This window comes from Macaca mulatta, chromosome 12 (assembly GCF_049350105.2).
Source record: "Macaca mulatta isolate MMU2019108-1 chromosome 12, T2T-MMU8v2.0, whole genome shotgun sequence".
Taxonomy (NCBI): Eukaryota; Metazoa; Chordata; class Mammalia; order Primates; family Cercopithecidae; genus Macaca; species Macaca mulatta.
In genome coordinates, this window is record NC_133417.1 from 6,093,006 (window position 1) to 6,161,834 (window position 68,829).

Genomic DNA, 68,829 nt, shown 5'->3' on the forward strand with positions numbered 1-68,829 from the left:
AAGTCACTCATAGGCGTTTCAGAAAATAAGGGTAGCGCGAGATTGCTGGATCAGCTCAAACAGGCTGCCGTCCCTCAGGCCATGAAGTCCCTGAGATGAGCCTCTCACTGAGCAGAAGTCACTCGCATCTCTGCCAGAGAAAGTACTACAAGCTGACACAAAGCCTCATGAAACCTGGGCTTCAGCCGGTCGACAATAGTGAGTCTGACATGGTACATCCCTCCAGATGGTTAAAGACCCCAGGGGTTCATCGGACAACCTCAAAGGGCTGTGTCTGCCCAGCCCCTTTTCCAAGTTCTGGATGATTTTTCCTAATGTACTATAAGCAGCATGTTCCAGTAGAGACGTCATTAACTGACTCTGGGTCCTCTTAATTTTGAAATTACAAACACACTTGGCCAGGCACGGTGGCTCATGCCTGTGATCTCAGTACTTTGGGTGGCTGAGACAGCTGGACTGCTTAAGTCCAGGAGTTCAAGTCCAGCCTGGGCAACATTGCAAAACTCCATCTCTACAAAAAATACAAAACTAAGTCAGGCATGGGGACACATGGAACATGTGCCTGTGGGTCCTGGCTACTCAGGAGACTGAGCAGGAAGATCACTTGAGCCTGGGAGGTTGAGGCTGTAGTAAGCTGTGCTCACATCACTGCCTGGGCAACAAGAAGGGTTTTTTTTGTTTTTTTGTTTTTTTTTTTGCCTGTCTCAAAAAAACCAGAGAATAAGAATTATATACCTGACTAGCCCAAAATAAAAGAGGCCTTGTGGAATGACCTGAAACACAGCTGCAAATTCTGGCAGGGCCTCCCCTGGCTTGATTTGTGGTGAGTGCAGGACCGCTCTGAAGGATAGGACCCCAGGCACCTTCCGAGACTAGACCTTACAGTACAACTTCCCTTCGCTGGACGGAACACTGGCCTTGGAGCCTGGGACACCCTGGGGCAGTGCCACCATCCTGAGGCCGCCATGGCACAAGCAGGCCCTACTATCATGAAGCCTGGGACACCCTGGGGCAGTGCCACCAACCCGAGGCCACTGTGACACAAGGGGGCCCTGGTGCCACTGAGAGGCTGCACAGCAGGTCCAAGCCCAGGCCAGGAGTGAAGAGGCTCCACATCCTTTCGATCCCTCCAGCTGAGTCCACAGATGTCTTCGAGCAGAAATGCATCACCCTCAATGTCCACGGGTAAGTTTTTGGACACAGAATCTGGAAGAATAAAAGATGGTTCTGGGCTGGTTGGTTGCCGGCTCGGATCTCTCCTCTGTCCACACAAAACCTGGCTCACACCAAGCAGCATCTAAGTCCTGGAAGATCTGCTAAACACAAGTGCAGTTACAAAGCAGAGAAACTGGAGGGGGCTGGGCTGGGCTGTGCTCCAGTGGCACCAGCGCTTCTCAGGAAGACCCCGGGCATTACAGGGTCCAGGGCAAGGGCTTCCTGGGATCCAGGACATGGAACAAGAACCCATTTCCCGGTCCTGTTGAATATGAATCGTCTAAGGGCCGATTCCCTTGGAGGACTGAGCACCGCCCCACAACACCTTGGTATGGGTATGTTATTACATACGTTGGTGTGGGTATGTTATTACCCATACCAAGGTAATAACAAGCCCGTTACTAGCAGGAGGCTGGTGATGAAGACATGAGGACCAGATGAGCACGAGGGATCCTGACAGATCATCCCTGGCACCGAGCAAGGGGCGGACAGTACCCACTGTTCCTGATGCATCAGCCCTGGCACTGAGCGAGGGATGGCAGCACGGCCTGTGCCCCTGCAGATGCAGAGGGATGTGAGGGCGGCGCAGGCTGGACTTGGAGGCTAACTCAACCACCTGCGCTTGCACTTCCGTTCCTCATGGCAGGGAGGTGAGGCACAGGCAGCATTAGGGCTCACCTTGGCCCCGGGCTGCACTTTTTTCTGCTTATGAGTCGTGCTCGCTTTACATGGACAGACATAGCTATAATAATGGTTCCCTGATTATTTCGCTGCCTACATAAAGGGCTTTCAGAATTCACTTCCATCCTTAGGAAAGGCGGCCAACACCAGGCTGTCTCCCTTAAGATGCCACGTCTCATATGGGGAAAAAAAAAATCAAGAGAAATCAAATAAAGGCCATAAAATACATCAGTTTCAACACTAAAATTTAATAGTACGCTTTAAATTGAAGATGAGTTAAGTCACATTTCCAAACCTCTGAAAGCACGGTTACTGGGAGGGAATGGTTTGCAACACACAAACGCAGCTCTGTAGAAGTGCCCAGGCTGGATGAAGGCTCAAACGTCAGTGCGAGGAGAAAGTCTGAACAAACTCTCTCCTGCCCTGCTGCTTTCCTCTTCCAAAACACACTGTTTATCTGTCAGTTTAGAACAAGGCCTAGGGAGGTGGGAGGCAGGCCTGGGAGGGTCACCTAGCATCCAAGCTCCTCACTCACACAACCGCACCAGGCTGAGCTGAGCAGTACACACAAACACGACTAATTCTCCCCAAAAAGACGGAAGGCAGCACACTGCCACGCCAGGCACCCTGCAGACGAGAAGATTGAGGGGAGCCAGAGGTACCATTAATCTTGCTTGCATGGTGGAGGGAGAGGAATAATGCCACTCACTTGAGTGTTGCACAATTCTTTCTAGCACTGAGTGGCAGAAAACAAAAATTATAGATGCTTCCTCAGATAAACGTTTCTGAAGAACTGAACATAAATTACGTTCAGGAAATAGCATTATGAATGCCTCAAGTGCTTCTGTTTTCAATAATCCCAGAGTAATTCTATAAACCCGGGAATCAGTCTCACCCAACTCCAGGATCACGGCCCAGGTGACGTGGGCACACACATATCCTGAAGCTCCAATGCTCAACTAAAGTGGCGCGAGTGAAAATGATCCTGGGTATAAGTTACACGGACACAGGAAGGTGGCTGAGCCCCAAACCCCTAAACCAGGAAGACCAGTGTCCTTCAGGGGCCTCACCTCTGTCCTTTCGCAGCCTCTGGGAACCACCACTCTGCTCTCTACTGACACAAAAGCCCCTCCCAAGGTACAACACCAGGAAGATCATCATTCAAAACTGAGGAACGTGGCAGAACAAAGCTGTCAGGAGATTTTAATCACCAACACCACTTGTTACATGACCCAAAGATGATTAAAATCCCAGGCCCTTCAAGACTGAATGCTATCTATACTTAAATGCATTTCATCACCATATTGGGGGGTTATTCCTTTGTTTTGCTGCAAATATATCCAACTGCTGTAAAAGGAAAAGGCAATTTGTTAACGAAGCTTCTTGGAGTGTCTCAACAGGCCTCGAGGTAGGATAAAAGGCAGGACTTCCTGGCAGAAACGCTCAGCTCTGAGGTCAGGTGGAGTTCTTGAGCACCAACCAAGGCAAAATAAGGTCGAAGACCACACCACACTTTCCTCAATCGCATCTTCATTCCACCTTTCCTTCTATTTCTCACGACTTCACTGGGAGAAATTGTGCTGAAAGAAAATGGAAACACACACATACACAGGAGACCCTACAGATGCTGAGAATGGGTGCAGCCATCACAGTCCGAATGTCCTTTCAGGGCCATCTGCCCTGGCTGGGATCCAAGTATCCGAGGGCAGGATTGTATGTCAGACCCGTGAAGCCAAGATTACAGCCACTGAACGGCAGTTTTCCATCCCACGGAAACCGGCCTTGCTAGGGGCTTCCTCGGGGACCACCGACCTCAAGCCACCACCCGTCAACTACTTCAACTAACCTACATCATGGCAGAGGCCTCCCTAGGCAGACCAGCCCTGCCCAAGTCCTGCTTCATGGCAAACCCTCCAGACAAACGTCCTTGGCCTCTTCCGGGAGGCTGTGCTCGGAAGGTGCCCTCATTCACTTCTGTGGCTCTGAGACATTTAACTAGAGCCCAACACATTTCTTCCTGTTCACATAGTATTGAGTTAAAAGATTTTTATGAGTAAACTTTCACTGGGAAAAATACCATTTCAGGAGCCCCAGTGACCACAATGAAAATGTTTTTACCTTCCCTTACGTGACATCGGCAACGCCAGGTCCAGGAAACGTTCTGGATCTCAGATAATGGCAAATCCACTCATAGTAAGTCTTGGTCTTGTTTCACAAGCTATCAAATGCTGCCCAGAAGCAGGAAAAACCCCACAACGTGGCAGGGAGGGGCGACCAGCGTGAGTTCTAAGGCCAGACCACCCGGGTCTGCTGACAGCGTGGTGAGGGGCAAACAGTGCAGGGTCTAAGGCCAGACCGCCCGAGTCCCGCTGACAGTGTGGCTTCAGGAGTTTCCTAAACCCTCTGCTCTCCAAGTTTCATGTCAGAAAAATGCAGTGATAACCGTGTCCACCTCGTTTAAATATGTATATATATACACACACATATATATATACTCCAAACCTACAGCCCTATAAAGGTCATTAATCCTAGTTATCCTCAAGGCATTGAGCGATCAATAATGAGCCATCCCCCTGGCTGCTGACCTGCCACAGCCCCACCCTCCGGAAACCCCGCATCCACACCAGCCACACAGGATGAGGCCAGGGAAGGAGCAGGACTGTGTCTTGGGAACTTAACTCTGGAAGCTGAGTTAAATCAGTGCCGCTCAAATCTTGTCACCAACTATCTTGTTAAATTGGGAGATTCCATCTCTGGGGATCTTGAAGGAACCTGAGGTTCTACATTGAGTGAGATGAGCACTCGTGCTGCAATGAGACGGCAGGGAAAGCAACCGAATCTGGGGTCGCAGCTGCCTGAGGCTTGGGTCCCACCGGGAAAGTGGCACCAGGGCCCTCAGGACAGTGGCGGAGGTCCCAGGAGGCAAGTCCCGGTGCAGAGACTCATGGACCCAAAGATTGCTCCAGGGCCAGGAGGGGCTGCTGCGCTGACAGCCACGAGGCAGGCAGCCTTCGAGCTCCTCCAGCTGCCATCCTGCAGGCAGGGAGGACAGTGCCCAGACCACCCTGGGGCTCCCCCCAGCCTGCCAGGCTGGTACTCTTACTCCAGCTACTGACAAGAGTCCCCATGTTGCAAGCTAGGTTGAAACAGTGCCTCAGGCCTCGGGGCACATGCACCCCCCTGCAGGGCTGGGATGGCTATTCCCACACATCCCCAACTCACAGCAAAACTTAAAAATGAAAGTTGGAAGATACAGCCAGGAAACCAATGCTCAAGAAGCAACTCCAGGGTGACTCTTCCTAGAGCTATTGCTATTGAACATCTTTAAAAACATTTCCAGGGTGACTTCCTAGAGCAATTGCTGTTGAAAATCTTTAAAATTCTTCATTTCAAAATTAGCTTTTATTACACTGTCTTCCCTATTCTACCAAGACTCTAGAAAACAAAACCATTACAATTTCCAATTCTATCTTATAGCAAGTTAGAAATACACGTTTCTTCAAAGGATTCTACATGTTTCCTTGGCAATATCCTTTCCACGCCCCGTACTACTGCCCACAACAGAGAAGGCTTTTCCAACTCAACCCAACCCAACCCAACCCAACCCAAGGGCCCTGAGATAGGCCCCTAACGAATCGTCTACAAACTCTTGAGACAGGCTTGCCCTGACAAATCATCTGCAAACTCCATCTTCCATTAAAAACAGTACCGAAAATGAGCATATTACCACTTTTTAAAAATTACTGTAAAGTGGACAGTGTTCAGTTCTGTGAATTTCGGCACAAATATTCCCATAATCATCATCACACAAGCAGAACAGTCCAACAGCCCCAAACCCACTCACGGGGCCTCATAAGCATACCCTCCCATTCTCAGCAACCACCCTCTCCGTGTCCTCCCATGACTCGGGTCTATCTTTTGCGAGCGTTGTGGCAAAACACTCGCAAAACCACAATCTCCTGGGCATCGTGCTTGGAGGTGCACCCAGGGTGTCCTGTGATCAACAGCCAGGCCTCGGGGCTGCTGGGTATTTATTATTCCACATATGGCTGTGGCACATTGTAACCTGTTTTGGACAACTATAGACAGCGCTATTAACATCTGGGCACAGTTTTTCTTAAACATCACATTCTGTTTCTCTAGGGTAAATACCCAGGATTGGGGTCACTGGGACCCACGTTTGTGTGAGTTCAGTTTTGTAAGAAACCGCCAAGCTGTCTGCACCGTGCTGAACCCCAGCATCGCACAGGAGTCCCGACTGCCGGTCCTCACCAGCACCTGGGGCTGTCGGAAGACCTTAGTCAGGCGCTCCAGCAGGGGTGTGAACAAATTCACTGCGGCTTCGGTGCACATCTGGGTGCAACCAGTCACGCTGAAGGTCATTTCAGATGCTTTCGGGCCATCCTCCCGTCCTTCTCAGCGAAGCATCTGTTCAGGTCTCTTCCGCTTTTAAGTCAGGTGGTTTGTTCTCTGTCATGAGCCGTGGGAGTCCTGTGCATTCTGGATACGAGTCCTTTGCCGGCTGCATGGTTCGTAGACATCTTCTCCCCATCTATCGAAAATGTGTCTCTTCAATTCCCTAGGGGTGTCTTTTATATTAGAAGTTTAATTTTGATGAGTCTTACCTACTTGTTTTCTTCCTTGATTATGGATCATGGTATGGCTAAGAGCTCTCACCCTAGGTCTCCACAATTTCCCTTTGTTCTGCAGGTTTTGTAGTTTGGTATTTTACATTCAGGGCTATGATCCACCTTAATTTTCATACAGGAATTTCTCCCTGTTTTCACTCTTTTGCATATGGCTGTCCCATAATTCCAGCACCATTTGTTGAAAAGACTCAAATTCCACTGAACTGCTTTTGCATCTTTGGATCTGTTCTGGACTCCACTCTGTCAGCTGACCCGTGTGTGTGCATCCTGAGCATAATTTGTGACTTTAGTGGCTGTCTCTGTGAAAAAAAGTAACTCTGTCTGGAAGCAAAAACTACATTAGAAGTGCTCTAAATAAGATTCTTCCTGTTGTCAGGAGAGCAAAGCCACTGCCCTAAGCAGAGGTGAGGCCTCAACAGCTCCCAGGCACAACCTTAACACACAATGGGGAAGGGAATTCATTTCAAGGGCCACAACATGAGACCAGCATAGCCATGAAAACTGCAATAATTTCACAACAGAATGAAATTCATAAAGAATTGCTCAGAAGCGTGTGATAAGTTACATAAATCACTGTTCCTTAAATTCTGACGGTTGACTAGGACAGAAATAGCTTCACGGTACAGTTCAAACAGGAGAAAGGTAGGTAGGGGTGGTTTCCACACCACACAGGGACTGCAGGAAAGGGACACTCTTCCTCTAAACGGGAGATCCCGGGAGTGATGTGATAAGCCATGGTGAGAGTCACAGAACTGTGCAAGCCGGAGTCGCGGCATTTGCCCCACCACGGAACCTGTGTCCATGAACGACGAGGCTCAAATGTCAGGCCGGGGCAACCGAGGCAGTTATCAGGGGACAAGAAAACGAGCGCACGGTGGAGGCAAAGGTCTGAAATCGCGCGGCAACTTCGAGTCAAGTGGGACAAACTGACTCAAAATACAGGTTCCAAAAACCACCACAGAGAGCTGCTCCTCGGCTCTGGAAAGGCTAAGTGACTAATGCCCACACTGAGCATCTGCTCCCAGAGACGACCCTGGTGACCTAAGGCCCAGCTGCTCCGAACCCGCGCCGAACCTCAGTGAGGAACTTTCTTGGTATCTTACAGCACATTGACATGTTCCCTTAAAATCTGGTATTTCATCGACAATGCAGGCGCCAGCTTTGACTCATACACATTCCGATTAAACAAGATAATTTACACCCTGACCGTGCCAGGTAAGAGGTTTACTACAATCTTTAAACAGAGCCAGAGGCTACAGTCTGCTCCTCCACAACACCATGTCTCTACAAGTTCGATGGGTTTTTACTTTCCATGTCTTCACTTGCCTAGTGCTAGAAAGCAGATAAAAACAGAAGGAACCCAGAAACACTATTGAATGAGACTCAAATATCTTGCAGTCATCATCGAGATGAGGTGTTTATTAAACAGAAATGTTCTCCCCTGTAGAAAGCAGCACACATCAACACGCACCGATAACTGTCGCCAGCATTCCAGATCATCTTCCCTTCCATGGCCACAGTGCAGGGCAATGGACCACGCACACCTGCAGACCCACGGAAAGCGGGGTGACACGGCCGATTCTTGTAGCGAGCAGGCCAGGGTGCACTCAAAGAGCATCTCTTTCCAGGGGTCTGCCATGGAAAGTTACACATTTATTCCACGAGTTAATGGCACTGCACCGAACATTTCTGTAAGAGTCTCTAAGCAAGTATTTCCTTCTGCCTACAATGGCCCGACACAAACTGAAAAAGCTCTTGGAGCTGCCAAAGACTTCAATATCCCCTTAACTATTGTCATGCACATCCATGTGAAGAGACCACCAAACAGGGTTTGTGAGCGCAACATGGCTCTTTATTTAACCTGGGTGCAGGCGGGCTGAGTCCAAAGAGTCAGCGAAGGGAGCTAAGTGTGGAGCCGTTTTATAGGATTTGGTTAGGTAAAGGAATATTACAGTCAAATGGGGGTTGTTCTCTGGCGGGCAGGAGTGGGGGTCACAAGGTGCTCAGTGGGGGAGCTTTTTGAGCCAGGATGAGCCTGGAAAAAGAATTTCACACACACACACACAAAAATCATCGCTTAAGGCAAGGACTGGCCATTTTCACTTATTTCTGGTAGAATGTTATCAGTTAAGTCCAGGCAGGGCATTTGCACTTTTGTGATTCTTCAGTTACTTCAGGCCATCTGGGCGTATATACGTGCAAGTCACAGGGGACGCGATGGCTTGGCTTGGGCTCAGACGCCTGACAACTACAGTCTTTACTTTTAAGGTGTGGGGTAAGATCATATAATCCCCAACTAAGCTCCTGATGCTGTGTGTGGCATCCAGCAACAGCACGTTCCATTCCTGGATTACATTTGACTCAAGAGTCCACAGTGAGAACGATTTCTGGTGAATGAAACACCAGGCAGGAGGGTGATTCCGCTGGGCAGCTCTTCACACACAGCCCAGGAGCTGAGGGGAGAGGAAGAGGCCCACGGGCGTCCACCGTGCTCACGCCCCCTTGGAATGCGCCCCACTCCTAGAGACCCGGACCCAAGGGAAATCTGACCTGAAAATGGGCAAACCCTCACTTTGCAGAGGGACAGGGACTCGGGGCCACAACTTGACCTCAGAGCAACACAAGTGCAGACAGCACCCCAGGACACCCTCTCCACCCAAATTCAAGGAGGAAAACCAACGCCCCGCCCCCTTGCGGAAACCCCCGGCTGCTGGAGAAGACGCCTGCCGGCGTGTGCAGCCTCTCCCGTCCCACGTTCCGGGCTCAGCACCTGTGCTTCAGCCCTGGCACTGCTCGCCACACCCATAGGTGTGCCAGGAGGGGCAGGTCCTAAGGTCTCCACTGCACCAAAGCCTGCAAGGCAAAGGGGCAGCTCCCTCCAGCAGGAGTCCAGAAGCACACACTGCACCAGCGTCAAGGCATGAGAATTCTCCCCTCGGTCTCCGAGTCTCCAGTCTGTTGCCCGCCACGGTCTTCTGCCAACGGCGAGGCCCAAGCTGGGCGGCACATTTGGTTCTCACCATTTCCCTTGTCAAATCAATACTGCAAACATATCCAATTCATCCTGTCACTAAAAATGAAATAATCCGCCATCTCCATCACAGATGATGCAATCAGGTTTTCATTACCGGGTTTTTGTTTTGTTTAGTTTTTTGGTTTTTTTCTATTTTGAGATGGTGTTTCTGCTCTGTCGCCCAGGGTGGAGTGCAGTGGTGCGATCTTGGCTCCCTGCAACCTCTGCCTCCCGGGTACAAGTGATTCTCCTGCCTCAGCCTCCCAAGTAGCTGGGATTACAGGTGCCTGCCACCATGCCCGGCTAATTTTCATCTTTTCAGTACAGACGGGGTTTCACCATGTTCACCAGTCTGGTCTCGAACTCCTAACCTCAGGGGATCCACCTGCCTCCTCCTCTCAAAGTGCTGGAATTACAGGCATAAGCCACCACTCCCGACCATTACTGGTGTAATTTCTAAGCCGCTCTCTCACACCCACTCCTTTTTTTTTTTTTTTTTTTTTTTTTTTTTAAAGAACCAGCTTTATGCCTATATTTTTTCCAAGAGAACCAGCTACCCCATTTCAAGTACAAATAAGACACGGTGTTTAAAAACCAAAAATGCCCATTTGCACAGAAGTCTCCAAATACCCAGTCGATTTAAGCCTTGAGAATAAGATCAAGCTGTTGGCTGAATACAACTTCCCTTTCCATCTGTCTGCCTGTGAGTTAGACACAAGGATGAAGCCACGAGCTAGGGACATAAAGGCAGGAACCAAGGTAGCGGAGACTCCAAATAAAAGCTGGAAGACCAACACAAATGCACCACACCCTGCACACCCTCCTCTCCTTCCTTTTCAGAATTTCCAGAGGATGAAACAGGGACCTTCTCAGACGTCCCACGATGCAGGCGGCCAGAGGGGAAGGCGGCGGCAGCCTGAATGAGGCGACCGGGAAATCACGTTCCACAAACAGAAATTCTCCATGTGCTTTACATCCTCTGTCTCTGAAGAACTATGCCAGGCTAACAGTCGCTAGAAAACCGCATTCAAGTGTCATTTCCCATTTCAAGCAAAGAAAACAGTGGTGGGGCATGAGGGAAAAACATAGCCATGTGTTCTGGGCTATTAAATAAGGTTTTTTCTGTTATAAACGTATAATTTTACATTCTCAGATTTCTGTATAATTGATATGCTTCCTAATTAGCAGACATAGTAATAAAAAGTGAATTCCAAGTGTAAGATCGGAGGAACCGTTCACATGGCTTCAGGTTCTGCTACTGTGTTTCAACTTAAGAAAATGGTTCTGTGTGTTGGTAACAAGGCCTGAGAGTCTGTGTGAGAGTCTGTGTGGCTGTAATCAGGGTTCGTGTTGGCTCCCTAGCAGAGGATGTTACACTGTTACATTATCTTCTACAAAAAATCCTGAAAAAATGAAGGCTGAATAGACATACACACCCTCCCAAAATAATCCAAATGTCCACCGATATGAAAAACAGATGAATTACGGCTTCCATCGTGGAATATTCCTCAGCAATGAAAACCAACTATAGCCACAGGTGCCAACTAGGATAAAGACAACCTTTTAAACACGCTTAAAGTGAACTGACTAGGCAGAATTCCTTGATTACAGGCATCTGCTCCAAAAGGGTACTGTTATTAATCCTGTGATGTAGAATGATAGTTAGCAACCCTGTTTCGGGGCACATCTAGAAAAAAGCAAAATAATGACTACACAATTTTAAATTCTTTGTAAATTATAACTATTACTATGAAAATTCTAAAAATGTGAAAATCTTCCCAACTGTTATTGGACACGCTTCAAAATAAATACCCTGGCATTGCTTGCCACACCCACAGTTGTGCCAAAATAAATGAAAATATAGCCCAAGGTAGTAGAACTGAAACCTGAAGATGTACGAGCCGTCCCTGTCTCGCTATCTATACATCGGGTAGAAACTTAAGAGCAGGTAGTGACACTGCAATGCAAGGCTCAAACCAACTGGGTATTTGGAAACTTCTATGCAAAGTGGCATTTTCGGTTTTTAAACACGGTGTTATTTGTACTTCAAGCAGGTAACTGTTTGGTTCCCTTGGAAAAAATATAGCCATAAACCTGGTTTTTAAAAAAAAAAATACGGGAGTGGGTATGAGAGAGAGTAGCTTAGAAATTTTAAAAGTATCAGCAGGGAGCAGTGGCTCATGCCTGTCATCCCAGCACTTTGAGAGGTAGGCCCAAGGGGCCTTTGAGGACACCGGTCTCCTCTGCTGCCTGCCTGCTGGACTGACCCCCCATGACATTCACTGGGTTTCCACCCCTGTCTCATTCAACATCCCAAGGGTGGTCTTCATCCTCGTCTGGGGCTCAGCTCTGCCCCAATTTCCTAAATCTCTGCCTTCAGAGCCTGAAAACACCCACGCCCAGGGTCACCCTAAGTCCACGTTTACCCCCAGAGAGTCCCCATTTTATGTTTTCCAGGCATCGCCTTAGTGATAATTTATCCTGTAAATTCCAACTGCCTTCACACCTCACCCCTGCTGTCTCCCAGCAGAACCCACTCAGATGCACATGCCCCAGACCCACACCCAGGTCTGTACATGCTGCCCTGCTCTACCCATGTGGGGACCACCTCTCTTTCTTGAGGAATCAGCTGGCGATCATCTCCTTGTGGAGGGCTGCCCTGACTTCCAACTCTCTCCAGCAAAGGCAGAAGCCATCCTCGGTACTTCCCCAAAACTCAGGCCAAGTATGAAGATGGCGCAGATGCTAGCTGTGCCTGGGATGCCATGGGCAGGGTCCCCAGATGCTCTGCACATGGCCCGGGGCACCGCCTGAACACAGCAAGTGCTGAAGAAACAAAACTGACGTGCACTGACCTCTGATAGGGCCTCCTTCACCATCCACATCTGTCTCCCCTCTGGACAGTAAAATCCACAAGACACAGAGGGCTTGTCTCACTCATCTTCAAACTCCCAGGGTCACCCTGGTAGGTAAAGGGGACTCAAATGTCTTCTGAAGGAAGCGACTGGTTAGCTGCCAAGTTAAAGGGCCTCTGAAATTCAGAGCTCTGCATAGCAGTCCAGCACACTTTATTATGAATGACTCCAACCACAGCAGAAGTGGCCGTGGAACCAGTGCTAACCAATTCAGGGTTTGTTCACTGTTTCTCAGTTCATTATCACAACGCATTCTCACAGAGCAGCTGCGCACAGATCCTCAGACATCTACACAGAGTGGGACGATGGCGCCAAGTCACGTCAACGTCCTGTTGCAGACTGGGAGACAGCAGTCAGACACGGACCCAGGTAGAGCACAGACCTCGCGTTAAATCGGCTCCGTGTAAACAGCACTCCCTGCCAGGCCCTTTCCTATCTGCACAGCTTCTACAAATTCAACTCTCGCACCTGACACCTAAGAATACTGCACACCCCCATGTGAATCCCCTACTCACCTCCCAAAATGACCCGGCATGGCCGAGTACAAAAAATGTCAACATAAGGGAACTGGAGGGCATGTGGGGCTTTCTCGAGTCCCTGCTGCCTCCTGATGGGAGGGCCCAATGCTTCACACCCCTAGTGAAGGGCGGGTCTCTTCGGCCCCCAGGCTTTGACCTGGAGCTTAAATCAGCATTAACTAATTTCACTTTCCAGGACCAACTTCAAAGGCCTGCAAAGCCAGAGAAGGGAGAGGAGATGGAACACGCCCTCACCTCAGATCTGCTGCAAGCACACACTTCTCAGATGCGTCCCAAGGTGCACAGCGTGTCCGATGCCTGTTTCACATCCACCGACCTGCAGGTCTTCTATGTGGCATCAGCTTCCTGGGCACTGGGAACAAGAGGTATAATGGCAAGTCCCTTCTGCAGCAAAGCTGAGGCAAAGGGACCCAACACATTGGAACTGACCTTTTTCTGACAGTATCAAAACAGAAGGAAAATACTGTACAGTCAACTCCCCCTCACGCAGGTTTATTTACCTGTGACTCAGAGGCCATGACAGAGAACTTCAGGTTCTTACCGATTCCTATTTTCCCCATCCAGGAAGCCTTTGTTTTTAATATCGTACGAACTTGCCATTTTGTAGGCCAAAAACAGCAAATATTGGCAGTTTCCTACAGTTCAACTGAATAAAATATGATCATGGCCTTTTGTGAAACCATGAAGAAAAGGTGGATATCTCAATATGTGTTTCCAGACTGGCTTTGTTCCTGAAGCGGTAACTCTGTTCACTCAGGATATTAGACACTGAAGAATAAACATCAATATCCCACCAAGAAAACCAAAGGAATGAAATAATTTTGCATCCACCTTGGAACCTTTTTAGGACAAGGCAGGACACAAACTTCTAAAAAGCTGCAATTGTCCCTCTGTATACACAGGGACATGGATTCCAGAACACGCCCCGAGTTTACCCAAATCTACGTATCCACAGGACCCCACGGCCACCCTATAGAACCACATGTAGGAAACGTCGGCCCTCCACAAAGCCAGGTTTTTTCAGTAAGGGTTTGGTTGGAAAAAAAATTAACATAAGTGATCCTTCGAAGCTCAAAACCCATGTTGTTCAGGGTCAGCTGCATTTATTACTTGTGTCATATCTGAGGCCTGAAAGCCATCATTCTCGATACCTTAATGTGACGGTTAACAAACTAACTGTTCCGATTAGAAAGAGGAAAAAGCTTATTTTTAAGCTGACAATGAGAGTGGATGCGGCTACGGTGAACGGAGAACAGACCTAAGCAAGCACCAAGGCTGGGGTGACTGCCTGTGCTCAGACCCACCAGGGCCTGTTCTTCCATCTCCCTCTGCTGAAAGGGATAACCTCCTTCTCCCTCCCCCACGACTAAAGGGCCTTTTTAAAATATTCACACGAGAAGTGCTATGAAAAGCTGAAAGGTCACAGATAACATTTTTAAAAATAAACATTAACGTAAGCATTTAATTTTCGTATAAGGAGTAAGGAAAGGATCCAGTTTCAGCTTTCTACTTATGGCTAGCCAATTTTCCCAGCACCATTTATTAAATAGGGAATCCTTTCCCCATTTCTTGTTTCTCTCAGGTTTCTCAAAGATCAGATGGCTGTAGATGTGTGGTATTATTTCTGAGGACTCTGTTCTCTTCCATTGGTCTATATCTCTGTTTTGGTACCAGTACCATGCTGTTTTGGTTACTGTAGCCTTGTAGTATAGTTTGAAGTCAGGTAGCGTGATGCCTCCAGCTTTGTTCTTTTCACTTAGGATTGTCTTGGAGATGCGGGCTCTTTTTTGGTTCCATAAGAACTTTAAAGCAGTTTTTTCATACGAAAATTAATTCAAGATGGATTAGAGACTTAAATGTTAGACCTAGTACCATAAAAATCCTAGAGGAAAACCTAGGTAGTACCATTCAGGACATAGGCATGGGCAAAGATTTCATGTCTAAAACACCAAAAGCAACGGCAGCAAAAGCCAAAATTGACAAATGGGATCTCATTAAACTAAAGAGCTTCTGCACAGCAAAAGAAACTACCATCAGAGTGAACAGGCAACCTACAGAATGGGAGAAAATTTTTGCAATCTACTCATCTGACAAAGGGCTAATATCCAGAACCTACAAAGAACTCAAACAAATTTACAAGAAAAAAACAAACAACCCGATCAAAAAGTGGGCAAAGGATATGAACAGACATTTCTCAAAAGAAGACATTCATACAGCCAACAGACACATGAAAAAATGCTCATCATCACTGGCCATCAGAGAAATGCAAATCAAAACCACAATGAGATACCATCTCACACCAGTTAGAATGGCGATCATTAAAAAGTCAGGAAACAACAGGTGCTGGAGAGGATGTGGAGAAATAGGAACACTTTTATACTGTTGGTGGGATTGTAAACCAGTTCAAACATTATGGAAAACAGTATGGCGATTCCTCAAGGATCTAGAACTAGATGTACCATATGACCCAGCCATCCCATTACTGGGTATATACCCAAAGGATTATAAATTATGCTGCTATAAAGACACATGCACACGTATGTTTATTGCGGCACTACTCACAATAGCAAAGACTTGGAATCAACCCAAATGTCCATCAGTGACAGACTGGATTAAGAAAATGTGGCACATATACACCATGGAATATTATGCAGCCATCAAAAAGGATGAGTTTGTGTCCTTTGTAGGGACATGGATGCAGCTGGAAACCATCCTTCTTAGCAAACTATCACAAGAAGAGAAAACCAAACACCGCATGTTCTCACTCATAGGTGGGAACTGAACAATGAGATCACTTGGACTCGGGAAGGGGAACATCACACACCGGGGCCTATCATGGGGAGGGGGGAGGGGGGAGGGATTGCATTGGGAGTTATACCCGATGTAAATGACGAGTTGATGGGTGCAGCACACCAACAAGGCACAAGTATACATATGTAACAAACCTGCACGTTATGCACATGTACCCTAGAACTTAAAGTATAATAATAATAAATTTAAAAAAAAAAAAAAAACGTAAGCATTTAACAAGCCCATTACGATTTAAAGGAAAAAAAAAAACGGTATTAAGTTCCTGGGTGCAGGGGCTCATGGCCGTAATCCCAGCACTTTGGGTGGCCGAGGTGGGCGCATCACCTGAGGTCAAGAGTTTAAGACCAGCCTGGCCAACATGGTGAAACCCCTTCTCTAACGAAAATACGAAAATTAGCCAGGCATGGTGGCGGAAGCCTGTAGCCCCAGTTACTTGGGAGGCTGAGGGAGGAGAATCACTTGAACCCGGGAGGGAGAGTTTGCGATGAGCCAAGATCGTGCCATTGCACGTTAGCCTGGGCGTTGAGTGTGAAACTCCATCCCAAAAAGAAAAAAATATATAAAGTTTTCCTTCCAATGAACCTATCATTCAGCCACCGAGGTATCCTATAGCTACTTATTCAGCCATGAGATACACCACAGGCGATATAGGCGAACAGGACACAGTTCTTCCCTGAAAGAAGGCTGCACCCTCAACAGAAGGGAGGCACATACTCCGAATGGAATCGGCATAGGGAACAGATGCTGCTGCAGGTGAAACTGGCTGCACAGAGCACCCACTCAAGTGTCTGAGAAACAAGGAGCCGTTGGTGCCATCACCTTCCATACTTGAGCTGGGGCAGTGGGGAGCCTGTCATCACCAAGGACAAAAAGCCCCAGAACCACACAACGAGCTTACAAACTCACCGTGGCGATGACTGAGCAATGTGTGTGGAGTGATGCGAACACACAGATGTCAGGGCCACGCGCGGCGTTGGTTTTGTGCATCAACCTGAGCGTGCCCGGGGTGCCCAGATGGCTGGTTCTGCATTATTTCTGTGTGAGATGCATGTTTGCCTCTGGACTGAGTGGAGACCCATCCTCGCCGGCGTGGGGGGCACCACCCTATCCACCCAGGGCCCGAGTAAAACAGCAAGGCGGGGAAAACTGGGTTCACTCCACCTGTCTGGCTGATGGGCCAGTGACATCTGTCTTCTGCAGCCCGTGCTTCTGGGTCTCAGCTCCTCAGACCACGGTGGGATCCGCACCCTCCGCTTCTCAAGTCTTCAAGCCACACCCTCCCAGGACTCTAGCTTGCAGCCTGTGGGTCCTGGGGCTTCTTGGACTCTGTAGCCCCTGCAGCAAGCCTCGCCCTGGAGACACACGCACACCCGGCTGGCTGTCTCTCTGGAAGCCCTGACTAAAAGCCGCCCCTAAAAGTGGTCTTCAGAATTTCTTTCTAGCCCTAAGATCCCAGCGCCCCTCCTACAATTCTAGGCGGAAAGGTGAACGGAGACCAATGGACAGAGGTGTGTGCGAGGACACGCCAGGCAGCAGCACTGGGCAGGAGGGCACTAACGCTCACTGAGCAAAGAATCAATGTTGCTTGCCACAAAAATGAGAGCAGTAAAGATTTCTTCAAACAGAAATGAGTTTGTATCATGATTTGCTCTTAATACATAAGAAAGCATAAAAGTAGGCCTATTAACACTTACATAAGTCTTTAGAGGCCCTTGAACTACTTCTGCCCCGAGTCCTTCCCTTGCTATTGATGGAAATATGGGAGAAACCAGGAGGTCTGAGCGTGGACCTGGCCGTGCTCCCAGGGGCCGAGGAAAGCACCCATCTGTCCAGTCTTCCCTCCACCCCGCGGGGTTCCCTCTTACCCAGACTCTTGGGCTGACGCGGCTCATGCACTCAACAGCGCCATCATTAAACGTTTAGCTTCGCATCACGAGGGCCTCCTCTGGCCTCTTCTGACCACTCCTGAACCTCCAGTCAGCATTAGTCTGCAGGACACGCGTGGACAAAGTTGATGGATCACGGCCTCCAACGAGGAAGGTGCCAGGCAAGGAGTCGGAGAGCCGGGGATGGAGCAGCCCTCACCCAGGGAGGCGAAGGCCAACAGCGGCCACCACCGAGGACCTCCCTTCCCACCCTGAGGGCAGCTCACCCAGGGAAGCGAAGGCTGACGCCGGCCACCACTGAGGGCCTCGAGGGCTCTCCCCACCCCGAAGGCGGCTGCGATCACATTTTCCCATCGCACCAAGAGACCCCTGTATTGAGCACAAACCTTTCCAACCTTCGAATCAATAAGGAATCACAACACAGACATTCCCTCAATCCAAATGGCCAGCCCACACAACAGACATGCAATCATACACATTTCCTGTGGGAAAATCAGTCAGTCTCTGGGGCCTCGCGCCAGGGGTGGGGGAGCATCATGGGGAGACGCCCCAGCCCCAGCCTGGCTCCTCCCTCTATAGCTCCTTTTCCCTCCTCTTCCCCCCGCCCCTTCCCACCCCCTCCTAGCCTCAGAGGCTCCTTCCTCAAATTCTTTCCCCTTGATGAAGTCATTCATGCCCAAAATACAAGGCAAAGTCATGGGGGCTCAAGAGAAAATCCATACCGTGGCTCGCGTTTTAGATTCTCATAAGTTTGAGAATAACCAAGCAAGAATCTTTGGCATCTGAATGGTCTGAAGGATTCTGAGCTCAATGTCCTGCACTGGCCCGGAGTGGATCATGGGTGTCTCGGACATCTTCACAACTCTACACCAGTTATTTTGAAACACACCAGCAGAATAGAACCATGTGAATAGCTGCTTCTCAGTTAAAAGTAGGAAGAGACTCCAAAAGCTGCCCTCAAGGAACATCCTTCCCATGAGGAGTTTTCTGCATCGGGCCCTTCAGGCACAGGCAAGGCCCCTGGGCCCAACTCCCTCATCCCTGCGTCATCAAGCAGCAAAGACAGTGGGGAATAAAGCAAGTGAAGGAGTCAGTCCCGCACAAAACGGGCTCCAGAAGCCACAGCTACTCTCCCAGTGTGGGAGCCAAGTTCAGAGACCTGGAAACACCAGCATTCCCAGGGAGGAGGGCAGAACAATGCCATTTCCCCCTAGTTTAGGGAGACACCACCCCACGTCCTCTGGCCTTAAAAGAGGAGAGACTTCACATAAATGATTTCAATGACTCCACCACACACAGAAAGTGGGCTGAGGGCTAACACAACCATATAAATGCCTGGCAAAAACACACTAAATGAACACACAGATAAGCAAGGTTCTCCTGTTATCCACCAAATATTCAGAAACAAATCCAGTAAGCAATCTCTTTGCAATCAAAAGACCAATTCAGAGGTGCAGATTAAAAATAAACATACAACTGAACCCTTAATACACCAAGAACCAAATTCCACGGAAGTGTTATCACATCACCACCTCCCAGCTGAAGGAAGCAGCACTGGCCACTGACCAGCTGTTCACTCGTGGATCAGTGAACGAAAGGCAGTGCTGTCCAGGACAATGATGAGATGTTAACCTGAAAAGGGCAAAATTGCAGAGGCTGGAGGGACCTTCCAGGTAACCCGTCCCCCTCAGTGGACAGAGGACCCCCGTGGGACCACAGAGCCCAGAGCTCCAGTGTGTTCGGGGCAAGGACTCAACTGCAACCCTGATGATGTCCGAACGCCTTCTGCCCTTCTGTGTCTCTGCCCCACTAACAGGGAATCCGTGAATGCTAAGGAAATGTAACGCATTTTACAATACATGTAGATTTTTAGCAAATTAAAGATAAACAGTGACAAACTTTGAGAATTAACTAAAATATAGTTCAGTGAATGCCCAAACTCAAAGCTAGTCTCCAAGAGGTGATAAGCTGTGTGTGGTGGTTAACGCCTGTAAATCCCAGCAGTTGGGGAGGCTGACGCAGGAGAATCACTTGAGCCTAGAAAGTTGGGGTTGCAGTGAGCTGTCATTGCACTACTGCACCCAGCCTGAGAAACAGAGTGAGACTGTCAAAAACAAACAAACAAAAACAAATTAAAGGAGTTCAAATGAACTCGCCGATACGCTTTAAATTTTCATTTGGGTACATGGGGTGATCTAGTTCCTTTTTCCCTTGCAATACATGAATAATCTAATAATTAAATATAATCTAACAATTATATGGGAAAATTTAATTATTTTCCCATTTCATTATTCCCTATCTCAGGGAAAAAGTTAAAAGTATTCCCTATTTCAGGGAAAAAGCTAAAAATCATTTTAAACCTTCCTTCCACAAAACAGTATACTCAGTCATCTCTATCTGCTTGATCATGTGGAATTCAGCTTCACATGTCTACAATACGGTTTTTGTTAAACAGCGTTTATGTAGACAGGCGAGAGAAAGAAACACTTGGTCTATGTAGAAGCAGCAGAAGACACGTTTTAACAGAAAAGGGAGAAGATACCACCGTGTGAATCTGGAAATTCTGTCGTCATCTTGTCCACACACGCAGAAAACACCCAAGCACGTGCCTAGTGTCCAACAGGAGCACAGAAAGGACAGGGTTCCTCCAGTTGTTTAATGACCAGCCCCACTTGTCACCGCCACATAACAAAATCCGCACGGCAACTTCAGCACGTTTCATTCACGATTCCACGGAAATCAGGCTGAAGAACATACAGATGTTTTGCCCACATTTAAAAATCCAAGTGTGGGACTCATAGAAATAAAACACATTATGGGTTCACTTAACTTTTCCAAATTTTTACTTGGAGAAACCTATAAAGTTCTTGTCAGTTACATCCTTAAGTTTTTCAGTAATTTTTAAATGCGAAGGTCAGGCAAGACTTGTAAAGAGGTACACACATACGGCCCGGCGTGGTGGCTCACACCTATAATCCCAGCACTTTGGGAGGCCGAGGTTGGCAGATCACGAGGTCAGGAAACCGAGACCATCCTGGCTAACACGGTGAAACCCCGTCTCTACTAAAAATACAAACAATTAGCCAGGCGTGGTGGCGGGTGCCTGTAGTCCCAGCTACTCGGGAGGCTGAGGCTGGAGAATTGCATGAACCCGGGAGGCAGAGCTTGCAGTGAGCTGAGATCTCACCACCGCACTCCAGCCTGGGTGACAGAGGGAAACTGTCTCAAAAAAAAAAAAAAAACAAAGGAGGTACACACATACATGCCATGTTCTTCTCTCAAAGAGACGGGCCCTTTTTTAAGATTCCAGAAGTAAATGTGGTTGTCATCCTGCTTTTGAGAGGATGGGCTGTGTTTTAAGCATGAACAGACTTTCCTCCATGCACCAAGGATGCACCATGGGGGCAGTGCTGCCGCCGCCTCCCCAGTCTCTGCTCAGGGTGGGGCAAGGGGAGCTCCGTTGTCTCCCGTATACACCGTCAACAGGCCAGGTGCTCAGGAGGCGGCTTCCAGGACTCGCTGTAGGCATTCGTCAGCAGGGCAGGCAGTGCCTCGTGCTGGTGGGCATCCAGCAGTAAGGGGGTCTTGCACTTCACTCCCTGGGCCCAGCCGCAGACAGAGGGGAAAGAGACACCTGTATCGTAACTCATGTGTATTTATAGATACACAGAGACTCTGCAGTGCAAGGTGCAGAACTAGAAGGAATCATGGAAATAAGAGGGAAGACACTTGGTTACGACTGGCAGAGTCACCTCAAGCCTCAGCACTTCCTGCCGGAGCCCTCACTGACCAGACTCCTCCAGGGTCACTGCCACTGCCTTGCCCAGCTCATGACAGGGCAGACAGTGACAGAGCCTCAGAACAACCTCCCACTCCTTCCTCACCAGCCCAGGGGATGAGCTGTTCATGAGTGTCCCAAAGCCTGAATGCGGGAACACAGAGGTGACTGAGCAGAAAGGGGGACAGCCACAATGGCCGCGGGTGTGCAGATATTGCGGGGCACCCCAGCAGCCCTTTCCGTCTTAAAGAGGACGGCCACGGGTGTGCTGATGCTCCCGCGTGACCCAGCCGTCCTCTCCACCTTATAGGGGAATGGCCACGGGTGTGCGGATATTCCCGGGTGCCCCAGAGCCCTTTTCACCTTAAGGAGATTTTCACAGTCTCATATCAGTCTCCAAACTATTCAGTGAGGTTGGAGGAGTATCACTGTGGACCAACACTGATTGGCACCAAGTAAGGGCGATTTTATAACCATGTCTCAACCATGAAACAATCAGGTCTTTGGCCATCTGGTCTAAGCTTTTTCTGTAACAAAGTTGGATAATTTAGTTGAACTTTGGTTTTCCAAAGCTTGTTACAGAAACCACATCTTCCTAGGTGTGGCTCTGTGGTGTCACGTGCACACTTCAGTAGCCAGGCTTGCCAAGACTCACGGCACGTTACACGTTCACCTGAGAAGGCTGCTGAATCATTGAGGGCTCTGGCGTGCTCTGAAATGAATTTGCCACTTCAGCCTACACTCTACTCCCTTGTTTGGTTAAAGAAACCCAAAAAGCAGAATTTGTTTTGGCCAATCGCCTGCTGACCCAACTGCAGAGGTTTTAATTAGAGTACTTTCATTGCATCCTAGAAAGCAAAGTCATATAGATCAACTCATTATTACCACTCCAAAGGTTTAGTAAATCTCCAGATAATCAGGCAAACATTTTAAGAAGCTACATTAAGGTTTACAATACTCAAAATTTAAAACTACATCCATGCTCCAAAAAAACACCATTCCCATTTTAGATGGCCAAATGCATATGAGAAAGAAAGAAACGTGCTGAGCGCATTTTTTGGGTAATCTTATGGAGAAACTGCCACTTTAAAAATGGCTCTAGTTCCTGGCTCCAGATGGGTGTGGTGGGTTGCCTCACTCAATTTCAACTCCACCTGAAGCTGGGACACTAGAAATCCATTCGCAGACTCCACGGCACCAGAATTCCCACTTCTGGAAACAGCCAGGAATGCAGTCCTGTAGCAGAGAATTCTTTCCTGCCCACCCTAACTGTCCTCTGTGGAAGGCGACAGTCAAAGACAAGTCCACCCCCCTAGTCGCAACTGCACCACGAAGAACCATTTCAAGGTGGGAAGTGATTGATCAGTGGGAACAGGCAGTTTAGCTAATCACTTATAAGGCAGAGAAGGGGGGTTTGAAGGCCTGTATCTGGTCTTGTCCTCGGTAAACGGTCATCCGCCAGTCAGCCTAAGCCACATGGGAAGGGGCTTCTTGCAGTAAAAGTGGGGGCGCAGTTGTGGGGAGGGGGAATGTCTTAACAATCACTGTTTTACAGGATCACAGGGCTCAGGCAATGTTCAGTATTGTCACACACCAAGGTTTTTACAGTCTGAAGAAAACTACAGTCCTAAAGTGTCAGTTCTCAAAGCCCTTAAGTTCCTCCTGCTAAGATTCCCAGAGTCTCCACTTCTTGCACCGAACCCCAACTTGCACAGGCACCTGCGTCTTCCTCCTGCAGCAAATGCAGATAAGAAGCTGTGGCTCTGCTGCAGTAATGATGCCATGCAGCCCTAACACCACAGCAGAGCAATGGCTCTGGCCTGAATGTCCCCAAAACCTCATGCTGAAACCATCTCCGAAGGGATACATTAAGAGGTGGGGCCTTTGGGAAGTCCTGCTCTCAGGACTGGGGTTGGTGTCCTTGTTGGGAGGCCTAGAGGAGCCCTCCTGCTCCTCCACCACGTGAGTTCTGACGAGACGACCGCTGCCACGCAACACCTGTTGAGATGCTGCCGTCTGTGAGCCACAGGCCCTGGGGCACCAGATGTGCAGGTGCCTTGACCTTGGACTGCCTTGACCTTGGACTTTCCAGCTTCCAGAGCTGTGAGCAATAAATGTCTCTTTACAAATCACCCAATCGACAGCAGCCGGACAGAGACAGTAATGTCACAACATGAGTCACTTTCTCAGTGGGCCAGAGGACTCCCCATGAGCCACCACTGTAAAGCAAGAACTCCCTGGAGGATGGAAAGGGGTTCACAAGGAATTCTACCCAGCACCAGGGTGTCTGTCCTTTCTTGCAGGAAGACAGCTGAGCCATGGCAGGAAACTACAGGGTGGGTGGGGCTGGACAGTAATGTGTCACCTGCTCATCTAAGCCTCAGTCTCCTGCCTCTCATCACGACAGTGGGGGTAACACCCCCCTCACCTGAGCTGTTGGGGGAGGTAAGAGTGCTGGGTGATTAACAATTGTTAGTTCCACAGAAATAAGGCAAAGAATCTGCCCCATGTCTTATAAAACCAAATCAGCCCAGGAATTCCACATCACTACTAATTTGCATGGGAAAATACCAGATTCTCCTAAGTTCTGGCATGTCATTTGTATTCATAAAGTTTGCAGAGTTTTCACATACTAAGTATATAAAACAGGAAAATAAATCATGCAATTTGGAGGCTGAAGCAGGAGACTCACTTGAGCACAGGCGGCGGAGGTTGCAGTGAGCCGAGGCCTCGCCACTGTACTCCAGTCTGGGTGACAGAACGAGACTCCATCTCAAAAAATAAAAAAAAAAAGATTTTGCTGCTTCATACTAGTAAAGTGGGCAGACTCTACATGCCAACTCTTATTCAAAGGTCGCCTAACACTGACTCAGGAACTCTGGCCCTGATGTGCTTGGAGTTTTAATCCTAACAGTGTTAAAGACCACTCCCCCAGGAGCTCTGAACAAGTACTCCAGGTATACGCTGAACAAGACCACACACTCTGACCGAAATCTAACTTCCCAGACCCAAACTACAGAACCACAGAAGACACTGCTTCTGTCCAACTTTGTGTTCTGCCATCGTTTGTGTCCATTATTTCCTACAAACCATCTCATTAGAATTTAGGGCACACAAAAGGCCAATACAACAGGGTTACTTTTCAAAGGTTTGGAGGTGAAGAACAGATACAATGCATTAGCTTCCTATTGCTGCTGCAACAAATTACCACAAATGCAAACCTCCTCTCAGCCCTGGAAGTCAGGAGTCCCAGGGCTGAAGTCAAGGGGTCAGTAGCTTGTATTCCTGCCTGGAGTCTCCCAATTCATAGAAGCCACCATGCAGCTTGACTCACAGCCCCACACCCCTCCTACCACTGCCCCGGCCTCAGCCCTGCACCCCTCCGGACCCTGCCCCTGCCCTACACTCGTCCTCTCCCCCACAGCCCTCTGGCCTCTATCTCGTCCTCAGGTCTCCTCCTCTGAGGCAGACCCTCGTACTGCCTTCTCAAAAGGCACATGTGAAGACACTGGACCCACCTGGACAACCCAGGGTCCTCTCCCATCTCACTGTCCGTTACACTCACATCTGCAAAGCCTCTTTTGCCATGGAAACTTCATTATACTAACAATCATTTAACAAGTCCATTCTAATGATGTGAAAATTGGCATTGTTTTCCTCCTAATGAACAGATCAGTCACCCATGTAACCTATAAATATTTGACTATTAAATATACAATACTGTAGGAGACAGAGATGAGGAAGACGGTTCCTCCCTGAAAGACGACTGGACCCTAGACGGAGGGATAAACATTCTGAACAGAATCAACATAACTCAACATTTGAGTCGGAGAGGTCAAGCAATAAGACGTTCAAAGAAGCAACCAGAAAGTATGTACTGTGCCTGTAGTTCACATCTGCGCCTGGCGTCATGAGCACGAGCATGCGGACACGCACACAGGGCCCAAGTGTAAGATCAAATATAAGGAGCTTTCCACTGTAGTATTTAACTAGATCTTATTACAAAATAGCCTCCTGATTTTTATCCAAAAAGTTCTCTGTAATTAAGGAAATTAATTTTCCCCTAAAAGGCATTTCTCTAGCTATCATTCCATATAAACTAAATGGGCATATGAAAGAAAAAAGACAAGGCCGGGCGCGGTGGCTCAAGCCTGTAATCCCAGCACTTTGGGAGGCCGAGACGGGCGGATCACGAGGTCAGGAGATCGAGACCATCCTGGCTAACACGGTGAAACCCCGTCTCTATTAAGAAATACAAAAAACTAGCCGGGCGAGGTGGCGGGCGCCTGTAGTCCCAGCTACTCGGGAGGCTGAGGCCGGAGAATGGCGTAAACCCGGGAGGCGGAGCTTGCAGTGAGCTGAGATCCGGCCACTGCACTCCAGCCTGGGTGACAGAGCGAGACTCCGTCTCAAAAAAAAAAAAAAAAAAAAAGAAAAAAGACAAATGTTTGACTTCGGGGGTTTGCCTACGACTTGAATAAGCATGATTTTCTTCTGGCCAAGCAGGGAGCAGCTGGACCAGACTGGAGGGAAGGAAGAACAAATTTCCACTCTGACCTCAGTTGGGCACCAGAGTCTTCCCTGTCAGAATGTGGGTGTGGTGCTTCCCACACACCAGCCTCTGACGAAACTCAGCCCAAGGGTGTGGGAAAAGGCTGTCTACTTCTGAAAAATCTACAAAGTGCAGACACATCAAAAGCTTCAGAAGACTGTAAAGGGCCAAGGAGACCACTACACCCTTGGAGTTTACAGAAAATGGTCAGCATCACACGTGCCTGAGGTCCAGGGTCAGCTCCCGGCTGCCGCGACGCCGTGAACGCAGCCCTGGCTTCCCCTCTGATGTAGAGAGCTGGTCACTCTGCCGGCAGCACTCAGAGCTCAGAACATTCTAGAGGAAAGCAACGGGTTCCTTTTAAAATGGGGAACCGGGGCAGCACAACTGAAGCTCTACGACTGTCTCAACTACTGGGTTTCGGGGTAGCATTAGGAAATCGTGAGTATCCAAATCTCAATTTCATACAGATTCCAGATTCACTGCAGGTTCCAGAATTTCCTGAGACATTCTTCCAATTTATCACTCAGGATTCCCTTGCCAAAGCTAATAAAGTCTACATTCCTTACGGAAAACCCACCATAAGCACCACCACAAATAAGATCAACTGACTGACGCCCGCCCTTCGCACCAAACATAGAAACTGTTACTCACACAAGACTGTGCTGGAGGCAGCTCTCAGCTGAAGCCGAATCCGTGAGACTTCATTATCCCCCATTTTGGATCGAGTGTGAAGACTGTCAGCAAACCAGGGCCCCAGTGTAAAGCAGAGAACAGATCCTCTGACGCCTGCCTGAACATTTCCTTCCCACCTCTGTCTTGGATATTGAACACCCTCAGAGCTACTGAGTCACCCACATTTGCAGGTCATTTATCCAGCCACCAGGATAACACAATTATGCGATAAAAATGCCTTCTCAGGGCTTTGTCATACTCAACAAAGAAGCTCAGAAGGCTAGGTAAGCGCAAGAAAGGGGGAAGCGTCCTCCAAACAGACAAAAACCAAGGAAAACCGTGCAGAGACTCGAGAGAGAGCAGAAACACAGCCCGCTGTAGCCTTTCAGGTCCTGCTGGCCGCAGCCCTGCGTTAGGTGGCACCATTTCCACAGATGCATCCTGCTGGGCCCACTTGAAAGGTCCCGCTTGCGAGACACTCACCCCCACTTCCAGCTCCTGCAAGACCCGCTGCAGCCCCACTCCATCCTGGGGGCTGACTGTGCAAGTCTTCCCGGCGAGACCCCTCAGAGCCTACTCAGTGTCTGAGACTGGGAAGCACCAAGGATCCAGAAAGGCACAATCCTGTTCTCCTCGTGCTGCTTTCTGGGTTCCAAGTTGTCTAACGAGTCCTGCATAAACCCCGGGCTGGGGAGCCAGCCAGGGCCCAGCAGCACCCAGCTCATGCGCTCCACTCACCCCACAGAGGACCACGGAGGCCCCAGCGCGCTCTGTCCCCGGGGCAAGACACCAGAAACAGCCACAGTTCGGGGTTCTGCCACCCGCCCCGCTGCCGTCATTACCTCCTGGGATCTGAATTCTCATTGGTTGCAAAGGTGATCCCACAGCTCCGCTGCCTTAATTACCTGCTGGGATCTGAAATTGTATTGGTTGGAAAGGGGATCTCATTGCTCAAGCACTCCCTGCTGCCTCCTTGCAAACAACATAAAAAATCCAAAACCCCTTGTAAAGAACGTTTACTATAACCTCAAAACAAGACACATCCCGAGACCAAGGAAGATACACACGCACATCTGACACCCGGTGGACGTCAGTGACCGACGCCACGGCTTCCGTGTGGCGTGTGAAGCAGGAGGCCTGTCACGGTGACTCAGGCTGGGGTCTGAATGGGGGTCTTCCAAGCAACTAGGCAACCAGGACGCACACCCCAAAACCCAAGTCCCCGCACTCATGTACCTGGCAGAAATGCTGCGTGGCCATCGCCACCAGTTGTGAACCAAGACCGATCTGTGTCCTGTGGCCCTCACAACGTCCGTACATGCCTGGGCCCAGCAGAGGCCCGCACGGCACCCTGCTCGCCTCCAGTGGGGCTCTCTCCTGCCAAAGGGGATGGCCCTGAAGTCCGTTGAGATTTCCAAAGCTCTACAAAGTCGTGCTTCCTCCTGCTTGTTCAGAAGGCCTAAAGCCCTGAAGACACCAGTGAGAATTGACCTAGCCTCTTAAGGCAGCTCAAATACCTAAACACAGGAACGCTGGACCTCTCTGCCCTCGAGAGCAGCCGATAACACACTGGGCTAAGCAGAAGGTACAGATGTCACATCCAGAAGCCAGTGGCGCTCAAGATTGCATTCCAGGAGCCGCCCATGTGAGTCCCTCCAAGGCTTCCAAGTCCCACTTGATTGTTTTCATCGTATCTCTATAACATCAGAGACATTATATCTCACGGTATCTATGAGATCGTCTCCACTTTTATGAGCACATATGCTCCCTGACTTACCATGGGATGAAACTGTTCCAATAAACCCAGCGTAAGCTGAAAATATCCTAAATAGAAAGTGCATTTGACATCATAGTTTCAACTTACAACGGGTTCATCCAGAGGCAGCCCATCTTGGGCCAAACAATGCACTGAGTGTGACTAGTTCACACCATCACAAGGTTGAAAAAAAAAAATCAGAAATGTAACAATTGGGAGCCAGGGACCCTCTGTATTGGGGCTCCTGTCTTCAGAGACAACAGAAACCTCTTCTTAGACAAGAATCACAATTTATAATCCTCAAAATGTGAAACTTAGTTTAACAATCTAGACGTTCAAACAAAGCCAAAGTAGGCCCACAAGGCCGTTTGTGCCCTTCACTAAGACGCACGACTCTATAATAACCCTCACCACAGCCCCTCAGGGTGGGTCCCAGAGGCAGTTGAGGCTTGTGGCTATGGACACTAACGAAACCAAAATCAGAGTACGCAGGTGCAGTCAAGTCATATGACTTCTCCACTAGCATGTGCACAAATGTTCATCAGCAAATCTCATCTTCGCTTTACCTCCCTCCCATGACCTAAAAAGGAGTCCACTACACACACACACCACTTCGAAAACATAATTAGTACTTGCATTCAATTCTGGGCATTCGGAATAGACCTAATGGGTGATTAAATCTTTCCTCCAACCCATTGCTTAGTCTTCTTAGAGGATGAAGGATTTTGCATAACACAAGTCAACATATAAAAGATCTGCTATAGAAACAGACTTTCAAGTGGTCCTCATTAGAGTGATTCAACTAATATACAAAGGACCCAACACACAGTGTATATTAGAAGAATGATTAATTTGTTCCCCTAAAAATCCTAATATCTACACAGAAAAAATACCCAATACACATTTTATCATTCTTTACCAGTATAGTCATACAAAGGAGTATCACAAAAGCAAAAGAACAGATTTGGTTTGACTCACAGTTCTAAGTTTAATATAAAATTGCTAAAACCACCAAGACAAACATGCCTATGAAATATTTAACGATCTTCACCTAAATTCAAGTCACCATTCAACCACCAATACCTCTGCTCTCCTTATGGGAACTTTCCAAAAGTAAATTCTGGAATTAACAGGACAAAATTTTCTGGTGACAGAAATTAGGAAGAAATTGGTTGAAGGCCGTTCCTTGGCTGTCAAACTTTTTCTCAATAATATTTTGTAAAATAAAAGCGTCAAACAGATCTTTACATTAACTTACAATCTATCAAGCAATACTGGAGCAAGCTTTAAATATTAGCCACATTCTGTCAGGGCTGACTAACATTAAATCAGTATCAGTCTCATGTCTTGTAGGATCCACAGCTCATCTTCTTAAAACCACTTAAGATTTCATAATTAACTCAATTAAACAATGTAAGTCATCTCCTTGATCTTTGACATGAAGGGGTAATTTTCCCCCAAAATAGTACCTCTTTCCTTGACATGATTTAATCTGTGGTTAGAGTATTTAACAGGATTTCTTTCCTTCTTAGAAAATAAAATATACACCTTTCCAATATGAAAAACTCTAACTGATAATGCCATAGCTTACCCAGGTCAAAAGCATTTTTTTTTTTTAAGTTAAAAAAAGAACCTAACTGCATCTTTGGACCTTATGTGAGGTAGTGTCCAGGGCCACTGGGACCCCTACTTGGCCAGTGTAGCTGGGTACCAATTAAAGACAGAAACCCAAGCATTCACTCAAAGCCCCTTCCCAGCTGTTCATCCTAGTGGAAGAAGCCATGAGTACAAACGAATGCGGCATTCTACGGAGGGCTTTGGGGATAGGCTGCTTGAGAACATCAAAGTGGCTCACGTCCCCCGAGTATAAAGCCAGTGACTGCTCTCAGCTTCCATCCACAGTAGCCAAGGTCTGGAATCACCTGAGTGCCCGTCAACAGGGGATGAAGGGAACGTGGCCCGAACACACACAGGAGCAATACTCCACCACACAGCGGAGAGCCCTGTCATCCGCGGCAGCATGGATGGAGTTGGAGGACATTACGTTAAGCAAACGAGTCAAGCAAGGAAACGGCGCATGTTCTCACTCATAAGCAGGAGCTGAGAGCAGATCTCATGGAGGCCAAAAGTAGGTGGTCAACAGGGCCCAGCAGAGCCCACTCATAAGCAGGATGGGCAGAGGCTGGTAATGTGCACAAACACACAGCCTAATGGGAACACGAGACCTACTATTGATAAATCAGCAGGGGGATGGCAGTGGGTCATCTACTGTGTATTTCAAAACAGCTCGGAGAGAATAACTTAACATAACCAGCACAAGGAAAAGAAACTATTTAAAGTGAAAGACATCCCAAGTACACAGATTTCATCAATATAGGGGTGAATCAAGGTATCACATGCACTCTGAAAATATGTACGTATATTATGTATCAACAGAAACAAAAACCAATGACAGAACCATTTGCGAAGCACGTGCAGGAGAAGAATGGGAAGCCTGACATGGTGTGGCTGTGTGTCCCCACCCAAATCTCATGCTGAACTCTAACCCTATGTTGGAGGTGAGCCCTGGTGGGAGGTGATTGACTCATGGGGGTGGTTTCTAATGGTTTAGCACAATCCCCCAAGTGCTGTCCTCATGATCGTTCTCCTGAGATCTGGTTGTTTGGAAGTGCATGGCACCTTCCCCTTCACTCTCTCTCCCCTTCCAGCCATGTGAAGACATGCCGGCCTCCCCTTCACCTTCCACTCTGATTGTAAGTTTCCCCAGATGTAGAAGCCTGTACAACCCACAGAACTGTATGCCGATTAAACATTTTTTTTCCTTATTACCCAGCCTCAGATAGTTCTTTATAGCAGTGGAACAACAGTACAGTCCTCAGGACCAGCAATGTTTTCCTTCTACCCAGCGGCCAACAAGGTCCTACACCGTAGCTGGTTTTCCAAAGCTTTGCCAGAATGCTGAAGCTGTTTTGGGGATACTAACTTTCCCCATCTCTGGCAAACCAGATGGGGCATCCTATTTGCCTCTTACCACCTTTCTCAGAGAAACCCCACCTCTGAAACAGCCTCCACCAGGGGCCTCCTTCAGCAGCAACAAAGCTGAGTGTTCCTTGCACTTCCCTTCTTCTGAACAAGTCAACATCTTAAGCTTGTTTTTCCATCTTCCCAGCTCATTGAAAAAAATATCTTATGCTTTCTATTTTCCTAACACACACACATGAAAGAGAAGTGCCGTGAGGGCAGGGGCTCTTGTTTTCCCGGATCTGAGCCTGGCCCTCAAACACTAGCCGAATACTAACACGATATCCAGAGGCAGAAATGCAAATATCCATATGACTTCAAATACCCTAAGGACCTAACAGGCCGAGTGGCCCATGTAACTATGGTGTGCTGGGCCATTCAACTGGTGTCCAAATCCCTGTCCAAGTGAGCTCTTTAATTTCGAGACTTTTCAGACAGCTGTTTTGTTGTTGTTGTTGTTCTGTTTTGTTTTTATTAAAGGGATATGTTACAATTATAATCAAGAATATCCCAGGCCGAGTGTGGTGGCTCGTGCCTGTAATCCCAGCACTTTGGGAGGCCAAGGTGAGCGAATCACCTGAGGTCAGGAGTTCAAGACCAGCCTGGCCAACATGTTGAAACCCCGTCTCTACTAATACAAAAATGAACCAGCCATGGTGGCAGGCACTTATAATCCCAGCTACTCAGGAGGCTGAGGCAGGAGAATGGCGTGAACCAAGAGGTGAGGCTGCAGTGAGCCAAGATCGTGCCACTGCATTCCAGCCTGGGCAACACAGCAAGACTGTCTCAAAAAAATAAAAATAAACCAATACTCCCAGTTAGTTCTTCACCAATGTCAGATACATCAGTTTAAAGAAAAATATGAAAGCATGTTTTTATATTTCAGTGTTGAATTTAACCATATCTTTTAAGAAGATATGAAAATAGAACTTCCTCAAGAATTGGGGGAGAGAAAAGCAGTTAAGAAAATCTTAAAACCTCAGGAGAAAAACAAGTATGGGTTAAGACCTCAAGGCAAAACTTTTTCTTTGCACTTTGATTTCAAAAGAACAGAGATGCCCAAATTATGAACTCTCCCATCTGCAATTTATATTCGTCTGTGTCCTTTGAAAGGCTGGAGATGGGATCCCAGGTTCCACAGTGCCTGGCCGTGGCTCACATCAGGCTGCATCTTTCATAGCCGTTTACTCCCCTGACTGTGCTTAGAGAGCTCTGTGGCCCAATTTACAAAAAAAAAAAAAAAAAAAAAAAAAGTGCTAATTTACTCACGTTCATCACTTTGAGCAGAGTCTCAAGAAATGAGACAAATATTGAGACTCCACAGAAACAAGTACTCTCTTCCAAAAAGTCAAGTGTCAGGTTCCCATGAGCCAGGCAGCTTGCTTACAGAAAGCACTGGCTGACTTGCTGGTTGAATGTTAAATGCATTTAAAATGTTAAGTGATCAAACGCCCCTCCTAGTGGGTGTGCGCGTTGAGCTGGCTGCAGTAGTGATGCAGACCACGTTCTTTCCTTTGGTTTTGCTTCAAGCAGAGCACCCCACACCCAGGAAGAGGCCGAAGGACGGCATCGAGGTCTAGGACAGATTTAAGGAGAGCTGCAGGCTGACTGCCTCATCTGCAAATAGTCTCTCATTTCAGAGAAAATCACTGAACAGAGTTCATAACACGTGAATTTTTAAAATTCATATTTCTAATTTCATCCCATTAGAACTTTTGAACCTCCACCTCCCACCTAGAGAACGTCAGCTCAAGCCGATCACAGCGCAGTGCGATTTTCTATAAATAATGTGCACGCCTGCATCTGAGCTGAGATGTGAATGTCTGGAATGTGCCTGCCAGGCCCAGGAGGAACTGCAGCAAGTGTGGGGACACAAGCCGCTAAGGAATCTGATTTGGAGGGAACTGGAGGCAACTAAAACTAGGTCCACTGGTTTTTCTTGGTAAGGTTTGACCAGACAAACTGTTATCACTGTTGCTAATTTATGGTAATTGGCATGGGGACTTAACAGTAAGTAATTAGAGCAATTACAGAATTTGCTACTCAATTACAATGGCACAGATTCCTGAGAATGGAAGAACTGTTGCCCAGGAATAGAGTTCATGAGGTCCTCCCAATGCTCCGAGGAACATGGCATTTCCACGCACCCCTGCTTTGGTCCCTGGCCACCACCATCCTGATCTCGGCCATCTGATGGCATCAGTCCCCAAAGCTGGAAACACCTGACACCTCTTGTCACCCTCCCATCTGCCCTGCCTTCCTCCAGTCCGGGATATTCAGGGATGCCCACATACAGGACCAGGAAACCAGGGTTATCCCAAACCAGTGCCTGCATTCAAAGTCCTCCACGGCAGCACAATCACCAATGGCCAATACTCCCAGAACCTTCCACCTCAAAATGGGAGCACATCTGGATTCAAGCTGACAATGCTGCATTCTCTTTGCCATGTACACATGGAGGCATGTCAGGTTCCACCTAAAGGTATCAGGTTCCACGCTGGTCAGGAGCCCAAACCTAGTCACTCTGCATGATCTCAATTCACCATCCACAGAGAAGCCTGCAGTTTTCCTCTGGTGCACGGTGTGGATGGTGGATGGTGGATGCATTTCCCCTGAAAACTCGGAAACAGAAGCCTGGCCAAGGAGGCCAGTCACCCCAGCCCCTGCAAGGCCCGGACGTGACCCTCTGCTGTCTGCACACAGTACCCAAGTCTAGCAGTGCTGGCTCTGTGGTGGGATCCATCTGGGCCTGCAGAGGACCCGGGGCACAGGAACCGTGCAGCCTGGCTGCAGCCGGAAGCCTAAGGGATCCCCACGAGGCTCTCCAGCCTAGGTGCCCTCACCACAGGCAGAGCCATGCAAGAGAGTTGCCTGCTGAACTGGAAACGCCCCAATCTGCTCAGCCAACACAGAAAGACAACAGCCACCTACAGCTGCTGAGCCCCGAAACGTGGCCACTGGGCCTGAAGGGTTGAATCTGGAATTTAATCTGTGAAGTTCTTTTCAAATGTGTTTAGCTATGTAATCAAATCTTTATTCTAATTCAATTTAAAGGAGCCTCTGGCTATGGGCTCCCTTCTCGGGCTTCACAGCTCCAGGGAGTAAGAATGGGAGAGAGAGAGGCCCAGAGCCTCTCTGCATTCTCCACGTTAATTCAACAAGTCATCATAAGGAAAGGCACTCCAGCAGGAGAGGTGTACACGGGAAGAACTGGGTTGGCCCTGACAAGCATGACCCCCATGGCATCACAGCTGCCTCAGGCAACAGGCAAAAGACAATGATGCCCACCTGGACAGGCCACCGGATGTGATGATGCACCCCCAAGCCCTAGTCCCACAGCAGCCACAGACCACCCGCTGCTCATCCCGGCTGAAACTGGCAGAGCTACCCGAGCTATCAAAAGCAGGAAGAATTAAGGAAGCGATTCCCACGACACACGTGACACTCCTTGGAGACAGACACAGGCTTACGCTGTGAAAGTGCAGAGGACAGTGGAGTCCCTAGGCAGGCTGCTTCTTCCAACGATCAGGAAGAAACCAGATCCATTTCCTTGTAGGAGAATCATTTGTACCGTGATTAGACAGAAGACAGAAGGTGGCTGGTGTTATCAAATCATCAAGCACCTCACGGCTGCTTCTCCAAGGAAGGCCTGGAAACTTGCAGCCACCCGCGTAGGGGCCGCAGTGTTTACAATGGAGATACGGGTGACCGAGGTCTGGCTTCCTCAGGGAAGCTACATTTGCTACATTTGAACTTTCACCACTGAGGAATCGGTCATTTACAGTCACTCACCCTCAATGCAGAAGAGGGCTCAAGACACTGCACCAGACTTCAACACTCAGGGTTGGGGTTAGGGTCAGGGTCAAATTCACAAGTTTTACAAGATGTATTTCCTTGGGATGCCAGAAGAGATGCAGCTTCACACCCCCGACCTCCATGGTTTGCTTAGCCCCTTCACCAGTGGATCTCACCAACAGATGACACATCCACGCCTCATCCATGGCAGCACAGAAAACCACTTGGAAGACAGCCACTCCCACCAAGCTTCCTGACTTTGGTGTTTAAAATCTGCATCATTTAAAATCTGCATCTCATACGTGAGATTACACTCCTCCGAACAACGACATTGCCACTGTCATTTCACCCAATAGGGCTTTAGGAAGTGACACGCGGTCCAGACGCCAGAGGTCGCCGGCCGCCTTACTCTAGCCTAATTCCTTTGTGCCTGTATGGAGGCTTCACAGATACAGCCCATTAATGACTGTATGAGAAGCTCAGGGCATAGACGAACTCAGTGCTGAATTTTTTCCATTTATCACCCTTTGTTTTGTCCAGAAGACAGCTGAGAAAGGCGGGGGCAGATCATCTCCTCGAGTGTAATGACTCTAGCCACTTCTCTTCACCCCAGGTCACCACTCAGTCAACACCCTTTTGAGAAACCAAAGCAATTCTGTTCCCTTCACTCCGAGTTCCAAGCACTAAATTCCTCCGTTTTATCAATTAGATTATCAAGCAGCCGTTTGTAATCTGGACTGCAATCTGATACGAAATTTAAAGCTAATTTAAGTTGCGGTAATAGCTCCTATTCACATTATAGATAAGGCATGAATGAAAACTTTAATCTGTTCATAGGACCAACTTTGTAAACAAACCAATTATTCAAGCAATGATTGTCTTCAGTTAGATGCAAATTACTTTGCTCATAAAAGATTTTCCAGTAGGAATTTTTAAATCCATGGTCTGTCTTTTCTGAGCCTGTCTCTGCACCTTCCCCTGAGTGCACAGCAGGACTTCTCAGGGCATCCCATCAGCAGACCCACTGAAGAGAATAAGCCCGCAGCCCCCAGCCCAGGAATCAAGTCCGAGCCCCAGCAGCCCCTCGTCCAGCCGGGGCTTCCTCACCAGCACAGCACCCAGAGGTCTTCCAGGTTTAATGCCAGGTGTGCGTGGAAAGTAGAGTGCTGGAAGGAACACAATAGACATTCAACAATGCAAATTCCCCCCTGGAACAGCCCAGCAATCCTCTGTACCTTCCCCCAAAGTACCCATGCTAGGCAGGCGTAGAGTCCAATGGGGGTGCCTAGGAATCGGCATTTAACACTATTCTGATGAATAAAAGTTTGAGAGGTCGGTCAGCGAGAGGCTGTCGTGGCCTCCACTCATTTGCAGGCTCTGAAGAGACACAGATTCAGGTAACAGGCCAGACAGGACAGGACAAGGATGGGGAGGTGGAGGGCAAATTCCATGGACCACCATCCGCCCCGCCATCCCCACTGAGACTCCGTGATTTAAAGAGAGGCAAAGCCAGGGAGAAAAGATGCCCGCACCACACGAGCGACTGAGATTTCACCTAAAGCACGCAGCATGTGGCTGAGGGCCAAGGTTGGGCAAGCCAGGAGCACAGAACGGGGTTCACTGGCCCAGAGGTGTCTCCCACACCCACACCCCGTGCAGACCTCCCAAGCACTGCCTGTGTCTCCTGCCTGGTTTAGTTCCTCCCCGCCTTCTACTGTGTTGGTTTCTCAGCCGCCACCCACCACCACACAACCCTCTCTACAAGCTTGGTGGACTGAAAAGAGCGGGGGCGGGTAAGATCTGGGCTCTGGGGCCAACGTCCTGCCTGAGACATTAGTTCCAACCCACCTAGCTGTGATGTGAACCCCCGAGATTTCTCAAATGTGAGATGGGAAGGTAACTGAACCCACTCACCAGGACGGCTGTGCAGACTGAGATTACATATAGCCACACCTCGGCATCCACCACACGTGGGACCCCAGTCGTGTTGCCCCTGATGGGAATCCCTCTATCTATGCCCCTTCTGCTACCAGAGCCAACTCCCAGCAGTAGCTGTGGAGGGTGCATCCTCTATACCCACTCCACTCCCCTCCCATCGCTCCACGCCGTGACCTGCCACGCAGCGGCCACCAGCAAATCCGGCCCCACTGGATAACCGACCACCAGCCCCCCCTCACTTTGGGGCGTCTTCCACTTGCAGTTCCGAAGCAGGCCGAGAAACCGCCCTCAAGGGCAGTCACCTGTTCCTTATTGCATGTAATGACCTGCCACGCAGGACCACCAGCAAACCCAGCTCCACCATCCAGGCTCCTGTGGATTAACCGAACCCCCACCCCCCACCTTGGAGCGTCTTCCACTTGCGGTTCTGAAGGGGGCTGAAAAACCGCTCTCAAGGGCACTCACCTGTTTCTTATTGCACGTAATGACCTGCCAAGCAGGGCCACCAGCAAACCCAGCTTCACCGTCCAGGTTCTGGTGGGTAACTGCCCCCGTCCCCCGCTTCCTCCTGGGGTGTCTGGGAGGCTCAGAAACTGCCCTCCACGGGCACTCATCTGTTCCTTATTGCACTAATACCTCATTTACAGAAATCCACTTTGACTTTCCAGCACTGCAGTTGTGACAATTTAGCAATCCTGCTTGCAAGCTACAAGAGCTTGAGGTCACGTCCACCTCACCAGTATCCCAGAGACCCAGCACTATCCCACTGTGTTTAAAATTCCAAAATACTCCTGCAAAATGCTACTGGCATTTGCTTTGCACATAAAATGCTAAAAACCTTCAAGTGAAACAAATATCTTCAACAGTTTGATACAACGACATGTGAGTTACACATCTGCCAAGTTGTAAAGCCTCATGCATTTATAACATTTTATGTACGGTCAAATGGTTCATTAATATAAATTATGAGAATCTCTAAGAAACAGGTTTTTTCTGGCATTAGATGACCAAAGGAAAACTGGGTTCTGGCTGGCTTGCGGGCCTGTAGAGGCAGACATATCTGCTGACACCAAGCTCCTTCCCACTGATGTGGCCTCATCCCAGGCCCCTCACCCGGACGCCTGCAGGCCCCTGGAGGAGCAAGCTGACCTGTCCACATTTCTCAAATGCACAGCTGTTGCTCACACTGCAGATAGAGTTCAAGGCACGAGCAGGCCACCACGCTAAAAATACCATGCAGCGTCCACGCCAGGTGACGGTGGTTTTCACTCCATCCCAAAGCCCCATGTATGAGTTTACAGCCATGACTACTAAATAGATTTTTAGACCCTCAAGACATACTTTGTTTCCTTTTATGCAACCAAGTTAAAAGACTATCACTCAGATATAGGCTCTGAAACTGTGGAATAATTATTTGGGAACAGAGCCTCTGCCAGATCAGGATTAGCACTTGGGACAACACCCCGTGACCTCGGTCCAAACCCATCCAGACCAGAAGCCTCCCACACTGTAATTTCTGTGGATTTCTGTAAACGAGGTATTACTGCAATAAGGAATAGATGAGTGCCCTTGGAGGGCAGTTTCTGAGCCTCCCAACCACACGGCCACGTTCAGGCTGAAGCCGCACCACCTCCAGAAACACTGTCCCTCGCCGAGGTGTGCCTGGCTTCTCCCTTTTTCCAAAACTTAACAAAACCTGAAAAGGACAGGTCTGTGTAGAAAAACACAAACTACTTGCGATTCCTCTTCCCAGTTCAGGCTGTAGGAAGCTCGTCTCGGCCCTCACCGTGTTCTGACTGTGGCTTGGTTCCCATAAGAAATAAACTCAGAATTCTAGTCCCTGTCTCCTGGGCAGTGTGGCAGGCATACATACCTTCAGTTATATGAGGAAAGGCGTGGCGAGCCCCCTTCCTTCAGTAAAACTGCACAGTTCCCAGAACCCCGATGCCATCCCCCTCACACCACTGTGAACACCTGGACAGAGCACATTTCAATGCGTGCACCTTTGTGGGCTAGTTTTCTATTTCTCCACTAAATCACCCCAAATTTAGCGCCCTAAACTCTGACTTATTTTCTCACATTTCTGGAAGCTGGAGTCCAAAACAGGTCCCACCATCTAACGTCGAAGTGGCGGCAGGGCTGGCTCTGGAGAAGCGACCGTCTCCTTGCCTCCCGCAGCCTCTAGAGGCTTCCGCATCCCCTGGTCCATATGGCACCCACTGTCTTCAGGACCCACAGCGGCTCTGACGGCCCCTCAACTGGAAGACGCAGAAACGTCAGGAGACCGGGATCTAGTGCTAGGGCCAAGCCTCCCCACCCTCCCAGCTCCTCACACACTCCCGTGTGAGCTAATATAGATTCCACTTTAACTAGTGTCACCTGTGGAAGGGGTAAGTGCCCAGCTGTGAACTGGTTAACCTCGCCCACACAAACCCCGAGAATAAACTCACAGACCATGGACCACTCCACAAGCAATAAGTGACCACCTGCTCAGGGACCTCCATGCCCCAGCAGAGCCCTCCGGTACCTCCTTGTGAGCTCAGACTGGCGGCAGGGGTCTGCAGCGCCACAGGGCCCTGGATAAAAAAGACAGCTCCCATGTCGGGAGGCACCCGCCCGCCGTTGGGTTCTCAGTACTTTAATTGCCCAGCTGGACAAGCCGCTCCGCATGCAACCCCATCACCAGAATAACGGCTGCACGTGGCGAGTGCACGGGTGGCCACCACTCAGCCCAGCTGGCCGCGCTAAGCACATCACCACCGTGACGCCCAATGAGACTCAACTGCTAGAACAGTCCCGGCATCGGCCCCCACAACATTCTGGATCACAATTCAGAGTAGTGATTGCGATCAGGGCCACACGTGGCTGAATGTTTTTACAGGAGGATGCCACAGCTGGACTGACGCCACAGCTGGATCTGGCTGGACTGAGAGCATTTCCCACTGGACATTCTTACAACACCATTTTATTTGCGCTTTATTAAACTTCTATGGCTTTTCTCTGCTTATCTACTTTATGGGAGTGTTTCTTGTTCTTATGACTGCGGTGATACTTCAAGCTACAACTATCAATGTGTAAATTAGTTTGGAAGTCGCCTTATCATTAAACATTTCACAAGCAAGCAGTCAGAGGCACCTAACCCGGAGGCCTCTTTTCTTCTCTGAGCCAAAGCTACCTTGGACTCAAAGAAAACGGCACATGGAGAGGGGCTGGATCTCCAGCGCCCATTCCTAGGGAGCCTCCTGGGGAGCAGATATGGAGGGAGAAGCCCTGGGTTAAGGCACTGTCGTACTAAAGAAAAGTCTATTTGGGTAAAGTAAGCACCAGACTTAAGAGATTAAGCAAACCATGAAAAGAAACCACTAACCACAGCTTCTCCAAAACAGAACTAAACTCCCTTTAGTTTGAATTGGAAAAGCAGAAGTGATGATCAGGATACAAAAAAAAAAAAAAAAAAAGAAATGACACAGTATCTGAACACAGGAGAATAATCAAGGGCCACTGTCTCTTCCTGTGTCAGTGGGAGCCTCGCATCTAAGCTGGATTTAGAAGGTTGCTACTTTGGACTGAAAGGTATCCCCAACTCTAGTTTGTAAGCAAGTGGAGCAGAACGCTTCAATTATTTCAAGGTTTAGCGGTAAAGCTCTGCAACTCTCACAACCATTTTAATTGGTGTGAATTTTAAAGTGACTCAATCTGTTGGCTGGAGTATCTAACGGCTTAACCATGGGGTCACGTTGGAAAATTTTTCCAATTGCTTTTGTTTTTCCTACTGAAGATGCATTTGAACGTTCTTGTAGTTTGCAGTTGGCTGGTTCTTATGTTTGGTCCTGAGGAGGCCCAAGTATCCGTAGAGGAAGAATCTGAAACCTCAAGCCACTCGAGTGCTGTCTGGGCAGATGGAGACCCCAACCCGAGGGCCACTGACGGACTCAGCATGGGCACAGGGCCGCCCGACGCAATGGGCCACGTATTTGCTGCTTACAAAACAACATAAGCACACACCCCCAGGTGTGCACACACGCTCTGTACACATCTGTCCCTGTCAACACCAGCACACACCCCCACGTGTGCACACACACTCTGTACACGCTCACGTCTGTCCATGCCAACAACAGCACACACCCCGACGTGTGCACACACGCTCTGTACACATCTGTCCCTGCCAATGCCAGCACACATCCCCAAGGTGTACACACACATTCCATACGCGCTCACATCTGTCCCTGCCAACGCCGGCATACACCGCCAAGGTGTGCACACACGCTCTGTACACACTCACATCCCTCCCTGCCAATATGAGCACACATTCCCAGGGGTGCACACAGGCTCTGCACGTACTCATGTCTGTCCCTGCAGCCTGAGTCAAACAGTCACAGAGAGGCAGAGGAGGAGGAAGAAGGATGTGATGGGCACTAAGGTCCTGGGCCAGTTCCCCTCCCTACCTCGGGAGAGACCCCTCATGTGATCCTGCCATCACTCACCCTTCCGCCTCCATCCTCCATCCTCCCACAGGGATCAGGAGGATGCCCACTGCACAGAGCTGTGATGAGCATGAACAGAAGATGGCAGGAGCTCACGCCAAGGTGCTGAGCACGGGGCCTACGGAGTGCTTCTTTCTGCTGTGGCTGACATCATCAAACAAGAGACTGACACAGCTTCTGCAGAGAATGTCACTTGCTGAGAAACTGAAACGTGTGACCTAGGAGCCTGTGAAGGTCTAAGAACAAACCAACAAACCAAACGGTTTTGTTTGTTTTTCAAACACCATAGCCTGTTTTTTCTTTTTTTTCATGCTCTACCTTGGGTATCATTTAGTTAAATTTCAAAGTAAGTCCAATAAATACACAAAATCACAGGACTGAGCATGGAGCATTGTTTCACTTCATGTCCTCCAGCCTTTAGGACACATTAAGGAAAGACATGATTCCAGGATTCCCATTAGAAAGGCTGCCCTGAGGCACCTGCTGGGGCAGCCAAATTGCAGCTGTTGATGCTGCCCCCAAGCTGCTTGGATGAAGCAGAAGATTCCGGAGGTCTCCTCTCTTCTGCCCCTTGTCCAGGAGAGAAGGTGGGGGGAGAAAAGTGAGAGAAGATAGGAAGAAGGAGGGGGGAAGGAGGGAGAGAGGAAGGGGGAAGGAGGGAGAGAGGAGGGGGGAGGGAGGTATGGGGGAGGGAGGGAGGAGGGGCATGTTCCATCCACCAAGGCAGCTACACTGCAGAGAGAATGGAGGGTGTGTTGCCTCTCAGGACAGCAAGTTCAAGCTGTTTATAATTGTTAGCGTAAACAGTGACCAGCTGAGGACAGGGCTGTCATTGGAGTTGACGTTTTATTTTCATAGTTGATATTGGGGACCTGGACCTAAAGCACCGTGCCTTGCCCTTTTGCCAGATGGGCCTATGCTTCTCTATACTTGAGTCTATTTGACTAAATACCCGATATTGACTAGGAATTATGATGTGTAGGATACCCCTTACCACAGTAACATCAAACTCATATTCTAAATGCAATTTATTCAGGGACTGGCTTCTAACTCTGGGTGGGAATGTTAAGCTCAGTCCAGTTCAATTCAGTAAGCATTTATCAAGAAACTCCTAGACCAAGAGCTCTGTTAGACACTGGATATGGGGTGATGGGGATACGAAGATGTGGAATTAGAACTCGAGAAGCTCAAATGCTTCCATTTAATTCCCTAATGCAATTACTAAGCTTCAACCTGATGGCTGTAATGTCTAAATTCACTTTTTCTTTATTCCAGTTCTACATAACAAAGCGTAAATAATCGCAGAGGAATGATTCTGTGTTGGACTATTCAGTGGACAGAGAAGAGCATTCTGACCAGTGTGAGACACTGTCTCCGTTCCCAGGGAGCCCGTGAGGTGGCTGCACAGAGCACACGCATGAAGATTCAGGAGCACGAGCGTCAGGTGATGGGAGGGGCACGGAGGCAGCACCACAAAGATGCCTGCCGAGGGGCCGCTGCAGCCAGCCTGGCCGGGAAGGTCACGGGAGTGGGCACAGGCATCTCCCTCCAGCCGCACTTGGTTTTCATGAGGACACATGCAGGGAAGGGGATGACACCAAAATGCTGTGGCGCTGAGGGAAGGAGAGGAGGGACACAGGGCCAAGGGCTGGCCACCATCCCTTGCGTCCCTGCCTCTATGATCGCTGCCAAAATCAGCCCCAACGGGGAGAAGTGAGATGGGTGAAAGAGGTGGACAAACTTGGCTTCCATGGAATTCACAGATTCCAGTCATTAAAAATCCCTTCTGAGTTTTCATCTGGAAAACTTTGCAAATGTATTTAGCGACAAGAGGCAGAAGATGAAGCCAACACAGTTGGGCTCAAACTGCCACCCTTCTCCTTCTCTCTGCATCCAGGACCTGCCCTGAGCCCCTGAGTGCGAGGACCCGGAGCTGCCCAGCCCAAGGGAGCGGCCCCTGACCAGAGGAGGGAGCCGCACAGCGGGGCCCCCAGCACGTGGATGGCAGGATCTCTGCTATCTCAGTCCCAGGGCCCCAAGCAGAGAAGGCCTGGGGCTCCCAGCTGAAGTTTTGCTGTCTCCTCTGTCACCAAAGTCGAGAAGGACTGAGTGAGACCAACATCGGACGTGCTGGCTCCTCGGTGGCTGCCGATGTTGCCCTGAGGCTGCGGGTGACACCCTCTAGGGAAGCCGAGACAGTGGCTAGAATCACAGCCACGAGTGTTCCTGGGGCCCTAAAACACAAGCGCAGCCTGAGGAAGGCAGTGCCCGCTCAGATCCCCGTCCAGGCTTGTCTGCCACACTTGAGAGGCACACGGCACCAGAACATGGCGCTTTAAGTGACTTTGTGGGGTGTAGGAACACAAAGTGGGGCCTCGAGTGGCTCAGAAGTCACTCCCACCAGCCCACGGGGACCCGGGCGGCCCCTCTGGATGTGGCTGGCGTCTCTCCAGGGTGGGCTCCAAAGTCCTATGGAGGAGGTGAGTGTCGGTCTTGCTCTGAGGAAGGACCTTGACAAGTATCCTGAACACGCGGGCACACAGCTGGCTGACTCATCTGAAGGGACCTGTTGAGCCACTAGCCAGGGAAGGCTGGAAAGAACTCGACTAACACACGATCCCTGCCCAGGCGCCCACCTGGGCCGCCCACGAGAAAACTAGGGAAGCTGTGAAGACGGAGGTGTGCACGGGGCTGGGAGAACCCTGGGAGAAGCCGCACTGGGGACAGGGAGGAACGGAGGGCTGGGCCCCACAAGCAAACGAGGGAGGTGCTCAGTGCCATGAAGACCCCGCTGCACCCACAGCTGCAGGCCTGGCTGGCAGCATGACCGTGGCTTCAGGCGCGGGTCCAGGAGCACGTGTGTTTGGCAGGAGCTGCCCTCCTGGAGCCGCACTACGGGTACCGTCATTTTAGAGGCAGGTACCTGATATCAAGGATGACAATCCACCATGCCACCCTGAATTACAGCCATGTCCTCAGCGGGTCACTATTTACGCTGACAATTACAAAGAGTTTGAACTCGCTGTCCCAAGAGGCAACAAGCCCTTCCTTATCACGGCTGCAAGCCTCTGTGCGGCCCTCCTCCCCCTCCGCTTCCCGTCGGGGCAACCTGAAGTCACATGACAGTGACTCAGAGCCAGCCCAGTAGCTTCAGTGCAGGAAAAATCACAAAAACTCAAACACATCCTAAACATGGGCAGTTGGTAGGAGCTGATTCCTAAATTAAACCTGTTCGGAGGCTTTCTGGGCTAGCACAGCTCTGATAACAGGCTTGCGCTTTTTGCTCCCCCTGAAGGGCGGCGAGGAGGCCGGACTCTGCCATTCTGCAGGCTCCAATACATGGAGCCTGCCCTGTGGCATCGGTGGCATGTGCCAGACAGTGTGACCGTCGCCCGCAGTGAACACTCGGCACAGCAGAGCAGGCTTGGGGAAGAACAGAAAGTGACCTCTAAGCCTGCAGAAGACACTAAGCCACACACGGCCTCACGTGCACTGCGTGTCAATCACGGCCGAAGCAGGAATGAGCTCTTAATAGTTCCAGTAAATGCAAAGGCCGCCCTGGAAAACTGCGTGAACCTTTCTGACTACTCACAGGTGGGGAGCCACTGCCTGAGACACAAAGGTAAAGAATTCACCTGAAACTGCATATTATAAAACTTATTTTTAAATGATGGCACTTAATTTGAAAGACTCCCAAAGAATACTGCATTAGAAAGTGACACAGTGAAACCGTGAAGCTGACCAAAGGAGTCCCTGGAAATTTCACCAAATGTTGTGTCAAAACTGGGAAACAGAAGAACCGCACCTGATGAAACATTCGATTAATCACTCGAGTCCTCCCCACATACGAAGCTATGTTAAAAAGTGTTCCAAAGGTGGAGAGGATGATATTTCTTCCGATTTCGCAGGGGATGTACACCACCCCTGCAATATGGTTCCTAACATCCAGGGGGCGAGAGGATGATATTAGTCTCAATATTGCAGGAGGTGTACACTCCCTAGTGACATTGTTCCTAATATCCAGGGAAGTAGAGGAAGATATCACTCCCAATAGAGGAGGGAGTGTACACCCCTTCTGTGACATTGCTCCTAATAGCCAGCGGGGGAGAGGAAGATATTACTCCCAGTATTGCAGGGGATGCACACCCCCTTGTGATATTGTTCCCTATATCCTGGGAGGGAGACGATGATACTCGTGGCAATATCGCAGGGGGTGTACATATCCACTGTGATATTGTTCCGAATATCCAGAGGGAGAGAAAATGATGTGACTCCCAATATCACAGGGTATGTACATCCTCCTGTGATATTGTTTCTTATATTCAGGGAGAGAGGATGATATTACTCCCAATATCGCAGTGGTTATACACACCTCCTGCGATATTGTTCCTAATATCCCGAAAGGGAGAGCAACATATTTCTCTCAATATGGCAGGCGGTATACACCTCCTTTGTAATATTGTTCTTAATATCCATGATGGGAGAGGATGATATGACTCCCAATATGGCAAGAAGTGTACAGTAGCCTGTGATACAGTTCCTAACGTCTAGGTGGGGAGAGGATGACATTACTGCTCATATCTCATGTGTTGTAAAACTCCTTTGATATTTTGCCTACAATCCTGAGGGGAGAGGGTGATATTACTCCCAATATCGAAGAAGGCATACACCCCCCTGTGACACTACACCCAATATCCACGTTGGAAGACGAAGACATTACGCCCAATATCGCAGGGCATGTACACCCATCCTGGGATATTGTTCCTTATATTGAGAGGGGGAGAAAATGCTATTGCTCCCAATAACGCAGGGGCTGTGGTGGTACATGCCTCCTGTGATATTGTTCTTAATATCCTAGGGAAGCGAGGATGATACTACACCCAGTATCGCAGGGGGTGTACACCCACCCAGTGATATTGTTCTTAATGTACTCCACCTCCCACCACCAGGGATATCGGTCCTAATATCCAGGGGAAGAGAGGATAACATTATGCCCTATATCACAGGGGAGTGTACACACCCTCTGTGATGTTGTTCCTAGTATCAAAAGGTAGAGACGATGATATTACTGGCCATATCGCAGGGGGTGTACACCCTTCTGTGATACTGTTTTTGACATTCAGTAGGGGAGAGGACAACATTAATCCTAATATCACAGAAGGTGTACAGACCCCTGTGATGTAGACCCTAATGTACAGGGGAAAGAGAAGACTATTGCTCTCAATATCACAGGGGCTGTAACCACCTTGCGCCCTGTATATTGTTCCTAATATGCAGCGGGGTGGAGGCTCATAGTACTCCCAATATACGAGAAGGTGCACACACACCTGTGATAGAGTTCCTAATATCCAGCGTGAAAGAGGCTGATTTTACTTTCGATATCGCAGTGGGTGTACACAGCCCCTAACCCTAGGATATCGTTCCTAATATCCAGGCGGGAAGAAGATGACATGGCTGACAATATCGAAGTGGGTGGACACTTCTTCAGTGATATGGTTCCTCTTATTCAGGGGGTGAGTGGATAATACTACTCCCAATAAAGTAGGAACCATACAGCCACCTTGGGATTTTGTCCTTAATAACCACAGGGGAGAGGTGATATTACTACCAGTATTGCAAGGGGTGTACACCCCTCCTGTGATACTGTTTCTTATATCCAGGAAAGGAGAAGATGGTGTTAGTACCAATATTGAAGGGATGGACAGCTGCCATGGGATATTGTTCTAAAGATACAGGTTGAAAGAAAATGAGATTCCATCCAATATAACAAGGGGTGTATACCCCGCCTGTGATATGAATCCTAAAACCTAAAAGAAGAGAGAATGACATTGCTTCCAAAAACACACAGGGTGTACACCCACCCTGTGATATTGTTCCTGTCATCTAAAGGAAGAGATGATGATACTACTCCCACTACCGCCAACCAACTACCACTTCTTTAAGCATCTTGACAACTTTTTGCAGGGAAAACAAGTACACAACCAGCAGGATGCAGAAAATGCTTGTCAAGAGTTCATCCAACCTTGAAAGCACAGAATAAACAAGTTTATTTCTCATTGGCAAAAATGTATTCATTGTAATGGTTTCTTTTCTTTTTCCTTTTTTTTTTTTTTTTTTTTTTTTTCACAGAGTCTCACTCTGTCACCCAGGCCAGAGTGCAAAGGTGCAATCTCGACTCACCGCAACCTCTGCCTCCTGGGTTCAAGAGATTCTCCTGCCTCAGCCTCTTGAGTAGCTGGGATTACAGACACATGCCACCACCCCCGGCTACTTTTTGTCTTTTTAGTAGAGACGGGATTTCACCATGTTGGTCAGGTTGGTCTCAAACTCCTGACCTCCTGATCCGCCTGCCTCAGCCTCCCAAAGTGCTGGGATTACAGGCGTGAGCCACTGTGCCCAGCCCATTGTAATGGGTTCTATTTTGATTAATAAAGATGTGTTGCAGCCTAGTTATACAAATTTAAAATTCATGGTCCAAAACCATAATTACTTTTGCACCAACCTAATACTTTAAGAATTAAAAGAAGCCTTTATATTAGAGAGCCCATGGATGATAAAATCATAAAGAATATTACAATCTCCATAACCCACAAACTTGGTAACTTAGACCAACTGGATGAATTAAAAGACACAATCTATTAATACTAAAACACAGGAGAAATAGGTAATCTATATATATAGATATCTATTAATAAAATGGAATCAATACCTAATAACCTTACAGAAAACTTATATATTCCATAAATCTGACATTCTGTCATGTTATTCTAACTGGTGGGATTCAGGGATTTCCATTTTGATAAGAACATAGGTGAGTCTCACACACTTAATTTTAGTGCTCATTGGTCAGAAAAGCCATGTCCATTATAGGATACTGCGGAGCAATGCGTTATGGAGAATTTAGGCAAGATAATATGATTTTCAGAGTTAAAGGAAGACAACCTGATTTATGTACAGTAATTCCTCATAATATCATAGAGGATACCATATTTAAACTTTGGGGTATCCCGAGGTATAATTCTTATTTGAGCCACCTGTGAATTTCAGACACGGAGGCTTCCCAACTTTGGTGGCTAATTTTTGTATTTTTAGTAGAGATGGCCCTTCCCCATGTTAGTCAGGCTGGTCTTGAACCCCTGACCTTGTGATCTGCCCACCTCGGCCTCCCAAAGTGCTCGGATTACGGGCCTGAGCCACCACACCCAGCCTCTCCACTCTTTTTAGGTGGAGGGGAGTAAGGGTTTCTTGGAATTAGGAGGAACTCCCATGTACCCAACCCATTTGGGTAAATTTCTTCCTTCAGAGTTTTTCAAATCAGCATCACCATTGTTAAAGGCCTCCCACATGGTAATAATTGTGCTATAGGGTTTTATAAACGTGAAGTTTATGTTTGGCTGAATGAACCTCCTTGCTGTGCACAAGGGGGCCATAGGTGTTTTCACCAGTTATGAAGCGGGTTCACTGTGCAATGGCTACCAACTTTTCTGAGTACAATGAGGCCAAATACATTCATAGATAAATTCCATGAAGTGAATTTACTACTTACAAATAGCAAACAAAAGACAACAGAAGTCTAGGATTCAATATGAACCACTACCACAAGATCAGGAAGGCTACCCAGAGCAGATGGATGCAGTTTTGACTATAAATGCTTCACTTGCACTACAACTGAGGGACCCCAGAAATAAGCCCACATTGGGTTTTCTCCCAGGATGTGGCTTGCTGGACACAAGCGTTAAAGGCAATTCCGTTTCGAGCAGGGCCTATAACAGAGGCTGGGCTGTTCTGACCAATGTCACTTGATTATCAGGATATTGCCTTCCCAGCATATCGTACAGTTATCTTGAGAACTACCAGTAAGAAAGGGAAGAAAATGGCCCTGCACCCTTAAAACTGAAGGATCAGGATATTTGCTGTGACAGAGGCACAGACAGTAGCGACAGAGTATTCTTGTGAGCCATCTACTAGTTCTCTTAACCGGAGCGTGGCACCAGACCGCTTTTCTATTTCCTTTCAATGGAAACTATTTCAGAATATTTTGAATTTCTACATCTATAGAGTTGTGGCACATGATCACTGGCAGTGTAGACTCTCTGCATGGTTAAAGGAAAGACTTCAGAAGCCCATCAACCCACATTGGAGGAGACCACCTAATCCTCCAGAGAGTGTCACTCCATCTTCCTGGGGTTAGCTCCATATGCAGTAAGGCCACTATAACTAAGGCCGTCAAGACTTGCAGTCCGAAGATGAGACTTTTGACATGCTGATAAGCAGCAGTTATAAGAAAAGCCCACACACTGGTCAGGAATTTTTCAATGAAAGCAGCTGAGACGCTTCTTCATATGCTTCGGTAGGGGCTAATATCAAACTATTTCTTCCCATTTTCTTTACTCAGCAGTGCCTGAACCATGAGGCACCATAGATGTACACCTCATCAGGAGGCTGTATGGTACAGCAGCAAGGGGAGCAGCAGCACAAGAAACCAACAAGGCCACTACTTCTGCTTACATAATAACTATTGTCTTGGAGTGTAAAATAATTAATAATGTTCACATGGCTGCCGTAAGCACACAGAGATGGTGACCAGAGCAGATGCAGGGACTACAGACATACAGCCTGATTCTTGCTAATTAGGACTTATGTGTTGGCTTACGTGCTGTGCTTTTGTGCATTCATAAGCCAGGGCCTCAAAACTGCCTGCTAAGCATAGGCCAAAGGTCATGCTGGGGTGCAGTTAAACATTGATGTCTAGGAGATGAGAGCATTTTAGTGTGGAAGAAGATGACAACACCTGAAGACCACAAAACACTGTGCAGACCAAAGGGAACGCCCATCGTCAGCTCACGGTTCTGACCCAGGTGACTGCTGATGTGTTACGGAACAGTCAGCCCACAGCAGGTAGGTCAAGTTGAGCTGGTGTCCTGCATGAGGGCTGGTCCATTCCATTCGTGTTGCCAATTGTTTCAATAGCATCTCATGCACCCCACTGGTGAGGAAGGAATTAGCACCCTACGTTTACTGGCACCGTTAAACATATAACATCTATTACTAAACAGATAAGCCAGATATCAGTTATTAATTACATACAGGAGGATGGTGTAAGCTCTCACAGGCCCAAACAGGGATTACCTTGAGCGTAGAGAGTGGTATAGCATTTAAAAAGTGAGGATATTCCTTTTTTTTTTTTTTTTTTTTTTTTTTTTGACACAGAATCTCGCTCTGTCACCCTTGCTGGAATGCAGTGGTGTGATCTCGGCGCACTGCAAGCTCCGTCTCCTGGGTAAACTGTATGTACTTAGGAATTAATACCAACTCATTATTAGCAAAAAATAAATATCTTTACATCAAGAGTAGTTTTTCATTTAATAAAAATAGGTGGGATGTGTATAATGGACAAGGGATAATCAAAATTTGCCAAATGAGGCTAGTAAGACAATCCCAAGAATTCACAATCATTATTCACTGGTCCATTAATCACAGGACAATACATACAAATGAAACTTACCTGACCGGGCGCAGTGGCTCATGCCTGTAATCCCAGCACTTTGGGAGGCCGAGGCGGGCAAATCATGAGGTCAGGAGTTCAAGACCAGCCTAGCCAACATGGTGAAACCCTGTTTCTACTAAAAATACAAAGAATTAGCTGGATGTAGTGGCGTTCACCTGTAGTCCCAGCTACTCGGAAGGCTAAGGCAGGAGAATCGCTTAAACCCAGGGGGCGGAGGTTGCAGTGAGCCGAGATCGAACCACTGCACTCTAGCCTGGGCAACAGAGTGAGGCTCCATCTCAAAAAGAAATAATAATGAAATAAAAAAAATTAAACTTACCTACATATTAGAAAAACATCCAAATTCAACCATGAATCCAGCACATTATCAAATGAATAGACAAAAATTCTACCAACAAACTGAAGAAAATATCATCTATGAAATTCAAGTACTACTGCTTAAAGAACATTTACAGAACTCTCACCTCAAGGTTTCCCCGCAAAATAAGGTGAAATGCATACTCAAGACTCTTTAAGAATGGGCCACTGATAAAAACAATATACTTGTAACTTGTGTAACATTTCATAGATTTTTTTCAAGCACTGCACGATAATTAATTTGCATCAGGCTTTCCAAATTAGAAAAGCTTCACTTATAGAACTTCTTTCCCGTGGGAGTTTTCACACGGCTTTTCAAGTAAACGTTAAAACTGAAAATATTCTTGCAGTTTCTAAACTATTAGAGTTTTAATCCTGTGTACATTCTTGTATTTACAAGGTCTAGCCAGCTACAGCGTGTATTTTCGTATGTCCTTGAGTGGGTATGAGAGAAATGAAACACCCAAACATTCTGGACATTCATAGGGTTTTTCTCAGGAATGAGCTGATGTCTTCAAATGGAACTAATACAACCGAAGGCCTTACCATAAATTTAAATTCAAAACCTTTTCTCCACTCTGACCCCTCCCAAATCTTCAGGAAAATCTGAAGGCTTGACCACATTTCCTACATTCTTAAGGTTTCTCTGCAGTGTGAGCTCTTTCATGTTTATGAGGGAATGAGAAAGAGTAAATGTTTTACCACATTTCTTACATTCAAGGGGCTTTATTTATTTATTTACTTATTTTTGAGATGGAGTCTCACTCTGTCGCCAGGCTGGAGTGCAGTGGCACAATCTCAGCTCCCTGCAACCTCCGCCTCCTGGGTTCAAGTGATTCTCCTGCCTCAGCCTCCTGAGTAGCTGGGATTACAAGCATATGCTACCACACCCAGCTATTTTTGTATTTTTAGTAGAGACGAGGTTTCACCATGTTGGCCAGGATGGTCTCGATCTCCTGACCTCGTGATCCGCATGCACAGGGCTTCCCCCCAAGCCCCTGTGGCCTTTTATGTCCTTGAAAAAGAACTAAGGCAACTGAAATGTGCCACCATGCCCAGCTAATTATTTTCTTTGTTTTTGTTTTGAGACGGAGTCTGCTTCTGTCGCCCAAGCTGGAGCGCAGTGGTGCGATCTCGGCTCACTGCAAGCTCCGCCTCCCAGGTTCACGCCATTCTCCTGCCTCAGCCTCCCGAGTAGCTGGCATGAGCCACCGGGCCCGGCTTTACTTTATTTTTTGTAGAGACAGGGTTTCATCACGATGCCCAGGTTGTTTCACATTCTTTTAATCCAGGCTGGTTATGAACTCCTGGGCTCAAGTAATACACACACCTTGGCCTCCCAAAGTGCTGGGATTATAGGCTGAGTCACTACGCCCAACCTCTATATCATGACTTCTTTAGTGGCGCATAAGGTAACTGGAACGAGTGTAGGCTTTACCGCATCTCTTACATTCATAGGGTTTTTCTCCAGTATGAATTCTTTCGTGGAGGTGAAGGGAACTGAGGCGACTGAAGGCTTGGTCACATTGTTTACATTCATAGGGTTTCTCTCCAGTATGAGTACTTCTATGGTTACAAAGGGAACTCAAACAACTAAAGGCTTTGCCACATTGTTTACATTCATAGGGTCTCTCTCCAGTATGAATGCTTCCATGGTCATGAAGGGAAGTGGAACAGCTGAAGGCTTTATCACATTTGGTACATCTCTCTCCAGTGTGAGTCCTTTCATGCATCTTAAAACAAGAAAATCTGAGTGTTTTCCCACATTCCTTACATTCGTAGGGTTTCTCTCCAGTGTGAGTTCGTCCATGTATTAGACAAGAACCGGAAACAGTGAACGCTTTACCACATTGTTTATATTTATAGGGTGTTTCTCCTGTGTGAGTTCTCTGATGTCTTTCAACTGAATTGAGAAAATGAAAAGCTTTCCCACATATCGTACATTTATAAGCTGGATTTCCACTGTGCATTATCCTGTGTCTTCTAACACCTGGAACAGAAACAAAGAGTTTCCCACACTGTTCACATTTATATTGCTTCTCTCCATATGGTTTGCATCCTGAGTGAGCTAGGATGTGCCTATTAAGGAGGGAATGATGTACAAAGACTTTTCCACAAATACTGCATTCACATTGTTTTAATCCAGTAGAAATGTTCTCATTCAGATCAAGATTTGGAATGTGGCTGACAGCTTGTCCATACTGACTACCTTCTTTGCTTTCACACAGTCTCTGTACCATATGATTTCTGTAAAAAAAATGACAAGCACATTACTATTGGTTGGTTTAATAACCTTCTACTCATTCATAGGTCTTCGACTTACACTGCTACCAATACTAGGGAAAATGCATTTTTGTTTTGTTTTGTTTTTGTTTTTGTGCCATGACTGAATTATTTGAAAGTAAATGGGCTACTACTGAAAACACAGCTACCACCTACACAGCTATGACCAAAATAGTAACATTCATATATACAATTTTGTAGTACTATTTTCAAGTAAACTGTTTTCCAAACACTGACTGCTACACTGATGTATGTTACATTTTGGGTGAAATTTTTCTAAAAGGAAATGAATTTCAAGTGACTCTTATTTGCTTTGATTGCTTGTTTTTAAATTCATGACATGCTAAGATTCCTTCAGAGGACTTTATTTCCTCTTCTCGGTGCAAATTATCTTCTATCTTTCCCGTTTTTTGAAGTGATCTTCAATATTCTGGTCTTTCCGTTTTTTCCTAAAATGCAGATGCACAAAATTATCATGAATTATTTCAAACTATAGAAACATTACTAGATTTCATGTTCATTGTACACAGTGCCCATGCCTGATTTATTCACCAAATCATTCCCTTGCCCCATTCCAAATCACAAATAGCACTGATGATAGGGAAATACTTCTGTAATTAAGTGAAATGTGTTGTCATTCTTAGATACAGAAGCCAGGTTCCTGCAGGTTTCCTGCATCACTTCTCTGTAGAGATTCTTCTGAGAAGAATCTAGCAAAGCCCATTCCTGCTGGGTAAAGTTCACAGCCACATCCTCAAAAGTCATGGAGTCCTAAAACATTCCACATATGTGGATAGAAGGATGAGTGAGACTGAGAGCACTGGGAATGTATACTCAATTCATAAGCTGTTTACATGATTCTAAAATTTCCAAGCATTTATTCTATGACTTGATTGTCACAACTCTTACTCTGTTCACACATACTCCCTCCCACACAGCAGTACTAATGCTAGAATTGAACTATTCAAAAAGGCAACAGCAAAGTAGAAACACCCATCTCATTAGAGAATCCAGGGAGTGAGATTACGATATGCTGCTAGGAGTTACCTTTTAACTTCACTTTGTACATTTCTAGTACCTGTCATACTAAAGTCCTACCTGATGTGCATAAGTGAGTTAATATTATCAGTCCTGAGACTACTTATTCTTAAAAATACCTGCTCGCAAAGTTCAATCTTTGTTTGTATTAGGAACTTACATTTTGAGAGGGATTCCACCAACCCAAGTAATAAGAATGACTCACTGCATCTAAATGGCTTATGCAGTATATTTTCCAAAACTTCTTCTGCTGAAAGTCTATTATTTTGTGTCACTGCAGTGGTGCTTAGGGAACCAGACTCAAAAACACAGTCTGAACACTAAGTGTTCAATGAATTTCCCTGGTAGACAATATTTTACATGTGCTGTCACTTGTTAACTGGGGAAGTGAACCCATTCCACGTGATTACACCAAGAGAGAATAGGCTTATTAAATTTAATTGAGTAGTAAATAAAACCAATAATTGATATTTAACAATACTAATACAACAATTTTTCAAATTTCTATTGCACAATATCAAGGCAGAAAGGAATAAGAGGAAATAGGACACATGCTTTTTAAAATGACATTAACGTCACCACTTCCAGATGCTATTCCTATGAAACCACATAAATTCCCAAATCAGGTGGTTTTAGGCAAGAAAAGCTACTCTTTCATATGCAGTAAAAATGACCAATGTCTAATCATTTTCAGTCATCTAAAAAAAGAGTGATGGCTTGTCTAACATACTTCTAAGATTTTCAAGCAAAAATATTCAGGACAGCACAGTGTTAGCAAAGAGATGAGCAAGCAGACCAAAGGAAAAAAAAAGTCTTAATGACCCAGCATCTATGTGGAAAGTTGAGGAATGATAGAGTAGGCACTATAGAATAGAAAAACAAATTACATGCACTTTAAATATGAGGACAAACCAGGCTGGCATCTACTTGGGAAAATGCATTGCATTCTTCTCTATTCCATGAACAATAATCATCTTATTATATATTCAAATACAAAAGATAAAACCAGAATACTTTCAGAAGTCACTGGAAGATTTTTTTTTAACGAAGGATTAGGCAGAATTTTTTTTATGTACGAAAAAAGTGATAAAGGAACAGACAAACTCAAACATATTAAAATTTAGGGGATAAAAGGAAAATAGAGTGGGCCAGGCGTCGTGGCTCACGCCTGTAATCCCAGCACCTTGGGAGGCTGAGGCAGGGGATCACCTGAGGTTAGGAGGTTGAGACCAGTCTGGCCAACATGGCAAAAATCCCGTCTTTTTGTTGTTTGTTTGTTTATTTGTTTTTGAGACGGAGTCTCGCATTGTCCCTTGGGCTGGGGTGCAGTGGCAAGATCTTGGCTCACTGCAACCTCCATCTCCTGGGTTCAAGCAATTCTCTTGCCTCAGCCTCCCGAGTAGCTGGGATTACAGGTGCCTGCCACCACGCTCAGCTAATTTTTTCGTATTTTTAGTAGAGACAGGGTTTCACCATGTTGGCCAGGCTGCTCTGGATCTCCTGACCTCGTGATCCAACCACCTTGGCCTCCCAAAGGACTGGGATTACAGGCATAAGCCACCGTGCCAGGCCTAAAACCCTGTGTTTACTAAAAATATGAAAATTAGCTGGGTGTGGTGGTGGGCGCCTATAATCCCAGTTCCTCGGGAGGCTGACACAGGAGAATCACTTGAACTCGGGAGGCGGAGGTTGCAGTAAGCAGAGATGGCGCCACTGCACTCTAGCCAGGCTACAGAGCAAGACAGCATCTCCAAAAAACAAAAAACAACACTCAGACACCCAGATAAGAGGATACACATGTGTCCACTGTCATAAATTCTTCACCAAGCTACAAGAGGGGAACTGACATTTTGGTGAATCTTTATAAATCATCAATTTATCTAACACACTTTTATTTCACCAGTAGCATTTACAAAGCTAAGTCCTACAATTCCATTTGAAATTACCCTTAAAAAGAACAGAACTTTAAAACTTACTACACTCACTCTGGGGAAGAAATAAATACGAATTTTTAGTAAATGAAATACATCATTTTACCCTACCTCTTTGGAAATAGTATTTTTATCTTTCAAGCTGTACTGACAAAATGTATCTTACAGTCAGTGAAAACCTGAAACTCAAACAAGCGGACAAGCCTTTGCAAGGTAACAAACTCAGGGAGAGGCAGTGCTGACTCCAACGCAGACCTTTCTAAGTGTCACGGCAGGCCATTCTGTCCCTTAGGACACCCATCCTGTTCAGTAAAGTACTCAATGACCACCTACGAGGCACTGGCAGTGCTCTTTGTCCTCCTGTGTGCCTTAAGTGCATTTTAATATTCAGGTTCTTGCACATCCTCTCTGGGGTGGGTTTTCCTTGTCCTTTGGGACGGTTTTTCTCTCTTCACAGGTCTGAGACAAGCTAGAGAGCAGAAATCATTTCTGCCTTTTCCTCTCAATATCAGCATCCAATTGGCAAACCATCAATGTGTCTTCGAGGAATAAAAACTCGGGCCGGAGGAATAATTTTAATGACCTAACTTTCATGACATTACATTGTATTGTCCATTAATTTTAATGTCCTAAAATTTTAATGACCCTAAGGGGTCACCATTTTAGATGAAACTATACCAGGAGATTCTTCTAAGGCCAAGAGCATCCAGCTGCTCCCCTGAGAGACTCTATCCCATACCTCAGGCTGTCCTTGGGGATGAGATGACCCCGGGGCTGATACTCACTAGACCCTCCAATAGACATGGCCACTGTGGGTATCCTGGGTCATCCCCAGACAGTTCTAAATGCCAGGACTAGGAAAAGACAGGAGAGTGGCTGAGGACACAACACCCTGTCAAGTTTTCACGGGGGGACCTCAACCTAAAGACATTTTGGTAATATGTACACTTAGGAAAGATGAAAAGAAGAGAGGCACAAAGATTTTTTTTTACAGTAGAGTGTCAGATGATTTATTCTCCGCTTTCCTCTCATGTAAAATGTTTGGAAACAGAAAAATATTTTGGCCAAGGTGCCTCACGCCTGTAATCCCGGCGCTTTAGGAGGCCGAGGAGGGTGATCAATTAAGGTCAGGAGTTCGAAACCAACCTAGCCAACATGGCGAAACCTTGTCTCTACTAAACATACAAAAATTAGCTGGACGTGGTGGTGGCGCCTATAAGCCCAGCTACTTGGGAGGCTGAGGCAGAAGAATCGCTTAAACCCGGGAGTCAGAGGTTGCAGTGAGCTGAGACTGCATCATTGCACTCTAGCCTGGCGACAGGGTAAGACTCCGTCCCAAAAAAAAAAGAAAAAAAAAATATATATATATATGTGTGTGTATATATATGTATGGTTTGCTTCCTCATTCACCTTATCAAAGACTCTCATTTACGCCCCTCCTGTGGACCCCAAACCACAAACCATGACTGCAGTACCCGTTTATGAATCGTGTTTGCTGAAACACGCCCTTTAACGTTTTAACAAAGCCTCAGGTTAATTTTAGGGGGAGAAAGGTGGGACTGGAAGCTCCATGAACCACAGCTCCTCCCACGCTGGAACCCCGCACACCGAGTCGGGGCTCTCCCGGATCACCCTCCCGTGGTCACCGCACTACCTGGGTGGGGGAGGCGCGGGGTTCCCGAGAGGGCTCCAGCCGGCGGAAGTGGCGCCCGCAGGTACAGACAGGACGCAGGGGCCCCGCTGCCCGCGCCACCCGGCCCTGCACAGAAGGGGACTGAGGCCCGGCTGCGCCCGGTGACTCGGTCTGCAGGTTCCGCAGCCCATGGCTGGTTCCAGCAGGTTTCACCCAGCCCTCTTCCCCACTTCCGGAAGCCAGGCGCAGTCCACTCACCTTTCCTCGGCTTCCCGGGTGTCCCGGCATCAGCTAGGGATGTCCCAACACCCGCAGGTCACAGGGTGGCCGAGGCTGCTGCAGAGCCACCGGGCCTCCCAGAGCCAGGAAGTAGCAGCGGAGACTCACAGGAAGAGCCTACGGTGGCGAAGGCGAGACAAAGCGCCCGCCAGCCAGATCCCGGAAGCCGCCCTCTCCTTTCCGGCGGCGCGCCCGATTGACGGGCCCCCACTCCAGCGTCCCTGATTGTCTGGGGCTTCAGGCCCCGCCCCCTCAGGCCCTGAGTGACAGGAGATTGCGATCTCACGTGAGGCTGGATGTGGCCAGAATGACCGTTTTGGCCTAGCGGTTTGTAGGGTGTGCATCCTTCCTGCGCTGGGATCTGACCATGCAAGGAGCACATTCGCATTTAACCTTGTATACAAGATTATGGCTATTTTGCGTAATAAGATATAAAATTGCAAGCAATATAATGGCAATTCTGTAACTGCCCAGTGGGTTCACCTTGCCCGCTACCTAGACAGAGCCGGTTTCTCAAGACGGGGGGGAATAGCAATAGAGAAGGAGTAATTCACGCAGAGTCGGCTGTGCAGGAGACCGGAGATTTGATTTTTATTTTATTTTATTTCATTTCATTTCATTTTATTATTTCTGAAAGAGAGTCTTGCTCTGTCGCCCAGGCTGGAGTGCAGCCTCGGAGTTTTATGATTATTCAAATCAGTCTCCCTGAGCATTTGGGGAAAAGAGTATTTAGAAAGTTTATTTTGCCAAGGTTGGGGATGCTTGTGCATGACACAGCCTCAGGGTGTCCTGATGACAGTTGCCTAAGGTGGTCAGAGCACAGCTTGGTTTTGTTGGAGATAAATGCTCGGTGACGCAAAGTGAAACCAGCACTTAAGCAAAAGTTTTCTCAGCAACGCAATTTACCTCTGTGGAAGCGTGCTGCTCGCATCAATCACAATCGCAAGAGCACACGGAACAAAGGAAAGCAGGGGTTTTTATTCCTAATGCAGTCCTTACCTCTGGCATGGGCTGGGGCCAGACCTCAAGATCTACACTGACCCCGTTGGCTATTTGTGAATATTTTCCCAAATAAGGAAGAGGGAAGGGAGTTGTGAGTTACAACGGTGGGACGTGTGGTTTGGAAGGGAGAAATGGGTGCAGAGCAGGTAACCAAGGGAACAGATGTGAGTTATTGATTAGAACTGACGGAGGGAAGGTTGTTTACAGTAACTAAGGGCAAGGAGGCATGGAGAACAAGAAAGTTGAGTTGGAGAACAAAACACAAGAACGTTAACATGCCAAACCTTGGAAGAGAAACTGACTGTATCTGACAGTTTTACACATTTTAGGGAGACAGGAGACATCAATCAACATATGTAAGATGAACACTGGTTTGATCCGGTACAACCTGAAGCAAAAGTGGGTCAACTCGAAGCCAGGAGGGGGCTTCCAGGTCACAGGCAGGTGAGAGAGGAACGGTTGCATTCTTCTGAGTTTCTGATGAGCCTTTCCAAAGGAGGCAATAAGATATGCATTCTTCTCAGCCAGCAGCGGATGACTTTGAATAGAATGGGAGGCAGGTTTGCCCTAAGCAATTCCCAGATTGACTTTTCCCTTTATCTTAGTGATTTGGGGGGCCCAAAATATTTTCCTTTCCAATTTCCCCCTTTTGTTTTAAAAATATTTTGGAGAAAGCATTTTAGAAGAAAATCAGTCTCTGGTGGCAGGTTTTGTCTGACTTCTCATGGAGTAGCTGAGATTGCAGGCAAGCGACACCACACCCTGCTAATTTTTTTTTTTTTTTTGGTAGAAACCGGGGTCTTCCTCGGTTGCCCAGGCTGTCTCTGGTGCCCAACACAGGGCTCCCCGTAATCTCTACAAATAATCCAGTGAAGGAACACCAGAGCGTGGAAAGCTGAGGACGACCGACAAAGGACTCCCGAGTAGGTTTTCACTTCAAGCTCTAGGGTAAGGAGGGCGCTCGGGGAATTCCAGGGAAACCTCGGGAAAATGTGGGTCGAGCTGAGAGTAAGTTCGCTAATTACTTAAGCCTTGTGCAGCAGTTACTGCACCGCGGAGAGGTAATTGTGAGTACCCCAAATCTCACATCTTTGCTCCATCTGGTAGACAAGTATTCTCCTTGGTTCCCGGAATATGGAATCATGAATGTAGAAGATTGGGACAAGGTCGGGTCAGACTTAAAACCAGCACAACAAGAGGGCCGCGATATTCCCGTCTCTGCTTGGTCTGTGTGGTCTGAAATTAAAACAGCCCTGGAGCCCTTCCACACTGAGGAGGAGAAGGAGGATTTTCAGGATGACATAGGAAAGTTGAATAATCAGGAGTCTAATTATCAGCAAAGTGAACCATGACAGTCTCCTTTAAAAAAGGGCGAGAAACGGGAAGGTATGTATGTTCATCTCCAGAGACTTATAAAAGAAACTGTGCCACCTACTGCGCCTTTAGGGGAAGGTCTGGAATGGCCACCCCCAGGCCAGCCTCTTGAATATTTGAAAGGGGAGCCTGAGACCCGCGCCTTGCGGCTCCTATTGTTGCAGGCCCCGCCAGTAACTATGGTGAAGGGACGCTTCAGGCTTGTCCAACAGCCAATGAGGATGAGGGAATGATCTAGGCTTGCCCACCTGTTAATTATGGTAGAGGAGTGCTGCCAGCGGGTCCAAATACAAATTATGGCACAGGGACAATCCAGGCATCCATTCGCCAGGCACAAGAAATGGGGGATTTGAATGCTTGGCAGTTTCTGGTAATTATTTCACCAGCTGAGGAGACTAGAGACCTTGTTCAAGCATGCTGGGAGCCATTTCCTTTTAAAATATTAAAAGACTTAAAGCAAGCAATTGGACAATATGGGCCAAATTCCCCTTATGTTCATTCCTTGTTACAATGTGTGGCTTATAACAGACGTCGAATACGTATGGATTGGGAGGCATTAGCCCGATCCACCCTGTCCTCCTCTGAGTTTCTCCAATTGAAAACCTGGTGGATGGATGAAGCAACAAATCGGGCAGAAATGCTCAAGTCCAGCGTCCCGTTAATATCACACCTGATCAATTGCTTGGAATCGGACAGGCATGGGTACTCTAAATCAATAGATGGTAATGGGTGATGAGGCTGTTGATCAGCTCAGAACTACATGCCTAAGAGCCTGGGAAAAAATTCACGACCCTGCTACTGCTTATCCTTCTTTTCACACATTTCAACAGGGTCCAAGGGAGCCTTATCCTGATTCTATTGCCCGTTTGCAGGATGCGGCTCAAAAGGCTATTTCCAATTCTCATGCCAAGAAAGTGATCGTTCAGCTGCTTTCTCATGAAAATGCTAATACAGAATGTCAGGCAGCAATTAGACCTATTAAGGGAATGGCAGATGTAAATGAGGAAAAAACTTTAAGTGAATACATTAAAGCCTGCGATGGCATTGGGAGGCACTTATATACGGCCAGCCTCCTTATATAAGGCCAGGGGGAGAGAGGCGGATGCTATTACTCCCCATATCGTGGGGGGTTTCTCACCCCCTGTGATGTGGATTGTAACAGTGAGGGGGAGAGAGAGGATCGCTATTACTCCCCTTTACGATGTGGATCTTAATAATTATTCCCGCCTGAAATGTGTGTTCATTATTAGCAGTCTCTTTTGTTCACGATATTAGGAACAATTTCACAGGTTATGTGTACACAGCCTGCGATGGGAGAAAGATTACCATCCTCTGCACCTCCCGATATTAGGAACCATATCACACAATGGGTGTACACTTTTTTGGAGATTTGGGGTAATGTCTTCCTATTTTTCCCTGAATATTCGGAGACATATCACAGGGTGGCTGTACACCCACTACTCTCTTGGCAGGAACATCATACTTTACCTACTGGAAATTAGGAGCAATATCACAGACTGGGTGTGAAGCCAGTGTCATACTGGAAGTAATATCATGCTCTTCCCCCAAGTTATGAGGAACAATATCACGGGGGGGTGTGTACCTCCTCCGGTAGGGGTAGTAGTATCATCATCTCTTCCTTTAGATGACAGGAACAATATCACAGGGTGGGTGTACACCCAGTGTGTTTTTGGAAGCAACATTATTCTCTCTTCTTTTAGGTTTTCGGATTCATATCACAGGCAGGGTGTACACCCCTTGTTGTATTGGAGGGAATCTCATCCTCTTTCAACCTGCATCTTTAGAACAATATTCCATGGGGGCTGTCCATCCCTTCAATATTGGTACTAATACCATCTTCTCCTTTCCTGGATATAAGAAACAATATCACAGGAGGGGTGTACACCCCTTGCAATATTGGTAGTAATATCACCTCTCCCTTGTGGTTATTAAGGACAAAATCCTAGGGTGACTGAACGGTTCCTACTTTATTGGGAATAATATCCACTCACCTCCTGGATAAGAGGAACCATATCACTGAAGAAGTGTCCACTGACTTTGATATTGTCAGCCATGTCATCTTCTTCCTGCCTGGATATTAGGAACGATACCCTGGGTTTGGGGGTGCTGTACACCCACTGCAATATCGAAAGTAAATCAGCCTCTTTCCCGCTGGATATTAGGAACTCTATCACAGGTGTGTGTGCACCTTCTCGGATATTGGGAGTACTATGAGCCTCCACCCTGCTGCATATTAGGAACAATATACGGGGGGCAGGGTGGTTACAGCCCCTGCGATATTGAGAGCAATAGTCTTCTCTTTCCCCTGTACATTAGGGTCTACAGTGGGTCTGTGCACCTTCTGCGATATTAGGATTAATGTTGTCCTCTCCCCTACTGAATGTCAAAAACAGTATCACAGAAGGGTGTACACCCCCTGCGATATGGCCAGTAATATCATCGTCTCTACCTTTGGATACTAGGAACAACATCACAGAGGGTGTGTACACTCCCCTGCGATATTGGGCATAATGTTATCCTCTCTTCCCCTGGATATTAGGACTGATATCCCTGGTGGTGGGAGGTGGAGTACATTAAGAACATTATCACTGGGTAGGTGTATACCCTGTGATATTGGGTGTAGTATCCTCCTCTCTTCCCTAGGATATTAAGAACAATATCACAGGAAGGGTGTACCGCCACAGCCCCTGTGTTATTGGGAGCAATAGCATCTTCTCCCCCTCTCGATATAAGGAACAATATCCCAAGGTGGGTGTACATGCCCTGCGATATTGGGCGTAATGTCTTCATCTTCCAACGTGGATATTGGGCATAGTGTCACAGGGGGGTGTACGCCTTCTTTGATATTGGGAGTAATATCATCCTCTCCCCTCAGGATTGTAGGCAAAATATTGAAGTGGTTTTACAACTCGTGTGATATGGGCAGTAATATCATCCTCAGCTGTACACTTTTTTTTTTTTTTGAGACGGAGTCTAGCTCTGTCGCCCAGGCTGGAGTGCAGTGGCCGGATCTCAGCTCACTGTAAGCTCCACCTCCCGGGTTTATGCCATTCTCCTGCCTCAGCCTCCCAAGTAGCTGGGACTACAGGCGCCCACCACCTCGCCCAGCTAGTTTTTTGCATTTTTTAGTAGAGACGCGGTTTCACCGTGTTAGCCAGGATGGTCTCGATCTCCTGACCTCGTGATCTGCCCATCTCGGCCTCCCAAAGTGCTGGGATTGTAGGCTTGAGCCACCGCGCCCGGCCTCAGCTTTACACTTCTTGTGATATTGGGAGTCCTATCCTCTCCCATCATGGATATTCAGAACAGTATTACAAAGGAGGTGTACACCCCCTGCCATATTGAGAGTAATATTATGCACTCCCCTTCGGGATACTAAGAACAATACCGCAGGAGGTGTGTACAACCCTTGTGATATTGAGAGTAATATCATCCTCTCCCCCTGAATATAAGAAACAATATCACAGGAGGATGTACACCTCCTGTGATATTGGGAGTCATATCATTTTCTCTTTCTCTGGATATTCGGAACAATATCACAGTGGGTGTGTACACCCCCTGTGATATTGCCACTAGTATCATCGTCTCCCTTCCAGGATATAAGGTATACACCCCCTTGTGATATTGGGGGTAATATCTTCCTCTCCCCCGCTGGCTATTAGGAACAATGTCACAGAAGGGGTGTACAACCCCTGCTCTATTGGGAGTGATATAGTCCTCTCCGTCCCTGGATATTAAGAACAATATCACTAGGGAGTGTACACCTCCTGCAATATTGAAAATAATATCATCCTCTCGCCTCCTGGATATTAGGAACCATATCACAGGGGTAGTGTACACCCCCTGTGAAATCGGAAGAAATGTCATCCTTTCCACCTTTGGATGTTAGGGACAATATCACAGGGGAGGTCTATGCCCCCTGCGATATTGGGAGTCGTATCATCCTCTCCCACCCAGGATATAAGGAACGAGATGACCGAAGGGTTGTACACCCACTGCGATAGTTTCAATAATGTCACCCTCTACCCCCTGGCTATTAGGAATAACATCATAGACGGGTGTACACTTTCTTCGATATTGGGAGTAATATCCTCTCCCCGCCGGATATCAGGAACAAGTCTATTAATTATTAATATTAATAAATATAAGAAAAATTAAGAGTAATCATCGATGTTAATAATCACAATAAAGATAGTAAAAATTAATACTGGTTAAAAATGTTAAAGATTAGTATTAATAATTAATAGTAATATCACTGTTAAAAATAAAATAATGATATCAGCAATAATGTTACTAAAATCAATACTAAGTGTTGCTGGTAATAAAATAATAATTAATATTAAGAACTAATAATATTGTTAAACGTGATTAATGTTAATAATTAATTTTAAGTATGCATAATCATATATTTAAAATAATTATCCATAATTAATAAATGGATTCCTATTAATAGTATCATTGATAATTATTAAAATCGATCATTGATGTTTAATAATTAATTATATTATTACTCCTAATACCACAGGGGGTGTACACCTACCTGTGATGTTGTTCCTAATATCCAGGGACGGAGAGCATGATTTTAGTTTTAATATCGCAGTAGGTGTACACTCACCGTGTGACACTGATCCTAATATAAACAGGGGTAGAGTATGACATGACTCCAAACATAGCAATGAATGGACAGCCACCCGGTGATACTGCTCCTAATATTCATGGAAAGTGTGTATTATATTACTCCCAATATCACAGGGAGGGTACAGCTCTTCTGCGATATTGTTCCTAGTATCCGGTGGGGGAGAGGATGATAATAATTCGCAAGCTGTGTTCACCCGCCCAGTGATATTGTAATTAATATCCTGGGAGGGAGAGGATGATATTAGTCCCCGTCGAACAGGAGGCGTACACCCAGCCTGGGATATTGTTCCAAATATCCATGGAGGGGAGCGGTTGATATTACTCCAAATATGGCAGGGGATGTACATCCACCCTGTGACATTCTTCTCAATATCTCAAGGCCAAGAGGCTGATATTACTCCCAGTATCGCAGACACTGTACACCCCTGTGTGATAGTCTTCCTGATATCCCGAAGGGGAGAAGACAGTATTAATCCCCATATTGCAGGAGGTGAACACCCACTCTGTGATATCTTTCCGAATTTGCAGGGGTAGAGAGGATAATATTCCCAATGTTGCAGAAGATGTACACACCCCCTCCCCCTGTGATATTATCCTGAATATTCCAAGGCACAGAAGATGATGTTACTCCCAATATCGCAGAAAGTGTACACCCCCCAGGGATGTTGTTCCCATGATCCAAGAGGGGAGAGGATGATAAGACTTTCAATATCGCAGGGGTGTACACGCCCCCGGTGATGCTGTTCCTAATTTCCACCTGGGAGAGGATGATATTACTCCCAATATCGCAGGGGTCATAAACACTCCTTTGATATTGTTCCTAATATCCAGGCGAGAAGAGGATGATATTCCTCCCTATATTGCAGAGGGTGTACACCCGTCTTTGATACTGTTCGTAATGTCTAGAGGGGGAGATGATATTACTCTCAGAATCGTAAACATGCTGTGTGTCCACCGTGGATCCTAATATCCAGGGAGGGAAATTACTCCCCAAGACGTGGGGGGTCTCCACCTTGCCTGTCACCTTGTTTCTTATACCCAGGGAGGAGAGGATGATATCACTACCAATATTGAAGAAGTGTACACGCCCCCTGTGATATGGTTCCTAATATCTTCGTTGGGAGAGGATGATATTACTCTCAATATCACAGGGCTTGTCCATCCTGCCTGAGATATTGTTCCTACTATCCAGAATAAGAGAGAATGATATTACTTCCAATAGTGCACGGCGTGTTCCCCGCCATGTGATATTGTTCTCAAGAGCTAAAGGAAGAGAAGAGAATATTATTCTTTGTACTGCAGGGGGTGTACAACCAACTGCGATATTGTGAGGCACCCCTTGTGAAAACAAGAAAGACTGGAATTTGATGAGACTCCAGTACCACCTGGGTAGCTCTGCCTTCCCCCACAGTCTCTCCAGCTGTGGGTGTAGGAGAACAGCTCTCCGCAGCAGGGTCCCACCCAGGGCTTCAGAGGACTTGATGGATGCACTCTTTCCTTCTGTTAGCAACACCAGGCACAGCTCTCTGCTGTGGATACTAACAAAATATTTTCTCTGTTTAATTTCTGAAAGGAATTTCTCTGGGATTTCCTGAACCATCAGGAGGGTCCCCGCATAAGAGATCATTTAAGCCACGGGGAGATCAACTTACATGAATTTTCAAAAGAAACAACTAATTAGTTGCTTGCATTTTCTGTTGTACTGTTACTCAGATCTGTTGATGAAGGTCTACCATCAGTTTTTAAGGTAATTTACAGGGAAGAAAATCATTAATTAGATTAACTCATTCAGCTATGAAAGGATATAGTTTATTTTTCAAATGTAATTAACTATTAATCATCTTTTAGTATATCTGAGTTACAGTATCCTCCATCAGAAAAAAAAGTGACTGGATTACACATAAGTTTATATTCTCTATCACAGATCAATCAATATTAATCTTAGCTAAAATGATTTAACTTGTTTCTTAAAAACACATATGCTGTATGTAACAGCAGCTAAGTATTGAAAATCAAAGAGCAAATTATAAAACAGGATTAACCAAATATTAGGAAATTTTTACAGATGTTTGCTGCATCGATGGGGTAGGATATTTGCATCATCAATAAACTAATTCTTTTATTATTTCAAAGTAAATAATTTAGGTTAGAATATTTGTTATTGACATTTTAATCTTTTTTCAAATTATACATTTGACAGTTATTTTTAAAATGTTTAAATGTTCAAAAAAAATTACTAGAAATAGAAAAACTAATGTGAAAAGTAACATCCCTCAAGAATTCCATCTCCCAGAAATAACTACTGTTAATAATTAGGTAGTGTTGCTACCACATTTTTGCTATGAGTGTACCAAAGTGAGTTCGTAGGAAGATACGTTGTGTTTTATAGCTAGCATTTTTCATTAACAGTGTGTTTTTGGCATCTTTGTTCTGTATTATTCTTTTTGTCAGCTGTTTGATATTCCATTTTATCAATGTGTTATTATTTACCTAAGCAGTCCTTCATTGATGGATGAGTTGTAATGTTCCTGATGTGGAAAATTCCTAATTATTATGCTGAAATGAACATCTTTGTTCATTTGGGCACTTATGTAAATACTCTTAAAAAGTAAAGTTCTAAGACAAAAGATATCAATAAGGTTTTTAAAATTCTTTTCTTTTATTTATTTATTTATTTTTTATGAGACAGGGTCTCGCTCTGTCGCCCAGGCTAGAGTGCAGTGGTGCAGTCATGGCTTATGATAGCCTCGACCTCCTGGGCTCAAGCCATCCTCTTGCCTCAGCCTCCTGAGTAGCTGGGACCACAGGCGCGAGCCATCATATCCAGCCAAGATTATGTTTTTATTTTCATTCTTTTTTTTATGTTTACTAGATGTTTATAGTTATTTCATTAATTGCCTATTAATGTATTTTCTCCATTTATTTCAGTTTCATTTTTCCCACTGGTTCATTAGCCTTATTTGTGTATATATTGCTTTGTTATTTGTTCATAGGTTTTGATATTTTTTTTCTCTGGATTCACATTTGGAGTCATTCTGAAAAGAATCTTTGCTTTTC

General features: G+C 47.1%; 1 protein-coding gene and 1 pseudogene across 1 annotated transcript; both read right to left on the reverse strand.

The window, feature by feature from the left end:
- Window positions 1-43,942: 43,942 nt before the first annotated feature.
- On the reverse strand, window positions 43,943-44,616 carry LOC144333558 (uncharacterized; annotated as a pseudogene).
- A 7,663-nt stretch (window positions 44,617-52,279) lies between these two features.
- LOC144333344 (uncharacterized) lies at window positions 52,280-58,905 on the reverse strand. The gene is made up of 2 exons (XM_077956692.1): window positions 58,717-58,905; window positions 52,280-53,820 (listed from the first exon to the last, which is right to left on the reverse strand). Exon 2 carries the CDS (start codon window positions 53,811-53,813, stop codon window positions 52,971-52,973), a length of 843 nt encoding a protein of 280 aa, XP_077812818.1. The 5' UTR covers window positions 53,814-53,820; window positions 58,717-58,905; the 3' UTR covers window positions 52,280-52,970.
- Window positions 58,906-68,829: the final 9,924 nt, after the last annotated feature.

Excerpts from the sequence above, each read along its gene's own strand:
- LOC144333344 (XM_077956692.1), bottom strand. The coding sequence starts at position 53,813 with ATGGTACAGAGACTGTGTGAAAGCAAAGAAGGTAGTCAGTATGGACAA.